Below are 72,089 nucleotides of genomic sequence, written 5' to 3'. Positions count from 1 at the left end.
TGCTTCCCTTTATTGTATTTTGAACTCTGAACGCACATTGAGTCACATCAATGATTACACAAAATTATTTAATCAATCAGTTTGTCATTTAGTTTACCAAGTGATATATGTTATCGTGTAAGTTTCAAGCACTTCGGTTTTACCTGAAATGGTGCCATGTTTCTTAATAGCTACTTTTTCACTCTTTGCAGTATAATTAGACCGATTGTAGTTTGAGGTTTGTCACGATATGTCCTTTATACGTTAGTCGCGATGCCCTTTTTCGAAGAAAAAACACGAGAATTTGTATCAAATTACACCATGAGACACCAATTTCTGTTTATTCATTTAACGGTGGTGTGCACCAACTGGTTTACGACAAATCTACGGATGTCAGTCAACGTCGTAATGTCGGATAGAATAATTTCACCGTAAAGCTGGATTGTGTTCCCTAAAACGTTTCCTCCAATTTCACCCAGTGCAATTTCCATGTTTTTGATCTTGGCCGATAATCTGCTTATTATGTTGTTGCCTTAACGCATTTCGTTAGCCGAACGAATACGTGGTTTTTCCAAATTTAATTGTTTATTTCAATGCAACCAAAAATATCTTTGGTTTTTGCGTGTATCGAATTACCAAAAACGAGGAAAACCTGAACAATTCGAATACAACAGGCCACTCTAGCTGAAAAATCGACCGTTGCTGTCTGTTTGTCGTTCATGATGCACTTGAATCTCTGACATCAATTAGTTTCATCGTCTCTATGAATCGCCTAACCTTCTTTTGGTAACCTATGGATTGTCCCGAGAATTAAGAACTGTTCCAGAAATGAATTTGATGAATTTAAGCATCTTAATGTTGCTGTCAGATCTCTGTCGTTTGCTCGATCTTGATTGGTTAGACACACACTCAAACGAACAGATACGGTGGTTGTATTATTTTATTTGGTAATATTTAGATTTTACGTGCGAGTACGTTGGTATGAAAAAAAAACGCGACAGGGGAAAGCAGCCCTTACGCGTTTTTCATACGCACGTGCCACGTACACGCACGTAAATCTAAATTCTTACATATGTCATCGCGAAAGACAATTTCTAGGAGCCATATCATATATATCTGAGAAGATTGTTTTTTAATCATCGACGGGTTTTTTTTGAAAAGCAGATTAATTAAAATCATGCACGATTTCTGTGGCCTGCGAGTTGTTTTCGCGTTCAGCAGAGAGAAAATTGTTCAAGAATTCTTCTTAGCACATCCTTCATGATTTTTTATCAATTCAACGATTTTGTTCCCATTTGCATCGTCTGCATGTGGGCTACAATGGGTTATATTTTTGCCTCTAGATCGGTTGTAGTTACGTTTTTAATCGATACAATAGACGCTGTCAAGTGATAAGGGCCTCCACAGACTATAGAGATTTAGTTTTCGACAACTATTTTTGATCGACAACTAAAAGTAATCGATCGCGACAACAAAAAACGTATTCTGTCGCGCAAGTTGTCGGCAACTAATCTCTAAATTATTGTCGACAACTAAGCAGTTTTGCTCTTCGAAAAGGGAAACTGCGTAGTTTACGGCCTCATTAGCGTTTTTCTAGTGCGTGAAACCTTTTTTTAGTGAACTTCTCTTTTATAATCTCTGCGCTATTTCGGTAATTGCTGAATCAGTATTTGAGCGCTAGCATGTACGTGGAATCCTTTATCGGACTTTGTGTGAAAAACGGAAGCCAATTTAGTGTAGTTTTATGCAATTACTTAATGGTTTCCGTGTTTGGATGGCCTGATCCAAACATGCGGGAATGTTGCGAGAGTTAAGAAAAGTGCGCGAAACACGAGCCGAAGGCGAGTGTTTTGCGAGCTTTTCTTAACTCGAGCAACATTCCCAAGTGTTTGGATCAGATCATCCAAACACGGAAACCATTAAGTAATTGTTTTATATAAAATAACAAACCATAATAAATTTGTTTTTAAATTCCCGCGAAATTTCCGTGTTTGGTTGGCCTGATCTAAACACGGGCTTCAACCAATCAGAAAACGCGTTATATACATGTTATTTTATAATATATATTTGCTACATTGATATCTCAGCAACATTCACTCAGGAACTTTTCTTTGCATCATCATACTTTGCGTGCAACGCTGACTTTGGAACATAAAAAAAACGTAGACTATAATTACTGCTCATATTCCTTACGGTGCTGTAAAAAATTTTTCGACTCCTTTTTGCAAAAAAAACCCCCGGGTATACATGCCAATGTAGAAGGCAGCGTAAACACAAATTCCAACCGTTTTGAAGTGAACGCTACACCAACTTATTCTCAAAAATCACGTATTCTTGAAAAATCGAATTTTTCTACTCAAACTCCACGATTAAATTCGTTTGAAGCATACCGTCCCTAATTTTTATTTATCCAAGCATTTTTCAAGTAACCAGAATCAATATGTTTAGACTCTAGATTTCTATTTTGATATGTTCTTCTATTATGTTGTTATTTATTTATTTACATGTTTTCTAATGATTTCAAGGGGTTTTTGCTGAACCGAATTAGTGCTCGTCGCTGGTGAAAACCATATTATACTATATAGTACATAAAAGGCTACCTCCAATACGGCTTGGAAAATGAAATTTCTGCGTTCAAATTTTGTACATAACGGCAAGGACTTGGTTTAACCGAAAGCCCCGAGATTCCGTTTTCTGGTAGCCTTTCATCTCTTCAGTACAGCGATAAAACTGTTAACATTGGTTACCCTGATCAAAATATGGTCCCCTGGTCAGAGTTCAAAGCACTAGAGACTCAAGTAGGATTCGCTTTTCAATGCTTTTTAATGTGTAATCCATAATTCACTGTTTTCATCAACTGGGAACAACTGTTCCGGTAACCATTGAATTGGGTGCTTTTTTAAAAAGGGATGTGCAGTCGCTAAATTGGTTTGCTGGCAGGCAGTGATCTGAAAATTAACAGCTAATACTATCGTCCTGCTGCCGTTTGCGGCATTTTGATTTGAATCTGCAAAACATGCGTCCGTATTTTCAATTCAGCTTTGGGGAAAGTAAACATGCTCAAAAATCCAATTTCATTAGAGGATACATCTATGCAAGTGCTAGTTTTCAGAATGATACCGAAAGGGAACGGGTATATTTATATTTTTTTGGAGATATTTAATTCGCGTGAAACCTTTAAAAGGCCGCGAGGCAAACAACATAGACTATTATAGTACACACTACACGCATTCTTCATCTGTCATACTGTTGTACTCGATGAGCTCGCCCCACTACCACCTGCCGCTGGCTTGCTTCCCTTGGGGCTCTCGTGTTTGATATGCCTCTAGAGGATTAAAAAATTAGTTGATGGTTATCCAGAGCGCGGCGACTTCCTTTCTAGCTGACGAAAGGTGCATTGTTACTATTACCAAAAACCTGATTACGAAAATATTAAATAGTCACGGGTTATTGAATATTTCTGATGACTTTCTAGGAACAGAAATACGATTGTAGTATGATAATGATTGCATGAGGTATCTCACCCCGGTTGGCGGAGAGGTTCCCATGGTGGGCAGACTTTGCGATGCCAGACTGTGGACGAGTGGAGACGGTAGCGAAGTGACGAGGAGAAGAAACCAAATACAACATTAAGGTACGTTCATGATAAAAATTTTAATTTTATGTACAAGCATCCTTGGTTATTAAAGTGATACATTTTTGTCCAGAAATCAAAGCAATAGAAAATTAATTTTAAAAAAGTATAAAGTTGATTATGAATTACTTCACCTAAAAATATTCTCAGTGACCTGGTTATAAGGACTTCGTCCTTTCGCGATGTCCACTATAGTTTGTATTGTACTCATTGGAATGTCTAAGAATGATAAAGGTCAATCATTTGAGGCAATTATTAATTGCAATGGATATTTCCTCTATAAAGTAGTAAAGAACCTCTCATCCTCCATTTCTAAACTTGACTCGCTCTCCGACAACTGTCTTCTTAGGTTTTCTCTTCTTTCTTGTTCCAACAACAACCGTCTTTGAAGACGAATATTTTCTTCCATGATTTGTCTTTCTTCTTTCTCAAGCGCGACCATCTTTTCGACATCTGTTAAAAGCAGACAAGGCTTGGTGATCTCTTAATACAACTGGAATGATCCCTCAGACGGGGGGGGGGGAATAAAGCCAGTGCTATAAGATAGGTTTCTGAATTTTCAGCAGAAATATTAAGTGAACACTGAAAATTGTGTTGTGTGGAAACTATTCAATAGATTTAGACGTTATTTGGTTTAGAAATTTCAAGACTTGTGCTATTTTGAAAGGATACAGGGGTAGTATACTTACGTTCTTTCTCTGAAGCAAGCAGTTGACCTCCTAGCCTTTTCGCTTCGTCTATGAGGGACTCACTTTTGGAGTGCATTGTTTTAATGATGATGTCATTTGGATCATTTAGCTCCTTTGGTGAGGGTGGTTCTGATATGAGCTCTTCTAATCTCTCTTGAAGATTTCTTTACCCAAAAGAGGAAGAAAATTATAGTTTTAGTTAACACACTCACTCACTCACTCACTCACTCACTCACTCGCTCGCTCGCTCACTCACTCACTCACTCACTCACTCATTCACTCACTCACTCGCTCGCTCGCTCGCTCGCTCGCTCGCTCGCTCGCTCGCTCGCTCACTCACTCACTCACTCACACATTGCAACTTTTCAGAACAACGTGTCTGGTGGGAAGTTGTACCATGCACAAGCTGATATCCAGGGGGTGCACCTCTACAAAATCCCACCCTCCAAATCAGCATGACAAAAAGGTTGAATTAAGAAGTTCTTTTATATTCTTATTTCTATCGCGTTTTTGACATGATTTCCGCTGGTAGTTGATTCGGACAATACATTTTTCTTTCTTGATGTAAAACACTTTAAAGTTGTTGGAATTTGAGAAGGTTCCTGACTACTGACAGTATTGCGTATCACTACTATAGTAATATAGTTTTTTTCAAGGCACTTCTAAGCCCTGTCTGCACTCACCATAGGCTGGATGTACTTCTCTTAACCTTTTCTGTGATACCACCTCTCCGTTTTCTTCCAAAGCCTGTTCAGATTCAGAAGAGAATCCTGCTCTAGTTCAAAAGTGTTCTCCAGGTCTACTTTTTCTTTCCTCAACTATAAACTCACAAAACACAACAATTCTAAGCTCCTTTGCTTCCAAATATGAATGCATTATTCAGCAGAAATTGGAACGAACAATTGTTTATATCCTTGTCTAGATGTTGATGATTTATGTACATACTGGTCACCTACCTGTTCAAGGCAGCTTTGTTTTTAGATAATATCAGCCTCTAGTCTTTCAATCTTCCTAACAGTGTGCAAACTTGAAATTCTTGCTCTTGCTCAAGAGTTGTTCCAACTGAAATTTATCCTGCCTCAAATGAAGAAAAAAATATTAAAAAAAGGATATTCACTTCATTACGTCATTTGCTATGTATATGTAACTTCCAGATATTGTATTGGTTAATTGAGAGATTTATCGTACATAAAATTGGAAGAAAAATACTTGTATAGTATCATGCAATAAATTATAATAACTTTACGGACAGTAGATGCATCTGTAGTTTATGGTGGACAAGTGCCAAGAGGGGGCCCAGGTGAAACTATGAGTATGGATTCCTTGCTGGGCCCAATGACAGGGAATGGATTTGAATTTCTTAGCTAAGGCCTCTTCTGAGCACGGGGTAGATACTCCCCCCCCCTGCTTTCTCTCACCAGCCTTGCCATTGGTTGCACATAGATAGTTGCATAATTCCACACAGATTTTTTATTTAAGAGTGCTGTCACAACAATGTTTATCGAATAGGATGCTTCAGGGAGCAACATGCTTGCAGCAATTTCCTGGACAAGTCATTTGTCAGGAATTCCTCTTCCTGCTCGTAATTGCCAATCTTCCTGCTCTAATGGCCAAAGATTCCTTTTCTTTCTTCAACGATTGAATTTTTTTCATCAAGGTGTTGGATATGAATTGCTCTTCTTGTTCAGCCTTTGCTTGCTAACGAAGGAATACACCATAATACAAAATGTTTTAATTTACACTCCATTGTATCAAAAACAATTATCCAAACGACTTTGCTATTGTTCCAAAGTGTTCAAAATGAGAATGTTTAAAGTCAGAAATGGCCAAGAAAGTCTTAATTACCTGGAGCAAGAAGCCAAAATGCTATGTGTTACTAAGGTTAAAAATTCTTAAGTGGTATAATTATATGTAAATTTTGATTACTGTACTTGGTTTCACAAATAGACTCACATGGTGAAAGTAAAAATGGAAACTGCTTCAATGGTTCAATACAAAATACATTTTAGGTTGTTCGAGATGAGAGGCTTGGAAAAGATCAAATAGGCTTTGAAAATGTAATATTTCTCATCCATCACCATGGTTGAAAACCATGAGAAACAAATACAAGAGAATTGGTGGTCAAAACATGTGTCTGTAATGTCGTAGTATCTTACCATAATGATATTCATCATAAGTATATATAAATTATGAGTCATGCAGTGATGCAGAACAATCGAAGATATAAAAGGACCAAAACAGTGCTAGAGCAAGTAGGTCTTTTCTGTAAAACTGTCGAAGCCCACGGTGAATTGTCTGTAGGTTTTACTAATAAATCGCAATAGAAAAATCAATATTCTACAGTGTCTAAAGGTCTTTTGGACAGTAAAGTACAGAATTATATATGTCTTGGAATTCTCTTTCGTTCAATCCAGACTAAAAGGCCAACTCAAGTTACAAATTTGGAAACATTCTACACAGACCGCGCGTTCCACATGGACCTATGAAACGACTCGACATGTTGAAAATGTCAGGTAAGGCTGGTGATCTGGAAACATATAGTATTTCGATAGTAATTAAGCGAGCTTAATTTGGCCATAACACCTCTTATGCGACTCCTTACAATTTTAGGACTCTACAAACAAGCTTAATTTTTGACACTGAAAAAACAGTTTTATAGCTATTGAATGTCATGTTGTTTCTAGATATAAAACATGGAAGAAAAAGGAGAAAATGCATGGGAGCGCCTTGAAAAATCACGGTTACTGGAGTCAATATTTTTAACTCTAAGTAGCTTGTGCACTTTTTATAGCTACTTTAGAAACAATTCAAACAACGTTTTATGTTCGAGTGGCAAAAGCAACATCTCTACTGCTAGAAACAATATAGATTTTTTTTTTCACACGAGAACATAAAATCCATATCTTCGAGCGAACCGTGTACTGTTCTGTTCATTATATGGACTAAAATCAGAGTGACAAAAATACACACAAAGACGACAAGTATAAGTATAAGCGACGAAAGACAATTATAAAAGCGAATCGATTCTTTAAATTATAGCCTAAACTTTAAAGTAGAATAAATTTTACGTATCTAAAGATGTCTTTTTTTAAAACTGTTTTCGTTTGTATTTCCACCGTAATTTTGCCGTTTTATATATACGAAGCAAACACTATTTGCATTTTCACAACAACAACAACAACAATGAAAATAGCAGGAAAATTTTTGAAACTCGTTATATGTCACCCCCAAACGTAGCAAACGGAAAATACTCGCACCGTACCCCGGATGTGAATTTGTAAAGAAATGAGTAATGATAATAACATAAAAATTAATTTGCATAGCATATGACTAAATCGTCAGGCTGGGTAGGCCACTAATGAATACGTATACGCCACCCCAAAGAAATAAGTTTCAAACCACAGAAATGATGTATTATAAACAACAGACATTTCGTGAAAGAAGCTACAATGTAATATTTAATTTTTAATGAGCTAATGTCTATAACGGAAATGTGCATTTTCTCATGCACCGTAACAACGCAAGCAAGATTGTAATATCTACAAAACTAGTTAATCGCCACATGTTAACAAAATTATACTCCGTCCATGCGAGTAATAATAGTTCTATTTTGTAATAATGTACACTTTAGCATCTTCTTCGACCTGACAATTTTTGTCGCAGAACGGATATGATGATACAGATTTCAGAAGCATCGGGAAATTACTTATGCCGTACGCATTTTATGATAATATGAATTTTTCCTATAGATCGTCCCAACGACTGCATTCAGTCTAGACGAACTACCATTCAAGTTCGTCGAAATTGACAATAATTTATGCGGATAATTCGTATTGACAGATGATTCTTCTGTTTGGCCCTGTTTACACATGCACAGACGAACTAGAAGACGAACGATCTCAGTTTCGCTTGCTGCAGTTCTTCCAGACGGATGATCGGTCTCTAGTATAAATCGGACCAATATGTGCGTCCACACACTTGTCGCGCAGTTTTCGGATTTATCTAGGACTGTAAATGGAGCAGCCGTCCGGAAATTCAGAGACCAATATGTGCGTCCACACACTTGTCGCGCAGTTTTCGGATTTATCTAAGACTGTAAATAGAGCAGCCGTCCGGAAGTTCAGAGGCGTAATGGCGTTAGGACTCCCCGCTATTCGTAGGGTTTGATCAAAATTTGAAAATGGTAAAGAAATCTAGCTTTGAATTTGAAAAATATATAGATAATTAAGTCGAAACGTAATGTTTTTGTGATTAACTTATAAATGGCTTTTTGCCAGGTGATTGCCCTATATATATAATAATATATAATAATATATTATATAATATAATATATATATATTATTATATATATATAATAAATATATATATAATATATAATATATATTATTATATATATAAATATATATTATATATAATATATATATATATATATATATATATATAGGACCAAAACAGTGACTATTGAACGGTCACCGGTATGGACAATTTAAATTCCTATTTTTAATTCTCAGTGATTCTGTTAACTGATGCATGGATAATATGCTGCTTCCCCCCAAACTATAGCTATAAGCATGACATCGTCTTTGGAACACTTTGGATTTCGCTTTGGATTGTTAATTCATCACTGTATCCCCCCTTGCTTCATACCGACTCTGGATTTCAAGTTAATTTCCCGTGCGAAAGAAAAGTTTTCAATTCTTGGAAAGAAAGTTTCTCATCACGTATACCTCCGCACCAAAACAAGTCTTTATATAAATCGTAACGTCATGGAATTTTTTTTCAGTATTTCAGATTAGTATTTGAATACAATAGTCCAGTCAAATAAATGTAAGCTGTCATGCATATATAGTTGTCATTGTTTGATCTCATGTGAAGTGTTTTATAGATCGGCGCGTTATCTATAATTACAATGGCAAGCTTCATATTTACACATGCGGGAAAACTCGATGAACATTTTTGGGACGATCACATGGAAAATGATGTCCAATACATAATTATATATTTTTATGCTTGCCTATTATATTTCAAAAAGGAGAAACATACATGTATGTTCTGCAACTGCAGTTAAACAAAAAACCAGCTGATCTTAAAATGATGACAAAAGTGAGTTATCGTGTGTAAGGAGGCATTTGTCTGCGTTCTTTCTAATAACAGTAAAAACGGACGCAAAATTCATATTTACAATTTAAAACTGACTGAGAAATATAAGTTTTCCGCATGGAAAAAACCAATTGAATTACTTAACCATTTTAAACACAGAACCTGCAAGAAATGAAGAAAATATGATAATTCAGTTTTGTCAAGGTTCTTTTTTCTAATTTGCTGATCTTTGTGACTTTTTACGCTGTGGAAATTCAGGCGCGGCAATTTCTAATTAATTTTTGTCATTTGAACACATGATATATAAACAAGTACGATCGTACCATTGGACCAGGAACTGGTGAAGTATAGATTCAATCTTTCTCTCCAGGATGAATTTTCAAATATCTATGAACCTAGGCAATCTTGCGAACGGTTATATTAAAATTGTCGCTTTTCTACATTTTTCATCTGCTTTCAATACAAAGACACTTTTAAAATGTACTGAGTTGCACATCTATGTCCTAATCTATGCCGCTGTAGCTGGCGAGAAGGTAGCGTTGCGTGCACCGTGCCACTGTGATTATAGTCGTTTTTTATGTATATGTATGCTGGGCAAAGTCTAAACAAGTACGATCGTACTATAGGGACCAGGAACTGCGTAACCGAGTTTAATTTCTGAACTGCATTGTATTTATAACAATGGAGAGGACAATGTATTTCTAATTTTTTCCGTTTACTTATACAGGGTGTCCCAAAAAAAACGAAAACTATTGAAATCACTCATTGTTAAAATTTGAATGCCGTGTTCACGAGTTTCGGCCCGTGGGGATTTAATGCAACTTACAAAATGCTAAATGCTTTGTGTTGCTAGAGAAAGGGGACATGTCGAAGGTCATGGTCCTTGAGATGTACATTTAAATATTGTTATCCATATTTGTAAATTCTAAATATTGTTAATAAATATCATTTTTGCGAACAAGCAAATTTTACTGCATTATATGCATGCATAAAAATGAGTATGGCGGTAAACATTTATACACCTGTGAGTGCTTAGGCATTCAAACTATAGCAATTGCATTGCTATGGGTGATTTCAATAGTTTTCGTTTTTTTGGGACACCCTGTATATAGGCTGAATATTAATGATATGTATATATTATTTGCTGCAAATATATCAAGAATTGCTTGTAACTTGCTTCAAAGGTCAAAAGTAAAAATTCGAACTCCGTCAATCGATGCAGAATATTGCTTAGAATAATTGTGCCAAGATTCATTCCGATCAAAAGTAATGATAGAGCCTTAGGGTTTTTTTAAAGAGCGTCGCCCCCTAACAACAAGAAGAAGAAAAAGAAGATCAGCAGCAGTTAGGGACCAGTTCCTGGTCCGAAAATAAATAAAAAATAAGTAATGCCCTAGAGAGAAACGCATTTAACGCAATGGGCATACTATAGTCATGAATATATTTATATTGGGTACAAAAGAAAGAAAATACACGACCTTCTGGCTTGAACTCACAGTATATGAATATTAATAATATTAAAATTTGCTTCCCGCCACAGGCTGACATGGCTTGCAAATCTTCTCAAGTATATAAGCACAAACAATTTAACTCCGTAAGTCGATAGAGAATAACCTTTAAGATAGTTGTGTGAAGTTTTATCACGATCTGGTTCGAAATAACGGAGCCTTAGCCATTTGAACTTGCTTCAGTTATGCATACTAATATTGAATATAATCTATTATCTATACGGATTACTACGCTACAATTTTAGTTGCTTCTAAATTTCTTTAAAATCAAAAAATCAAAATTATAACTCCGTCAATCGATGGGGAATATCGCTAAGGATAGTTGTGCGAAGTTTAATTGCGATCTGATACGAATTGACGGAGCCTTAGGCTTTTTTGAAGAGCGTCACCCCCTAACAACAACAACAGCAACAACAACAACAACAACAACAACAACAACAACAACAACAACAACCCAAACAACAACAACAACAAGATTAGCCGCGTGTGGGGACTAGTTCCTGGTCCAAAAATTATATACAGGCGAAATTCGTAAAGGCGACTGCAAAAAAACGTGTAATTTCAATTTATTCAAAAAAATTGAATGGTTCCCTGTAGTTTAAAATAGCGGGTAATGTGTGTTCAGTTATGTAAATTCCATGGGGTGTTTGAGTAGCTTATAGCCTCTTTCACATTTTAAAGTCTTACGCCGGAGTAATTATATGTGAGAATTCCAGTTTTCAAAAAATAATTTAAAAATATATGCATTGTATAATCTTATAATGAAAATAACTGTAAATTTTTAAATGCTGAAAATTTATAACGGTTTACTTAAATTGCTAATTTGCATAGAATTTTAAGATACCTTAAACAGCTTTTAGGATCTTTGCTTAATCCTTTTTCTTCTAGATCTTCATCAAACTAAATTCAAAGCCATGCAGTCTTCTTTGATGTGAAAAATAGAGAAACAACTAAGTCTTTTTATATATTTGCATGCCTGTTGCAGCTGCAGCTTGAATAGACCCTCATCATGCATGCACACTAACCTTTAATGTAGACCCTTGAGTTCTTCTTATTTTGTTTGAAATCCTTTTTTTCTTGAAAAGGCTACTCTCTGCCTAGCCGGTTTAGTTGAGCAATATTTGAAGAGAAATTTTTTTGTATATCGCGGGTGCTTATAGCAGACATCATGTACACACGCGAGACTTGATCAGCTGCTGAACATGCAGTCTGCGGCATTTATGCATTTGCCCGATATAATAATTAACATGCAGTTGTTCGTGGAGGTGAGGTGAATATCGCTGAATGAAAACTTACATATAATCGACATTTGACGCCATTCATAACCTCGCAGCAAATTTGAATTTGAAAGGCTTGTGCTTTTCCTTCGCGCTTGCAAGCGCGGGTTTGGAAATGAGTGCAAAATAGTATTAAAAAGGGGCCCCATATAGTCCCCTAAAAATGAATGATAAATTACTTATTGCTTGAACTATAAAATAATTGTTTTCAACGATAAATAACTGTTCGTTTTTATATTTATTACCGTATTGCAAGAGGGATCAGCTATACCGATATAATTATTGGTCTAGGTCATTCGAATTCTAACAACAAATTAATTTATATATATATATATATATTATATATATATATATATATATATATATATATATATATAAGTTATCACATGAGGGGCGAGGTGATATCAGTTTTATCGCTTGAGGGACGATATCATAAATGTCACGAGTGAGCGCAGCGAACGAGGGACATTTATGATATTGTCCTGAAAGCGATAAAACTGATATCACCTCGTCCCGATTGTGATAACCTGTTTATGACATACTTCTTTTCTTCTATAAAGCAATCGACATCGCCTGAAACAAACCTCGAACTGCTCGAGTCAGCCATCTTTGTTTTGACAGCGGCAAATGCAGCGGGACAAAATGCGATATCAGTGACAAAAAGCGATATCAGTGACGATGTCGTTTTTATGTCACCCTGTTATCGCCCTGATAAAGGCACACGTATGTGATAAATATATATGTATATATAATATAATATATATATATAATATATATATATATATATATATATTAATATATATATATATATATATATATATATATACACACCCATTTGCAAAAACGTTGGCCGCAGATAGATATATAGATAGATACTCGAAGTCTAATTAGAATTGCATATGATTACATTTGCATGGGATTTCTATAATATTACACAACATATGCAATTCTAATTATATTTCGAGTATCTATCTATCTACAATCGTCCACATAATATCTGAGACAAAAACATCCCCTCTCCCTATTTCAATGTTGTTTCTAATATAACCTGTTCAACCTTAAAGTAACGTATTGGGAATCAATGGCTACACATGCCCGCGTCATTTTAGGGCAAATTTACGCTTCGTTAGCGTTAGTACATGTCCTACAACATTGAAATAGGGGGAAGGGGGGCATAATTTGAAAAGTCTCAATATATTTTGTGGACGATTGTCTTAAAATTGGCTAAAACTTAGCTATAAGAGCTGCACAAATTATATAAACATCATGTAGAATGTGACATAGAACTGTCACTATCAGCTGTGGTGACTGTACCTTGACACTCTAGCTCTTCGAATTTGTGAAGGAACATTAGTGATTACGTGCCCCGGGGGGGAGGAGGTGTCAATGTTATATGTTACTCAGTGATCTCCATATATTTTTATCAATCTTTTAAGATATTGCCATAAGAGTTGAGCATTTGTGAGTGTTAATCAATGTTACTCTCAATTATATTAATCAGTCTCCAATCAGACTCCGAGGGGAGTTTAATGACGTCGAATTCCAGGGGGGAGTATATGAGATGGGTCTTAAGGTGTAAATGCATTATGTGCGTAGGCGCTCAGGCCCTTAAGTAAAATAAGCCTGGGCTCCTGTGAGCTCATGATATGCAAGTGATGGGCTTTGAAGAGCAATAGGCTAGTATATTTAAAGACATGTGTACGAACCAGCTGTCTGATTGTTGTAAGATTTGCAAACCATTCTAACAAGGTGAAAATAGTAGGCTAATCAATTGCAAGAATATTGTTGGCCAGTGCTTTACGTCATTAGCAGCAATAGTGTTGGCTCTGAAGCGTTATCTTGAAAAACGACTTGCTTACTGCGTTTTAGGCCAAAAAATTGAGTAAAATACCACTTGATGTTTCGCTCCACCTACGATATCTTTACCAGGATTTGCGAGTAAAAGGAAAAAAACTTCTAGATAAATATAAGCAATACTCAAAGGCAAGCATATACAGACATGCTGCAAAGCCTATCGGTAGTACACCGGTAGACAAAAGGAAAAACAACCCTGGGCGTCCTCCTAAACTTAGCGCAAGAGATAAACGGTCAATTTTAAGACAAGTGGAGGTGTTACGAGATTCTGTTGGGCACTTCACAAGTAGGCACTTGCGCTTATCAGCAGGAATCGGGTCCCGTGTGTCTGATGAGACTGTTAGACGGGTATTGCACGAAGATGGGTTGAGGTACAGGCACGCAAGGAAAAAAGGACTGCTGTCACGAAAAGATTTGAATTTAAGAATGGCTTTTGCAAGGAACGTTAGGCGTAGGTTGAGTGCAGATTTTTGGAAACGTGACATTTGTTTTTATCTTGATGGGGTTAGCTTTACTCATAAGTATAATCCCTCTGACCAAGCGCGAGCCCCGAAAACCATGGCCTGGCGGAGACCTAATGAAGGCCTGAAATATAAGTGCACTGCAAAAGGAAGCCACGAAGGAACTGGGGGGAAAGTAGCGCATTTCATAGCAGCAATTGCGTATGGAAAGGGCTTTGTTCTTTGTGAGCAATACAACGGGAAGTTGAATGGACAAAGTTTTGCCGACTTTATTCGTGAGAATTTTCCACGTGTGTTTTCTTCGTGCTCACACTCTAAAGGCAAATTGTTTCTGCAGGATGGGGACCCATCGCAGAATAGCAAGAAGGCCAACGATGCAATGCATGTTGTAGGAGCCCGAAAATTTAGCATTCCACCACGAAGTCCAGATATTAATCCTATTGAGAACATTTTCAACCTGGTTAAGTCTAAGCTTAATTCAGACGCCATTGAAAAAAACATACAGTATGAGAACTTTAAGACATTCTCAGAACGAGTAAACGAAACAATGGAAAAATTTCCCACAGATGTCATTGACTGAACAATTGAGTCAATTGACAAAAGAATTGGCTTGATTATCCAAACGAAAGGCCAGCGGACAAAATACTAGCGTGTATCATGTATTATAGGAATGTTGTTTCTAATATAACCTGTTCAACCTTAAAGTAACGTATTGGGAATCAATGGCTACACATGCCCGCGTCATTTTAGGGCAAATTTACGCTTCGTTAGCTTTAGTACATGTCCTACAACATTGAAATAGGGGGAAGGGGGGCATAATTTGAAAAGTCTCAATATATTTTGTGGACGATTGTATCTATCTGTGGCCAACGTTTTTGCAAATGGGTATATATATATATATAAATATACGCCCCCTCCCTTCAAGTATTTGTGTAGCAACATAAACTATGCGTCAAATAGACACTTCTTACTTTTAAGAACCATAATTAAATTGTATCTATTGTTTATTTTATTATAGCTAATATCTGTTACAATAACGTGCATTTTCTCACCGTAACAACGCACGCCAATTTCTAAAATCTACAAAGAGAACTTAGTTCTGTTCATAATTATGCGTTATAAAGAATAATGAGCCGTGCATGTAATCGTTTGACCTTTTTTTTCAGTTAGACAGCTCACGTTTGTGGTGCCGCAGTAACGTTGCGCCTGTTTTCTCACATAACATTTTGACCAATTGTGCCAACAAACCGTGTTTGAAGTCTTTGAGCGTCTAAAAAAAGGTTATTCGTAACGCGGTGAGACAATTTATTCCACTTTAGTTTTACCATGCAGCAATATTTTTGATTACTTCTTATAGCGCATGCATGAGATCACATGCATGCACCATCCAATATATTCATCATGCAGCACGTACTTTCAAAATGGTTGCTGAATAATTATAAATTATACATTAGGTTTATAGGCCGACAATCCAGAATTTGGTTAATATAAACATTGTGGCACGAAGTTAATGCATGCATCCTTTTACGTAAGAAAATAATTCATATTTTGTTTATAGTACAGTTTTAACTTGATAATCAGACATATTTCAACTCCCAATGTTCAAGACTTCTCGAATGGGTATCCGCTGATCTTATCCTAAAATCAGCGCTCAAAAAGGTTGTCAAAATAGAAATCCATTTTGCATTATTTAAAGAAATATAATTTCTGTTGTTTTTTTTGCAATTCAAACAATTGATGATAAACAATCTAATGTTTGAATTGCAGTTGACCCGACCAAAATACGACGTATAAATTAGCCCTATGAGCGCTAAGCAATTTCTATAGATGGATGTGCTGTACTATAATAATTATTATAATTTCTTTTTAAAGAACGTGTGGTAAATTTGAGTATACCCTGTGTTTTCTAAATTCGTACGTTCACACGGGATCGTACGTTCATCATTTGGGACCGCTTCAAATTCATCCAGCCCATGCATGTCCAGCCGATGCCGTTTGTACGAAGGCTAGATAGCGCTAACCTTCTTTCCTAACAACCGGCCCGAGTTGTTCGAACGGTAAAAGTGGATAAAAATTTGAACGGATTTGTTTAAATGTATGTTTCTCTTTTTTGTGTTATTTTTAGCATATAATTATACCTCTTTGGGACATAACTTTCGCTGTGATAGTCCCAAAAATGTTCATCGAGTTTTCCCGCATGTGTAAGTATGAAGCTTGCCATTGTAAGTATAGATAACAAGCCGATCTATAAAACACATAAGATTACACTAAATAACATATTCATGCAAGCTGATACTATTTACTTATTGACAAGATTTTTTGAGACTATTTAGAAAAATGTCATTATATACGACCTATAAAGACTCATTTTCTTGCCTAGGTACCAGATACAAATAAGCCCTAGCTGTTTTATAAGACGTCGAACTTTTCATGAGTCGAATGCACTTATACAACTGAACCGAAACAAAGACTGTATCTCATTAACATTAGGTTCGGCACATGAAAAGATCGACGCCTGAAACAGGCCCAAGAAGTTTTGAAAACCCTCTTTTTCATAAAAAAGTCCTAATCCCCAAGTTGGTGTCGATGGTGGCCGAACAATGCGGAATCCAAAGTCAATGTCATGGGATGCATGGTGGACTTTGCCGTGGCCTGCCTCGATAATTGAGAGGGGAGTTGGAAGGCTTATTCATGTATACTTCACTCGAATATACATGCATGTTAACAGACCGCAAAGATAATCGATTTTAAAAGGGGTTAATCATGCCTGAGAACTTGAAAATATGAATATCCCCTCTGAATTATCGATACTATACGACGATACCGGTGGTCGTTCAATAGTCCGGCAATGTTTTAGGTAGTGGTAAAAATATTAATTCTCAGCGGTGTAAGCAAAAAACGCGTAATCTCGATTTTCTGTTGTAAGTGATGCGCACGAACGAGTTCAAGAAAAGTAAACTGATAAAAGTGCGATTGGCCAAATCGAAAAATTTTGTTCACATCAGCATAACTGCATACTATTTTAAAACTTTTTTAAATTACATCTTTTGCTGCCTCAAAGTTTGAATAAGGTAGTTTTTTTCATTTCATCGTCTTACACCTTCAAATTGGTGCTTATAATTATTAAAACCACGCTTTGTTATAGTTTATATTAGCGTGTATATTATATGTAATGCCTTAAACGAATGTAGCTAATGGTTCATACTGGGTTAGTACTTGATAGTATTCTTCAATGTGTGCGAGGTGTGAACGCGCTATTATTCAAAATTCAACATGCGTGTATTATATCAGTATATTCTCAACTTAATCGAACAGCATTCATATTCGTGCCTCATGGCCGAGGAATTGCCGTATCATATGAGCAAAATCAAATCACGCATCGCGATGGAAATTTGGCCCAAGATTCAATAAGCGCGCCACAACTTTTGCGAGACAAACCTAATACGGTGATCTTCAGCGAGCGTCTGGTCATTACACATACCGAAATTGGTACCAGTCCATGCTAGCCTCTTTCCATTGTTTAATTTAAAATACCTTAAACATCTTTTAGATTCTTTCTTCGCTCGTTTTTCGTCTTCCTCAAACTGAACTCAAAGGCAGTTTTGGTTGATATAAGTCGATAACAAAATAAGTCTTTTTATATATAGCTATGCGTGCATGTTGCAGCTGTGGCTTGAATTGGCCCTCATCATTCAAACTAACCTTTAATAAAGACTCTTGAGTTCTTCTTATTTTTTTTTGAAATGCGGTTTTATTCTTTGGATAAAGGCCCATTATTTGCCTAGCGGTAAATAACAGTTAATACTGTGCCACTTCTATGTTCAGAATCAAATTTGAAATTGTATTGCGATCTATATTGTGTCGCTTAACATTCAAACCCAACGCCTTATTAAAAGGCCATCAGATGCAGTAAACTATAACTACATGCTCTTTGACGTGCATACAAATACTAGCTCATATTAATTTTGTTCTTTCGTTCAGTTACTGTTGAGTTATTATAATAATAGAAATAAAAATTGGTCTGTCACATTTTTAGGAGTTTATTTTATCTGTTTGAACCTCACATACAAAAACGGCTTCAAGGCCGGTAGATGTGAACGAGGGAAATAGTCACGGATGTTCAAATAGGACCAGTAGCAGTGAACTGACTGAATTCAATGAACGGCCTGGAATGATAACCGTAAGAGTTATTTTACTTATTTGGCCGCAATCTTTGAAGCCAATTTGAAACCGAATTTTGTACCAGTGCCAGTCCGTTTCCATTGTTTTTATCAGCGCGATCATCGACCACGAAGAAAAAACAATACAAAGGGATTGGCACTGGTACAATTTTGGCTTCAATTTGGCTTCAAAGATGGCAGTCGAGTTATCGTTCCAGTTCATTTAGAGTTCGCTGGCTCGTTTACATCAGAGCCTTCGTAACTTTGTACTCGTTCACATCAATCAAAAGTAGAAAATCGCACATCAAATCGCAAGTGGATGTGGGCCACACAGACGGGACGCGAAGCGGCAACGCGACATATAGCCTTAAGAAAAGTGTTCAGAATGAATTTGACGCATTTGTCATTAGTGCTTTGGGGATTTCAGGTATAGCCGCCGCGTCAATAGCCATTCGTATATTGATCAGTAAAGTTCATGATGAGCATAGTGCTATTGAAAGCGTCAGCGTTCATTTTAGGTAATACTTTGCATATATCAATAGAGCGGTCATTCCATGCACGGCCTTCGAAGTCATTAATTACTTGGTTTGAAAATTTTGAGTTTAAGTGTTCATTTTTTACATTTGAGTGTGTAAAGTATATTTAGGATATTACACGGTTGCGAGTATATATGGACTATATATATATGTTCGAGTGGCCAAAACAATATGTGAGACATTGTTTTTGACACGAGAACATAAAATCCATATCCTCAAGCGGAACCGTGTATTGTAATGTTTATTATATGGACTAAAATCAATGAATTCAGAGTGACAAAAATTACCGCACAAATACGACGAGTAAATAAGTTATATATGTTATAAATTATAGTCTAAACATTAAAGTAGAATGAATTTTAATTATCTAAAGATGTCTTTCGCTTCCGAATATTCGAGGTTCGACTGAGGTTCAGCCATGGTCTCACCACCGCGGTTCGACCGCAGTCTGACCTCGGTTTAACCGCGGTTCAATGTTTAATCTAAGTTAACAGTGGTTTTTGTTAGGTTATTTCTGGACAATACTGTATTTCCAACGCTAAATTCGCTTTATATATACGAACCTGTTTCCTCAAGTGCGCGGTGTCGTATTCAGCGCGGTTTTCTAGCATGCGTCCTATTGGCGTCACTGACTTATTCAACATGCCGAATAATTTTGTGCACGCGTAAACATTTCCTCAAACTGTGCGTGCGTTCTGAGCTATTGGCTCAGCAGTTGGTGCGAATGATACTCGCGTAAAATTATTTAATAATTGGTTCAAACAAGTTTATTACATACAGAAGCATTACATTCATTACTTTTAAGCAGTTAACAAATCATTTAAGGTGCCCTGAGTGACCCATTTACTCAGTCGGTGCGGTTAAGTCTTACCTCATATAGAGGGGGTCTCAAAAAAACGAAAACCATTGAAATCACTCATTGTTAAAATTTGAATGTCGTGTGCACGAATTTTAGCCCGTGGGGATTTAATGCAACTCAGTAAAATGCTAAATGCTTTGTGTTGCTGGAGAAAGGGGACATGTCGAAGCCGGAAGGTGATTGAGATTTAAAATGCATCAAATGCATGCATAAAAATGCTTATATCAAACATTTACACACTTGTGGGTCCCAACAGAGTGCTTAGGCATTCAAACTCTAACAATTACATTGTTATGGGTGATTTCAAAGTTTTTCATTTTTTTTGAGACACCCTGTAGACAGGGATAATTGGGTCAAAAATCCGCTAATTCGTTTTCCAGTCCTGATTCGGCAACTATTGGGTTATTTTGCGCCCACTTGAGTTGTAAAAATAATTCAAAGTATGAAAAGAACACACGCGCATTCGCTCCAGCTGCTGAGGCGATCGTTAACTCGTGCACAAAATTATTCAACATGTTGAATATCCGACGCCGATAGCACGCGTGCCAGCGAGAATACGACGCCGCACACTTGAGGAAACAGCTCAGCTAACAGTCACGAGTGACGCTCAGCTCAGTTGTTTCCTCTTGTGTGCACCAGGCTCAGGGGTGGATCCAGCACTAGTGCACTAATTTATGAAATACTAAAATAAACGATATAATTTTTATATGGCAACAAAGATTAGCTTATTTAGTTTACGATTAACCGTTCTTATATCGACACGACCAAAATTGGCTGAGTTATCGTCTTTTAAAAATTGTTGCTCGAAATCAAATTTTTCCGCCGATGGGAATTCGAAGTGAGACCTCCAGACAAAAGAAATGTAAATTTAATCAATAAATGTTCGTTGTTCCGTGCTTAATTGAGGCATTGTGTTCTTCAAAGCAGAGTTTTTGCGATAAATTTGCATTTTAGTTTCAGTAATAACTAGATTTTAAAGCCCTTTGGGACTAATTTTCAATAAGACAAACGTGCAATTCCCATCGGCGGAAAATTGTGATTTTTATGAACTTTTTTTGTCGAACCAGTACTCCTTCACTTTTCAACTAAATCACACGTACAACGTGTCATTGGAAAGAGAAATAAACGAACTTCACAATGGTGTAAAAGTCAACCAAATTTGTCAAATATATTTCGCATTATTACACGCAAAATTTCGATTCGAATTTTTTTATACACCCTGTATAGCTATGCCGCCATATACAGGTTAACTCAAAACTAAACTCTTATATAAAACTATTATAAACGAACAATTGCATAGTTATGAAACCACCTCAATTCTGAAAATCATCTTTGCGTTTCATACATGAATTTCAATTCTTATGAGACGTTTTATGCAATTTTAGAGGGAGATTTAGCATAAGGACGTGAACGTCAATGACGACGTGAAAATGGCGAGTAAATGGCGTGGCATGCAGGTCGACACAAACCGGACGCGATGCGGCAACGCGATGCGAACTTCTCAGTTTTCAGAAGCACATAAATTAAGTTCAGGAAGCAAAATTTGGAATCTATGGACGCCAAGAGCAGTGGTTTATCGTTAGTAAGTAAGTAATCTACAAGAATACTATGATAGTTAAAAATTTATTCGCATTTCAAAAATAAAAATTTATAAACTTTGACTAACGCGCCGCGTCGCCAAATTGCATCTTGTCTGTGTGAGCTTTTAGTGTTAGCCCATTCAAATTTGAACCAACTGCAGGTAACTTCAACGGCGTCCTTTTTCAAAGACACTCTGGAGCACTTACGATGCTTGGCCATCGAAAGCCTAACAACAGGTGATTTCAGTAACGTCCATATTCTTTGGGATCGGCTGTATAATTGCCCAATTTTCTAATCCATACAATGAAGTGCAATGAGGAATTGACATAAAACATTAACACAGCTAGCTATATCTAAAACACAAGTCTTCAAAGCATAGCCCAACTGGGAGTTGCTAGATGTTTATTTCATTTTATTTTATTTTATTTTTACTTTGTTTGGAGTTTCTTAGATGCTTATAAAAAATTCTATTTTCCTAGCCCTGCTCCTTTATACCTATATATAATTTTATATACATTAATTAGACTCCTCTAGCCCATGGTTATTTTGTGCGCCCAGTACAGTTTCTTGGTATCTAAATTTAATGCATCTTTTGTAAACACGATATTTTTTCGAGTAGAAAGGAAGGAAACACGCCTTGGTGTGTAAGGAAATGCACTTTCTTGTGTTACCGAACACACATCCTGTGAATAATAATTGCAATATATACACTGTGTTTCCAAAAGCGCAGAGTCTAATGGACAATTGATGTATAAATACTGCCATATATAGCTACATTTTCCATCCCTTGCAACTTTGAATATTTTAGTATATGTTCTTTTAATAAATCTTGGCTTGTTAAAAATAGTCAGTTAAAGTGCCTATATCACTTGTGGGATCTTTACGGATTTGAATAGAGCTTGAAAAATTAGTTTATAAGTTCTACAACCCTTTTTGATATAGTTAAATAGTTTCGGAAGTATTTACATCTAAACATGACGATTTCCGTCGTGCTCGGGGGCCTGGGACTCAGGAACCCAGTTCTTGTCAAACATAATATAATCAATTCTAATTTTACTTCCATCTTCCAATAACGTAAAATAATTTGAGAAAAACTTGTCCAGTTGCTACAGCTATACACAACGCACCGTTCCCGCATTTTTTTCTTGAAAAGCGCAAACTATAAGGCCAATGAAACTATTCATGTTTACATTATAAAAGACGGCGTGTTTGCAAATCATTCCTAAGTCCCAGTCCTCCCAACCGACGTATTTTCGAAACTATCTAATTATATCAAAAAAGGTGTGGAACTTATAAACAAATTTTTCAAGCTCTGTTCAAATCCGTAAAGATCCCACAAGTGATATAGGCACTTTAAATTATAAATACATATTGTCCACTGTAAATGATTTTGCTGCAATAAAATTAATACCGCAAGTTCTAAAGGCGATTCTCCATTACATCCGCTCCGCCCGCGCGGGCGAAGCGCACTTTGTTTTTCAGGCCGGTCACGGTCGCATAGGCAGAATTTCAAAGGCCGCTACGCCCGCGCGGGTAAAGCGGACGGTAATGGAGAATCGCCTTAACAAAGTTAACGAGTTTTCATCTACGGGATATATTGCAAATGAGGCTGAACAATTGGTTCTCATTTCACAAATTCCTCAATACGCACAGTATTGTGCCAGAAAAATACTGGACGGATAGTTTTTTAAACCCGTCACAAATGACTTTTTACTTTTCTGGTTGCACTGCAAAGGAAATTTTGGAAGACTGAATAAATTATTTTCTTTTGTGCAACTTTGTTAATTTTCTTCGTCATCAAAATATTAAACTTTGTAAGATCTCTAAACAACACAACTAATGACATCAAACTGCATAATGGGTCATATAAAAGTAAAAACTAAAAACATGGTTCAACTTTTAGCACAATCCTGGCCAAAAGGCACAACGATTGAATACACTCTAATATATTTTGCACACTTGATCCCTTTACACCAAAAAAATAAAAATAAAATCGAAAATCTACTGTTTCAACCTGTGTTATTTCCGATTCATATTTTGACTCTCAATATGTTCTTTTTTATCGGGATTTGTTTTTCACCGCTTTACTTGATCTCTTTAGTTATTAAACATTTACGCTGCATCTTATATAAAAAAATCAATGTTGAGTTTTCGATCACTTGTTTAAATTTTTTTAGGTATCCAACATACGCGTACTTTCTTCATTCCATCTTCTTTTGCAGGAGTAGCCCTTGGTCTATCAGATTTTCATTTAATTGAAAACAAACCTGATTCACAAAAACGTTTCTAACTTTTCCTTTGACACATATAACCTCACCTGAATTTTTGCAATTTTTCGAGACATCCCATCATTGTTGGCCCTCTCTTTGTCATCGTTGATTCACAAAAATAATAATCTGCATTTCTTATACAACTTGAATAGCACGAGAATTACAAACGGAAAACATATGGAAGACATTATAATACTTTTATATGCTCTATCCATATGGAATTTCAGAGCACTCTCTAGTATTTCGTAAAGCTTTAACTACATTTATATAGAATGAGCAACCAAAGGCTGGTTTTCATTAATCTTACAGTTAATTTCATTAATAAAAAGTTATAATATGATATATATGTTTTAAATCTTACAGTTAAATAGTTACTTAAAGGTAGGATGGTAAATTTGATTTTAATTTGCACCCCTTAATGCATGCACCTACCAATATAGAACTTCTTTACAATTTGCACGCCACAGCAACAGGATATAAATATAATTTCTTACTGTAATTATTATATTATTTGATTGACCTTCTAAAAATCATCAGGCAGAGGCGAAAGAGGATGATGGTGCAACAACCAGCAATAATGAAGTCAAAGAAATCGAGTTAATGAGTTTTTCTTGTGTTTTTTTATGGCGTTCGACGGAGAACTTCTACTAGCTTCCTAGCCGTGTCACATCGAGATTCGCCTCGTTCTGATGTGTCGTCATAGTAACTGGAGACCATGTGCTCACTCTATTTTGACATTTTGTTGTTAATTAAAGCATATGAGCCATCACTGTTTTATATAACATTGCTCAAGAAACTAGCTGTTCTGTGTATATAATTTTCATTTTGCTTCCTAATCATGATGTTTTATATAATACATTATACACATGTATAATTGTGATCAGATCCAAATGAATAATATAAATTCTAGTATTAACAGTTTTGTTACTTTTGTGTGTTACTTTGGAGGAACTGGGGAGTAGGAGAACAGGGGAATGGGGGAGCTGGGTAGCAGGAGAATTGGGGAACAGAGCCACAGAGAAATTCTCCTTTCTCCCCACTCCTCATCCCTGGTCCCCCCATTCTCTTGTTCCTCTGTTCCCCCATTCTCATGTTCCGCCGGTTGCCTGGTGCCTCTTCTACCGCTCCCCATTTCTCCGCTACCCTACTCCCCAGTACCTCCATCCCCCTGCTCTCCATTCCCCTGTTACCCATTTTTCCCACTCCGCAGTTCCTCCATTCCTCTGTTCCCCATTCCTCCCACTCCCCAGTTCCTCCATTCCCCAGTTCCCCCGCTCCCGAGTTCCTCCATCACCTGATTCCCCCATTCCCCGATTATTCCATTCCCCGATTCCCTTATTTCCCGATTTTCCGATTCCCTTAACAAGGGCAGATTTCCCGATTCCCTTAACAAGGGCATGTTGGAGGGTGGAAGGGAGGTGTATAGGATTACTTATATAATTTATATCATAATGAGAAGCAAGAACAATCTAATAGCCAGGCCGGTGGCTATAAAGCATGCTGAAAGTCAACATAATGTAGAAGATCAAGCACTTAACCAAGAAACATCATACAGCCAAACAAGTGACACAACAACAATAACTTTAAGTTCACCCATGCAGCCAAGCAAATACCATCGACAGTCAAGATTTTTATACAGGAAAGACATTGGATGTTGCAGACAAAGAGTGCCAAACAGTTGACAGTGTATTTCTCTCTGCAGATGATTATTCTTCACTGCTCAAGAAAGCATCATTTTGCCCCAATTTCAGTGCATGATGATCTTAGAAAAATCAAGTCTCGCATTGGTAATTTTTCCCAACCAGAAATGGATCCCAATGCCTTTGAGGTGATATGCAGGGATGCTGGTGCTGTGAACCTCTACTATTGCATAAACAATGCCATATGTTCTGACAGAATGTCCAATGAGCGTATTAAAACATCTTAGCAAGCTCCGAACAATGGTTATCATTTATATCATGGTGTTTTCATTGTCCCAAAGATCCAACTCATTCCAAGTAGCATTATCCAGAACTGAAATGAAAACATGAGACGGAAAGAAGAATCCTGAGAAGAAACCGACATTATTCCCCAAATGATTTATCCGGTTTAACGATATATTGCAGCCATAGAGCGCGATCATTGCAGTAATTCAAACGTCGATATTTCACGTTATGTTTTGAAATTTAAAAAACCCCACGGCAAAATTCAAGTTATATTTATGTTTTATTGCATTCTTTCGGTTTCGAATATAAAAAGTAAATATTCTGGCTCACGGATGCCTTAGAATACGGCAATATTTTCTCGCTCCTTTTGTTTACAATTTTTATTTCAAGCATTCTGATTGGCGGAGGGCAAAAATGTCAACAAACGCGCTGATTGGCTTAGAACGAAATCTGCCCTTGTTGATTTCCTTATTCCCCGTTCCTTCAAAAACGTGAGAGACACGTGTTTAAAGTCGTGTAAAAACATTCGTGTCGTCGGGATATAGTCGTACATAGCCGTACACTTGGGTGTAATCAGTGTAATAGTGGATGAATAGTGGGTGTAACACTCGGGAGAAACTCGGCTACCCTCGTGTGAACGTAGCGAACTGCAAATTAAAGTAAACTGTTCAGTCCGTAATTCGCAACAGTAATACGTTCCTTTGGGCATTGTTTATCAACAGAAATGATTTAAAAGATGGCTTCGCCTTTCCTGCAGGTTGGATTGCTTTTTAATACTTTTTAGTTCAGTTAGTTCCCTTCATATAATATAAGGCTCAGCTCGAGGCTCAGTGTCAGTGAGTCAGTGTTTTCCATATAACGTCATTACACAAATTATACTTACATGGTCTACACAAATCGCCCTACTAAATTCACACATATTAGCTCATTTGTAATCATGTAATTCGATTTTCATAATAATGTCGGATTCCGCATATATATTCAGCGAGTTACAACGACTTAATAAATATCAAACTCTTATAAACAGTTAATACCATTATTATATAGGTCTACCTTGTCTTTAATATGTTACTTTAATCAATTGGGGCAGTTCTAATGTTTTATACTCAAAAAATGATCCTCTAACAGATATTTAACATAATAATAATGGACTATATTAGCCAGGTATTCTATAATTGTATCCCTAACTTGTTGACAATTAATTTTTCTAATATTCAGGATGATTATCCAACATACATACAGTACATTTCTAATTATTGGTTTAAAATTCATACAAGTAGGCTTACAAAATTTATTATATATGTATACAGGACAAAAATAATAGCCTTTCACAGCTTTATTTAGTTTTATATTTGAGGAGGCAGGCCAAATATTAGCCAGTCTTTTCTAATAAATGGACATTTTTTATGCTGAAGGTTCATATCCATTGTGGTTATTAATAGAGTTAAGTCCAAATGTACCTATACATTCCATTTAAAACATTTTGGATTTTTGCTATGATATACAGCGTGTCCTGCATTAATTGTTATGCATTTGTTGGAACAATTATTTACTGTGATCAGAATTGATTGTTGACACTTCATATGTTTAATAAACTTGACATTTCTGTGCCTTTGGGATTTATTTTTTTTACTATAACAGTTCTAAGTCTATTTAAGAAAAACAATTGATCCAAACGTATAGGAACCTCTTCTAGTAACAGCATTATATGTATGCAGGTTCTGTTTCTTTGGAATTGGGTCACACTGTATATGGTAGCATGTTACGTACAATTATTAACCTATATGTAGCCAAGCTGTACCTGATAGCAGAACATAAATGTCCCAAAGGGAGACTGTTTTATTAATGCTACTTATATACAGAGCAAGATATATTGCAACAAACAATGAAATTCATAGCTAGGAGTGATAAAGAATAAATTAAAACACTTTTTGAAAGTTTAGTTCTCAGAGATTTAAAACAAATAAACAAAAATATGAGATCAAAATGTCTATGAGTAAGTAGAACTGACAAAACCAGGTTTTTGTTCATGAAAATGGATTTTCAAATTCAATTTAACATCTAAACATGATCATCTCAAGCTTGACTGAGATTAAATCAATAGGTGATGTAGTTAAATTTTTTATACATAATTATTACATGCATTATTTGATTGACTTTCTGAAAATTATCAGGCAGAAAAGAGAGAGGATGATGGTGCAACAAGTAGCCATCCTGAAGTCATGGATATTGAGTTGGTTGATCAACTAATGGTGAGCTAATTTCTTAATGTTTTTTTTTTACTCTAGCTCTTTTATATGATTTTGTAATATATAATATATATTTTACGTTTCAAAACAGCTTTGATTTTTTCTTACTCAGAGTTAACCAGTTTTTTTAGCACTACCTGATTCAACTCTATTCGAACATTGATTATGGACGGACCAATGATTTTCCTTCTACTTTCTTCATTCTATCTTCTTTTCAGGAGTAGCTCTTGGTCTATCAGATTTTCATTTAATTGAATACAAACCTGATTCACAAAAACATTTCTAACTTTTCCTTTGACACATATAACCTCACCTGAATTTTTGCAATTTTTCAAGACATATCCCATCATTGTTGGCCCTCTCTTTGTCATCGTTGATCCACAAAAATAATAATCTGCATTTCTTATACAACTTGAATACCACAAGAATTATAACAAGAAAACATATGGGAGGCATTACTAATACCATAAAATATGCAAGTTCAGATCAACATATCCTATCTCTAACTTACAAGATATCATACACATGTACATTTTAAATTAAGAAAAATTATTGACTGGACTCAAACTTTTGACCCCCACTATATTTGATAAGCAATACTTTTATATCTGCTCTATCCATATGGAATTTCAGAGCACTCTCTAGTATTTCGCAAAGCTTTACTACATTTGTATAGAATGAGCAACCAAAGGCTGGTTTTCATTAATCTTATAGTTAATTTCATTAATAAAAAGTTATAATATGATATATATGTTTTAAATCTTACAGTTAAATAGTTACTTAATGGTAGGATGGTAAATTTGATTTTAATTTGCACCCCTTAATGCATGCGCCTACCAATATAGAACTTCTTAGCAATTTGCACGCCACAGCAACAGGATATAAATATAATTTCTTACTGTAATTATTATATTATTTGATTGACCTTCTAAAAATCATCAGGCAGAGAAGAAAGAGGATGATGGTGCAACAACCAGCAATAATGAAGTCAAAGAAATCGAGTTGGTGAGTTTTTCTTGTGTTTTTTTATGGCGTTCGACGAAAGAGAACTTCTATTAGCTTCCTAGCCGTGTCACATCGACATTTGCCTCGTTCTGATGTGTCGTTATAGTAGCTGGAGACCATGTGCTCGCTCTATTTTGAATTTTTGTTAATTAAAGCATATGAGCCATCACTGTTGTTAAATTACTCATTTTGCGGGTAACCTTTTAATCACATACGCTGTGACGTTATAATGATAACATTTTTGTTAATGATCGTTAACCGAAATCAATACATTCCGAACGCACATCACTAATCTGTGATTACTGCTAGTTCTAGCTCTTCTATATAATTTTGTAAGCATTTGGCTAGACCTTTTCAAATAATCAGACCCCGGATAATTATATTCCTATAGTGCCCATCGAAATGAATTGTTTACCTCCACAAGTATTTCCTATGAATCGCGAAATTTTAAAAGTGTGAAAATTTGTGAAAACTCTTTATTCCTGCGTGAAAACTTTGAAATGTTATGCGGACTGTATTTTAGTATGAATTTCACACCATTTTGTAACTTACTTAATTAGCATTTACACAAAAGAATGGTTGACTTTTGCAATACTGTATAAGTGTCTAGTCTGCTTCTAAAGCGCTGTTTATATGAGAGGTGGAACGGGATATTTTTTCATTTCGCGTTTACATGATTATTTTTCGAAGGATGATTCCTCGCGGGAATGTTCAGGACGGGTATTTCCTGCGGGAATATCATATTGTTCAGTTACTATACACCTACCATATTGATGAAATAATGCAATGTCCGCGTAATATTATCCCGGCCAAGCAAAGTCGAGCGTTTATATGACAAAAAACGTCCCGCTTGAAACGGGATTCGCTTGCTCAAAGCGGGATCCCGCCCTGGCGAGAGGGGACAAAAATCATCCCGATTTCAGTATTATATAAACACTGCGCTAACCGATATTATACAAACATATGCAAGGCGAGATCCCGGTCATTGTCTCGTCCCGGCAAACGTCTCGTCCCGCCTCTCATATATAATCAGGGCCTAAAGAAGATGCATGTAGCTATAGCATGCAGAAAAGAATTTGTTTTACTCACTTTGGCTCAGTTTTATATATATATATATATATATATATATATATATATATATATATATATATATATATATATATATATACAGTAGGAGGCAAAAGTTTGAGTCCATTCGTTTTAGAATTGCAGTAATCAATCCTAGCAAAGTATTTGCGTTAAGACATGCGTATTAGTGTTTCATTACTGCAAACCATATTAATTGTGGACTGTTTCGGCCCTTATAACCTTATTTATGACAAAATGAAGTTCTTCTTCCTCTACACTGGCCAAGATGGGCAGGGCAAAAGAACTAAGTGAAGGTACAAGAGGTCAAATAGTTGCATTAAGTAATGAAGGGTTATCCCATCGTAAGATTGCAGAGAAATTGCGAATTTCAAAAGGTGGAGTCCAACGAACCTTGGAGAGATTTAAAGAAACCAATTCCTACTCAAGCAAGCCAAGGGTCGGAAGGCCAAAATCGACGACACTGAAGGACGATAAGTATATAAAACTGACTTCCTTACGAAACAGGACATTGACAGCTGGAGATATTCAAGCACAAGTTAATAGAACACGTGAAAAACCAATAAGCAAACGTACTGTAAGAAGGCGGCTAGCTGCATGTAATCTTAATGGAAGAGTGGCAACTGCAAAGCCTTTGCTGAGATTGCAAAACAAACGAAAGAGACTGCTATGGGCCAGAAAATACAGAAATTACACCATAGAAGATTGGAAAAAAGTTCTGTTTACCGATGAGTCAAAGTTTGAAATTTATGGAAGTAACAGGCGCGTTTATGTACGACGTAGGGTGAATGAGCGCTTAATAAATTCGTGCATTAAACCCACAGTAAAACATGGTGGTGGCAGTATACAAGTTTGGGGCTGCTTTGGTCATGCTGGGGTTGGCAATCTTCAAAAAATTAACGGCATCCTAACCAAAGAAAAGTATCACTCAATCCTTCAAAGACGTGCAATACCTTCTGGTACAAGGTTGTGTGGCAGAGGATTCGTCTTACTACAGGATAATGACCCCAAACACACATCGCTTATGTGCCAAAAATATTTAAGAAGGAAAGAGAACAATGGTGATCTCGTTCTCATGGCTTTTCCACCTCAATCGCCAGATCTCAATCCTATGGAGCATTTGTGGGACCATTTAAAGCGGGAAAAAGTGAAACGCGCACCCACCAGCCAAGATGAATTATGGCAAGTGGTCAACGAATGCTGGCAAAGTATTGAACCTGTGACATTGAAAAAACTTGTGGATTCGATGCCAGCAAGAATAAAGGCTGTTTTAAAACAAAAGGGGGGCATACTAAATATTGACATGTAATTCATGTGTCAACATTAACATGCGCGTTAATTTAATTGATTTAGTTGTTGTAAAGTATGCGATTCATTCAATGTTTAAAAATCAGCAAAGTTTTCTGTAAAATATTAATATTTTGCGCTAAAACACTAAAATACAGTCACTGGACTCAAACTTTTGCCTCCTACTGTATATATATATATATATATATATATATATATATATATATATATATATATATATATATATATATATATATATATATATATATATATATATATATATATATATATATATATAGGGCCTGTTCGTTTAAACGCTCGTTCTGCACGACAATCAATTTAGCCTGGCAAAAAAACTGCTGCAGTGGGATATGCACTATCCATGCATATACTAGTCACTAGTGCACTTGAATTATATTGATTTATATACTTCATTGATTCAGGTCGAGAAAGATTCAGAAATTATTGACGAAAACATCCCTTCAAAAATCCGGGAAGTCTTAGTAGAAAAGGATGCCATGATTGCTGAATTGAAAGAGAAAGTAAAGTAAGGGATGGAGCAAAATAAGCGTTTAGAAGGGGAGTTGAACGAGAGTCGAGAAAGGTCCGAAGCGGAGTCTATAAAACTGCAGAAAGAGAAAGAAAAAAATTCTGGTCATTTGAAGCAGATAGAGGAGTTGCTTGCCAACAGAAAAGAACTTGAAAGGGAAATATCAATACAAAAGCAGGAACTTAAACGTCGTTATACAGAAATAGAAATCCAAAAAGCGAATTTTCAAGTTGTGACCCTGTCGGTAGGTAGTAACATCACTGTTTAGATTAGAACTCACAAGAGCTGAATGCATCTATATATGAACAAATAAACGTTCCCATGCAGGGAGCCAGGGACCGTTACATAGATGATTCTTTTTTAAGCAAGTGAAATCCTGGCCAAAAATATTAACGCAATTAAGACTTACTGTATATTATACGAAATTTGCGCTTTAGAATGGTGGAAGAAATCAGTTTTATTTAATATAGCTAGTCCCCGCGAGCAGGTAGGAAGCGCCGTGCTAGCTTAGTAAATCCGACATTTAAATGTCGTACTTACTGAGATTTTGTGTGTTTTTAGAACGTAAAACTTCTCAGCGAACTGGATAAAGAAAGAAGAGAGAAGAAACAGCTTGAAACGTCGGTAAGTAAAAAAGATGGGTATATTTGGCGGCATTGGTAATTCTGAAATTTCGCATGGCTGCATGTATTTTTCAGATTTTACAAAATCTATACTATTTATATACACCCGTTCCAATATAACCAGAGAGCAGCGTGGCAGCGTCTTCAAACAATTAACATCAAATATGGTATAACAACTGCCTAAAATAGACAAAACCCTTCTCGACGTTTCGACCTGAGGGACTTCGTCAGGAGAATTAGTATGGTTATACTTAAGTAAGTTATACTTAGTATGGTTCTAAACCTAAGTAAGTTATACTTACTATGGTTATAAACTTAAGTAAGTTATGCTTACTATGGTTATAAACCTAAGTTAGTTATACTTACTATGGTTATAAACTTAAGTAAGTTATGCTTACTAACTCCTGACGAAGGCCCTCAGGTCGAAACGTCAAGAAGTTTTTTCTCTATATTTTAGGCAGTTGTGATACTACATATTTGATGCTAATTTATATACACTGATTTATGCAACTGACTGTCATATACAAAAACTGAATATGGAAGAGATCTGTAAACGCTTAATTCCTTCAGGATTAGGTATATAAAGGGTCGAAAATAGACATTACGTTCTTTAAGAACGGCGTGCATGGTTATCTAAAAAAAGTATAGAATGATTTAAGGTCATTGTACAAGAACTTGTCCTATTAAACCCTTACGTATAAGATGTTTACTGTTCATTAAGTGGCATGTAAATAGCATGGCGATGGCAAACCAAGTGTCGCCAAAGCTATCAAAGCTATCTGTTTTTTCCCTTGCGTATATGTATAAGACGTTGCTCTCTACTAGATGCCGTATACTACCTTTTTTTAGAGCTGCGATGTCTTGTCTTGCATCGCCAGTGAAAACGAGATTTTACAACAACAAAACTTAATTCTCGCTGAAGATTTTGCCGATGAGCAGTTTGACAGACAAACGGTTGAAGCGGAACGAGTGAATGAGGAAGAACGTCTTGCTCAATTAGAGCAACAAAACTTGACTTTGCACGAGGTAGGTGAAATCAAATGTTGCAACTTGAAAGATATACTGCATACAGGCGGTGGCAAAAATTATTTGTATATACTTCCCACAAAATTGCTCAATTAAGGGGGTTCACTAGTCAAACGTTTTTTTCTTTAAATTTCGATAACATTAACCTTGCGATCACCAGACACACCCGCGATGATGGAAAATAGACCTACAGGGTTTATCGTTAGCTAGAAAAATGAATTTTCTTTTATTTAGTTGCAAATATTTTTGTCTATGAGCTGAACCTAGAACAGTTGCAGTAATAAGAGTTATTCGCTATATGTATTATATATAAAATTATTCTACACCTATTATTACTATAGCTCTAGCACTTTACATCGCCCGTAAACTATATATATATATATATATATATATATATATATATATTATATATATAATATATATATATATATATATATATATATATATAACCGCTTTTATATCAACATGCAGTATGGTGATCTATATGTATGGATTAAAATTCAAGTCGGCGAAGTAAAAAGTTGTCCAATCATATCATGATTTCGGGTTATTTCGTGAGGTTTCTGATGTTTCAGCTTTGACACTCGGCGTTTACACAAAAAATACGTGGATTAAATAAGATATTTGATTGTTTAACTGGCATTTCAAAGCTTTTTGTGTTTTTATACTGTTTCAAAGGAGGTGTATTTCCGAATTTTCCTTAGGTGTAGAAATTTAATTGTTTCCGCTGCATGCCTTTCTGTTTTTTATGCAGTCTGAGTTTTTGTCGAACTAGTTTTAAGTTGGTTGCTTTTGTCCTTCCTTGTTGCATTTAAATGGTTAGTTGAGATGTATTTCTTTAACTGATTGGTTGTTTCAACATTAGCGTTAGCGATTATGAGGTCGATTCATTCTTAAAAATCACTCTGCTATAGGACCAGAGAAGAATCAGATTGCAGCAAAACATCACCGTCACTTTGTCGACCTGCTTCACGAATGTGAACAAGGGTAAAAGAATTGTTACCACAATCACATATTGCCGACAAGTCAATGCTAAATCGCTATTTATAATTGAAAAAAGTGGCGCGTGAATTACATAATGCATGCTTGCTTTCCGTTGCACTATAGGAGAGTTCCGCTTTTTCTTAAAACTTAAAAACGTTTAAAACTTTTTTCCTCAATCATTAGCATGTTGTGGCACTTTTAAATGACAATTGTTTAAAAGTGATTCCATATTATCTGAGCGCTGTGTATAAGGATGATGGTTGTTTAATTTAGCAGCATTTGACGACTCGAGACAACTTGTAAGAACTTTTTTACGCGTCCTATATTAATGACTCAGTAATTGCGAACCGAGTGTTGAAGTGCTGAAGCCCACGAAATTGTCGAGATAAATGCCACAGATCTGTTAACGGTTACTTTATGACTAGGTAGCTATATAAAAGGTTAAACTATCCACGAATTGCCTTTTTAAGAACCGCCTGATTCTGCATTTATGGCGTGAAGATATACAATTAAACTAAAGGTCGCCACCGCGACGAAGCAATTTCTTTGTTTGCAAATAGCATGCAAGAAGGGCGCAAAAAGTAGTGCATGTGGTTTAAGGTCATTGTATAAGAACTTGTCCCAATAAACCCTTACGTATAAAGGTGTTTACTGTTTACTAAGTGCATGGTATGCATGGAGATGGCAAACCAAGTGCCGCCAAAGCTATCAATTTAATGTTCTTTCCCCTGCATTCGTATATAAGACGTTGCTCTCTATATATACTCGTATACTAAAACATTTTTAGAGCTGCGATGTCTTGTCTTGCATCGCCAACGAAAGCGAGATTTTGCAACAACAAAACTTAATTCTGGCTGAAGATTTTGCCGATGAGCAGTTTCACAGACAAATGGTTGAAGCGGAAAGAGTGAATCTGGAAGAACTACTTTCTCAATTAGAGCAACAAAACTTGAATTTACGTCAAGAGGTAGGTGAAATCAAATGTTGCAACCTGCGAAAGATACTGCATAATTATATAGAGGCGGTGGCAAAAATTATTTGTGTGAGTTATAAATTATTTATTTGATGTGATCGGGCGACGAGGTATATTCGTGTGAGTTATATGCACGAACAGAAGATTGAAATTAGCCCGTTTTACACTGGGGACAGATTATCCGACCGGACGAATAATCCGTCTGACAGATAATTCGTCTGAGTATACAGTATAAACACAAGAAATACGTTTCGTTTTAAGTGTGAAACAAACGGGCAAATGGAGGTTAAAAAGAAGAGAGTGAAAGAGCAGGGAAAGAAAATCTATATTAATGCAAAGGTTTTAGATTCTAATAATTTACTGTATGTATTGATCTATTTTAGATTGAGTCTGTCTTCCCTTTCATGGCTGATGAAAACGAAATTTTACGGGAACAAATAAGCGAGTTAAATGATGAGGTACATAGGTCGACTTTCGATCTTGTCTTTTTTTTTCTTTAACTGGGAATACATACATGCAGCAACCCTTCGCTATTTCAAACCAAGTGTACAATTTCCTGAGCTAACCTTACCTAAACTTATATTATGAAATGACACAAAACTCAAATCAGTCTATATTATATTTTATCGTGTATATTATAGCTAATACCGTTTCCATCATTCGTGAGCGGTACATCATAAAGCTAAAGTAAACATTGGCTGTTCAATTTTTGCTGCATTATGCTGTACCAGAATGGGGTATAAGTCTATAATAACGCTAAACACGATTTTCAAAACAGATTTTAACACGATCAAGTCGGTAAAAACGCTGTTTGTCTATTTACGATAATGGCGTATCGTCCTCCCCGCCATCTTTTCTCCCTTTCCGAATTTTGGCGCGAAGGCTCGAATCACGCGCGCAATCCCCGCAGTTGAACATCCCAACACAACGGGAGGGTGAGGGTCGACGCGATCGCCTTAACTATAATAACAAAATGTAAACTGTTTATACTTTCAAAGGTTCCTGTAATTGTAAGTCTAGATGGAGACGTCCATCAAAAATGTTTCTCCACTAATCTTCTTCATGTTTTTCTTGATCGTATTCCACCGGCACGAAAAGATCTAAGCGGTAAACACTACGAGACACTACGACTTCCTCGCTTCCGGTATACTCATGATCTCTTTCGCCAACTTTGTAGTTCTTGTATTTGACTGATGCTCGTCGCACGTTTCCGTCTTTGCCAGCAAATACTTCGTTGATCATTCCTAATCGGTAATCTCCTTTTATTGGACTCTTGTCGGCTATAAGGACAATATCCCCGGGTCGAAGGTTCCGTGTGGGCTTGGTCCACTTATATCTGGTCACCAACGCAGGGGCACACAACTCGATCCGTTTGGCGCAGAAGTCGTTCATGATAGCTTGTACGAAATGGTTACATTTAGTGATTTGCTGTCGGTCAGGCTGCCTATTTCCAGGATTCTTCGCACAGGCTTCACCCAAAAAAAGGGTATTAGGAGTGAGAATGTTCAGCATTGAATCTGTCTCGGGTAGCGTACCAATAGGTCGTTCATTGAGCAAGTTTGCGGCTTCTTAGCAAATCGTCAAGAATCCTGATGCGGCGAGAGACTTGTTATGGACGGCAAAATTAATCGCCTTTTTGGCTGCTTTGAGTAATACCTCGCCTTTTCCTCTATTCCACGGATCTGACGGACCGAACTACCACGTCGTTTCCTTTTGGACACCATCCTTATGAAGTACTTCACGATCGATGCTATTCCAAGCGTCTTTCAATTCTCAGTCAGCTCCCACTAGCTGAGAGCCTTGGTCGCTGTACATGGTCGTTGGCCAACCACGGTTGCGGGCTCGTGTTTCTCGTAAATATATCTTTCCGATCAAGGTAAATGGACTGACCAATCCAAGAGGCAAATCATTGAAGACCAGGTTAGGTCCAGTTCGTACTCCTCGCTTCTTTTGACTGAAATTGAGGGTGACTTCGAAAACGATTACATCCTTCCATCTCCTTGTCCGCTCTCCTATCACCCTTGAACTTGGTGGCATTAGACACATGATGGTCGACTTCAGCATTCTCATTCAAACTGTAGGAAAACAATCCTTGACGGGTGAATTCTGTGTGAGTTCCCAGGCGGGCGAAATGCGTTGCTGCCTACAAGCTGAATGTCATGAATCGTTGTTTCCAGGTTTGAGTCATGACGCGTTTCTTCTTTATGATCTGGGTGTGTTCCTTGTGAGCAAATACCCAGTCCACCGCTCATAATACTAAGGTTTGCACCACATCTCGCTTCCTCGTTCTTTGGGTGTTCTCAGGGTCGTGATTGGGGAACAATTTGGCCAGTACATCTGAATTGTGCCTGCTCACTGGCCCCGTTATTCTATCCATGCCAAATGCATTGATGGTAACTTTCCTACCGGTACGGTTCTCATCATGAAACGGTAGTCACATGTGTTATAAGTTTTCTCTATGTCGCTTATGTCGGTTGACTTTCGCACAACTTTTGCCCCGATCCTATCTGCCGCGCGATGAGTAATGTAGCTTGAATTTGACCCTCCAACGCAGAAGACGCTTACAGACTTACCATTTTCAATTACGGTGGTTTGGTAAATGAGGTGAAGAGCTAGGGTGTCGCTTTGAACCACATTACTATGTCTTTCTCTTCGTGGGTGTCCTGGACTTCCGGTTGTTCGGGTGGGATTCTTGGGGATTTCTTTGCTGTGCATAATAGCTGGTGATGTGACTTGCTTCCCAAGGAAAGACAGGGGTTGGTATTGGGGCACTCTTGTTTCTTGTAGTTACCATAGCACTTAAAGCAAGCGTTTATCTGCTTCAAGAGTTCATATCTTTCTTGTTTACCAGACACTTCTAACTTTCTGAATTCATTGCATTCACCGGTTTTGTGGTTAATGTTGTCCCTTCCATGTGCAGGAAAAGCACATTTGTACAATTTTGCTCTTCGACAGCCAGCATTGATTTGATAATGATGTCCTTTTACCCTCGGTCTCTCAAATCTTGATGACCTCTTCTTTGCAGGTTGGCTATCTGCTAACCTTGATACAGCTTCAAATGTGGGAAAGGGCTTATCTTCTCTTAAATGATAAATCTTAGTACTTGCGAATCCATTTGACTCTAACATGGCTTGGTAAAAAGTCATTTATATGATCACAGTTAATTATTAGAATATATATGGTTTAGAGACTACATAAAAGTACTATAGAACTCAAGACATTAACTATGTCGGGGAACATTTATGAAAAAAATTGGTTTTTATTCGTCAAGTGTCTATTGTATTTTGAACAAATAAACCAATAGTAAGCTCTAAATTAACATGTTGTTCAAGTCACGGTTGAGGAGCTAAGCCAAGCCATTGCTATTAGTTAGTTGGGCAAAAATACAATAGACATGTGACGGATAAGGAACCATTTTTTGCCTAAACCTGGACAATAACATAGATAATGAGTTGCATCGTACTTCCATCTAGTCTCCAAACCATGTATATTCTAATAACTGTGGTTTTATTTTGCACAACGTTAATGAAACTGCAGAAACAAGCAGAAACGGTTTTACAAAAAAGCTTACGAAATAACAGTTAAATTGCTGACGTTCTCATTCAATTACAAACTTTCTGCCTTAGCCAATCAGAACGTCGTTGATTACCAGTCGCATTGGTCGATTACCAGTGCGGGAACGTACGTCTATCACAGGACAACTTTTGATTCAGCTATGTTCTCCCGGGTTCCGGATATGATTCCTAATCTCCGGGCGGAATTAGTACCCTCGTATGCACGGTGCTCTGCACCGGCCCGGGGACCAGTTGATAGAACTAGCAATACACCTTATGCATAATGACGTAACAAGTCGTGATACCTGCAGGGAATTCTGGTCTTAGTAGTCATGGCGGGAAATTTTGAAGTTTGAATTTTTCGCCGTTACTAGTAAAACCAGAATTCCCTGCAGGCGTCACGGTACGTCATTACGCATAAAGTCTATTGTATAAAGAAGCGCAACTCAACTATGACAAATTTGTCCATTATGTCCATCACTGTTCAGTGCATGCGTAGTATTTAAAACTGCAGTGAAAATGAGGTAGTGGACAATCGGTTTTATTGAACGCTTATGTATATCGTGATTATATATTATAATTATTTGTTTTGTCGGGAATGTTGTTTGTTAGCCGACAATGAACTCAACTTTGTTTAGACATGATTTATTACTCATAAAAAAAAATATAACAATACAAAAGAACTCTCTTCTAAAACCTCACGTTCACACAACGTTTTGTGAGCCTCCCTCTCTTGTCCCCTGATCAGCGGTAACTCTACTGTATTACTTAGTCTTATATGCGGGAAAATTCCCAACACTCTCCCCCTATTTGATTTGGAGAGATCAAATATGAACAACTACAACATCTTAAGTTATGAGTTCTATGGTTAACTTTCAAGTTCAAACTCGGCAACGTTCTTGATTAGCTTCTCGGCTTCTTGTGCGGCTTTCCGTTTTGGTCGGAACTCCCTGGCTTCTGCATTCAATACAACTGCTGGTTTCTCCACTGGAGGATCATCACATTCTAATTCCAATGGATACAGCTGTTGGACCGTACGGTCGAGATATGATTTTCCGGCTCGTAATCGTACAGCTCTAACGACACCATCTCGACCCTTAATAGGTTTAACAACAACACCTAGGTTCCACTTGCCACGGTTTCGCTCGTCATTCTTAATAAGTACGACTTGACCAATTTTGATATTTGCCTTTTCCCCACCTCGTAGATCATGTCTTTCTCTAAGACCTCGCAGGTATTCGTTGGTCCAACGGGACCATAAGGCGTCCTTGCATCGAGATAGGTACTTGGCTCGCTTTCTCAATGGATGATTTTCAATCTCGCTGGAATCTTCTTCCGGCAGATTATTAGGTTGTCCGAACATCATGGCATTTGGTGTTAAAGTCGGTAATTGGATATCATCGTCTTGGTAAGCTAAAGGTCGATTGTTCAATGTGACTTCCACATCCAGGATAACTTCTTCGAGTTCGTCCCATCTTAGATTTGCCCGACCGATCGTCTTATACAGCGCTCTTTTAACAAGTCCAACCATTCTTTCAAATTGACCCCCCCACCATGGGGCCTTGCTCAAGTTGAACTGCCACACGATTTGTTGATGGGCCAGGTAGTTTTGAAAACGTTCATCTTTCATTATCTTACGGATCCAATTTGCAGCCGAAACAAAAGTTTTACCATTGTCCAAGTAAACTTTCCGCGGACGTCCTCTTCGTGCTATGAATCGCTTAAAACTTTTTATGAAATTCTCGGTAGTTTGGTCATGAAGTAACTCTAAATGAATAGAACGAGTTAGGCTGCAGGCGAAGAGCAAGATGTACGCTTTACCATCTTTCGTCTTATTGATCTTATAGATAAGGGGCCCAGCATAGTCGACGCCAAGAACTTCGAAAGGAATTGATCCAACAGTTCTGTCGAGCGGCAGATTTCCAACTGGTGGATTATGATAGGCAGTTGCCTGGAAACGCTTGCACCCGTAACAGCCCGCAATCACTTTCTTTGTTGACTGGCGAAGTCTTGGTATCCAGTAACGCTGACGTAACCGGGTCATGGTTAACCCAACTCCCCCATGCAACGTTTGGACGTGGGCATCTTCAATCATTTTCTCACTGAGCAACGTGGCAGGCGGTACATAAATTGGATACAAGCCTTGGATTCTTCCGCGGCATTCAAATAGACCATTTACGTTTCTTTGAAGATTAAGTCTTAGCTGATCGTTCTTAAATTGTTCCGTTTCGATTTGTCTTTCGGTGAATTTCTTCACGAGCAACTCCACTTGAGCTTCGGTTTCAGTTGTTGTCAGCGGACCACTTTGTTTCCGAGTCTTGCCCAGCGTTGCCCTAAAGTTGTTTACAAATCTGGTTATCCAACCGAGGATACGAACAGATTTCCAGAAAGTGTGCTTTTGCAGCAGTTCATCCACTTCTTCTTTGACTTCTACAACTGCAGCAAACAAATTCTTGACCAACTTAACTTCAGATTCCGACTCTTTACCGGGTTGTGCAACTATGTCCTCAGGCCATTGATCGGGATAAGGCAGCCAATCTGGTCCATTCAACCATGACTCGGTCAGGTTATTTGGTAAACATCCACGGCTTCCAAGGTCTGCAGGATTCTGGTGTGTCCCGACATGCCTCCACTGAATGTAATCCTTGGCGTTGATTTTCTTCGTTCTATTCGCAACAAACTGTTTATAGTTGCCGTTTCCCTTTATCCAATAAAGGGCGGTAGTACTATCTAACCACCCAAAAACTGATGTAACTGGATAACTCAACGCGTTCTTGACATTGTCGACGAGGGTTGCAGCCATGTGGGCTGATACAAGTTCTAATCGTGGGATAGTCAAATTCTTTTTTGCAAGTCTCGACTTGGCAGCTACTAAGCCTTGATTGACTCCCGATTGCTGGTGCACAACTGCGTACACGGCTGCACACGTACCGTCAGAACTAGTGTCACCGAACGCGTGGAGATGGACTGCTTCAATCAGTTCTTCAAAGGCTGTGATGCTACGTGGTACTTCCACCTGTTTGGGTAGGGCATTCTCTAATTTTCTCCAACGCTTAAATATCTGGGGTGGTAACTCTGCATCCCAAGGCCAACGCTGATCACATACATCACGGTAGAGGAGTTTACCGACAAGGGATATGGGAGAAACGATTCCAAGGGGGTCATAGATGGAAGCCAGAAATCGCAACATTTCCCTTTTGGTTGTAACTGGCGTGTTGTCTGGAAAGACTGTTGCGATCGTGTCCCTTGCCTTGTTCCAGGGGAGTCCTAATAGCTTTGTTTCACCGAGTTTGACACCAAGCTGTTCCTTGGCATAACTTTGATTAATTTCTGTGGGCTGGCTCCCCCCTTCCAAATCTGGTTTGTTGGAGTGCCACTTGTGTAGAGTGAACTTCCCATGCTCAAAAATTTCCACCGCCGTTGATTTCAAACCACGAACTGCTTCTGTAGTCTCTCCACCACTGATGACGTCATCTACATAGAGGCTTTTCTCGATCTCCGCGACTTCTATAGGGTACTTCTGACGCATACTCTCCAAAAGGCATTGGATGGTCCCTCCCAGCAAGAATGGTGACTGCACGAGACCAAAAACTACTCGAGTGAATCTTAAAACTTCAACAGTTGACAAGTCCTTGTCCTTGATCCAATGAAATCTTAGGGAATCTCTATCTTGGCCACGAACTCGGACTTGAAGAAAGGCTTGCTTGAGGTCTCCACTCAACGCCACTGGTTTAAAACGATTTCTCACGAGAACGTCCCATAAAAGATTTTGCAATGGCGGACCTGTTTCCAAGCAGTCATTTAATGAGGGACTGCTCTCACTTTCCTTGGAAGATGCATCATATACGATCCGCACCTTTGTTGACTCGGCAGACTTTCGGATCACTGGTCGGTGAGGTAGATAAAATTCTTTTCCTACTGGATCGTTAGTGACTTCCTCCACAATGCCTTGATTCTTCTGATCCTGAATGATATCGTCATATTGAGTCAGCAACTCTGGATCTCTTTGAAGCCTTTTCAATAACCCAGACAACCGTCCTATACTGTTTCTTTTGTTGTTTGGTAATGGGTTGTGACCAGGCTTCCATAATAACCCCGTTTCGTACCATCCTTCATCGCTCTGTGTTAATTGCTCTTGGAATTCCTTATAAATGAATTGTTGATCATGTTGCGGGTGGTCCTTGAGGCCTAAAACATCCAGGGAGCACAGTTCTTCATAATCTGCAGCCGCAGATTTGGTAAGATAAACGTTGCTGAAATCAACTTCCTCTCCAGCTGACATCATTGTCCAACCCAAAGCGGTGAGCTCGGCGATTGGTTGGCCAGGGTGACCCAACCTAGGCTTGGTGGTAGTCTTGATTCGAGAATAGTCACCTCCCCCCAAGATGAGGTGAATGGGTAACTCAGCTTTGGTGTCTTCATCATCCATCTGGACTCCACGTAGATGGTGGTTCTGGGATAGAATGTTAGCATAACCAGGATTGGGTATGGACAGGAGAACGCTTTTGGCAACCTTGCTTACTTGGGTTTTCATTTCAAACTTTCCTCTAACATCAGCCACAATCACATCATAGATCTCAATTCTCTGAGTTGTCGATGACATCATCATATCAATATGCCGGTACTCAGTTCGTGAAGGCTGTTTCCTTAGAAGCTTTACCAAATCTGCAGAGATATACGAACTGCCAGCTCCTGTGTCCAAGAGGGCCCTGCATTTTATCCCATTGACAACCGCTACAACAACTGGATATATCACCGTCCCTTTACCAGTAGCCAACATCATTTGTTTAGTTGCACTTCCTTGGTCATCACAAATAGAGGTGTGATGTTTCGCATTACACCGAAAGCAAGTTGTTTTACTTCGACATTCGGATGCTCGATGTTTTACACCAGTGCAGTTGAAACATAGTTTTTTCTCTAACAAGATCTTCTTTCGAGATGTAATGTCCACAACTTGGTCGCAGTCTACGGACTTGTGTAGGGTTGACTCACAGAACACACACGGTCTTGGTTTCCATAATTCCTGCTTGGCATGTAAGAGCTTTCCAGATTTTTGTTGATAATGGCTGGTACCCTTGTGATCTGACTTACGGTCTTCTTCTGATATGGGATTCCTCACACACCATTTTCGCAGTGCTTCGACCATCTCACCAAATCCCCAATCTTGCCAATTGTCATCTGATCGTACCAAGTCTGCCCGTATGCCTGGTAATTTATCCAGCGTGCTTCGTGCAAACCCCTTTACTTCATTCAGCTTCCCCATGGTTTCTAATGCTTGTGTATTTGCAACCAGGGTTTCAAAGAAACGATTGATTTTCCTTGCATCGGATCCAGATATGGTTGGTAAGGAAATAATGCTCTGCATATGGGCATTTGCAACTTCACTTTCTTTCCCATACCGCGTCTTTAGGATAGTTTTCGCTCTTTCATACCCTTCGGTAGAAAAGGGCAGACCATCAATGAATGCACGGACCTTAGGAATAAGCAACTCTTTGAGGTAGGACAGCTTGGTAATGGGGCTGATCTCTGCTTTGTCAATTTCTGTTTCAAATTGTCCCCAGAATCTTTGCCAATCCAAATGAGTTCCTTGGAATTTAGATATTACTAACTTGGGCAGCTTGGCAGAATTGCAATGGGTTGCAGACTTCATTTTAACTTCCTCTAATCCCTTTTCAAACTTTCGTTTCATTTCTAGTTTAGCTTCCTCGAATGCCATCTCTTCCTCATAACGTTTCCTACGCTTTTCTTCTTCAATTCCTCTCTCCTTATCCTTAGCTTTCTGGAGTTCAATTTCGCACAGTTTCTCACTCTGCTGTTTCACTTCACTGATAACATTTTCAAACTCAAGTACAGTTTGTTCTAAGTCACGGCTCCATGTTCTAACTTCTGTGAGGTCATCCCCTTTCTCAATTCTCTTTCTCTGAACTTCCACTTTTAAATCATGAACTTCCTCGATTAACGATTCCAACACTTTGACATGTCTCTCAATTTGTTTTTGTTTATTCATTCCCAAAACACTGGGGGTCTCATCGCTCGTAAATTTCAGCATTCGAAGCTACCCCCCACTTTTTTCAACAGCTCGTCCACGGTTGACATCTTTAACGATTGATTTTTCTCTGGTTTCACTTTTGAGTTATGACTAAACACGATATTGTTTCACGTACGATATTCAATGATTTTCGATATTAAAAGGATCCTGCCGGGGTCGCCACTTTGTCGGGAATGTTGTTTGTTAGCCGACAATGAACTCAACTTTGTTTAGACATGATTTATTACTCATAAAAAAAAAATAACAATACAAAAGAACTCTCTTCTAAAACCTCACGTTCACACAACGTTTTGTGAGCCTCCCTCTCTTGTCCCCTGATCAGCGGTAACTCTACTGTATTACTTAGTCTTATATGCGGGAAAATTCCCAACAGTTTTATGCCTATCGATACTCAAAATAATTATATAGTTTAGCCTGAACATCGGAAAAATTCAAAACTCTGATTTTTGGAAAGGTGCGCGAAAATATATGCAGCCTTTATAAATGAGTTATTTTTGTTTCAGCTCCAAGACGAAAGGGATCGCAATGACGTTTTGCAACGTGTTATGGCCATAATGGTTGGTTTTTGTATTTCTTGTAGTGATACAGTGTGCTGTCTTTGCTCGTGCGTTTCTTGCATGTGCTTTATATACAGTAACTGTTTTTTGCTACTGTGCTTTTCAAACAAGATTAACATTTCCAATGCTTTGCATCTTGCCATTTGCTGTACGTTAATTCGTATTTATAATATGACTGATATAACAGGCCAATTTATAAAAGGCAGATTATAAAAGAAGTAAAAAAACTCTGCTTGTTCCATTATCATGTATTTAAGCCCTCCGTGGAATGTTGGGAAAATATGCTTTTGTCTTGATAAACGTGTTAGACACTGATCTTCTTGTGTTTTGCAAGCTTCACTGGACCATATATATGTATATATTCCCCAATCGTGAATTATCACCCCATAACCAGCACGCGAATCGTTTTAAATCCTCAATGATGTTATCAACCTCTTCTTTCCATTGTTATTCATAGGCTAGAGCTCATATGAGGTTAGGAAATGGAGTGGTAAGTCTAATTTTGAAGGGAAATGGTTAATATGTGAAGTTAATATATATATATATATTATATATATATATATATATATATATATATATATATATATATATATATATATATATATATATATATGTATATAAGTATTGGATTTTATTCGGAATAAACATAGTGTAGTAAAAACGATATGCCTAAAATTTCTGAGGATATCATTGGTCATATGGCCTTCGCCACTAGTGAAAAATGCCGTATCAGCTTTTTCATTGGACATACGGCATTCTTCACTAGTGAAGAATCGCGTATTGTGTTTTCGCGCCTCTAATGGGCATACAACAAATACAAATACAACAACAATAGTTTCGTTTTATAATACGCTGTGGTTTATTTGAAATGGCTTCACGATTTGCAGACACGCCATCTATAAGCGAATTTATTGAACTTCAGGAGAACAAGAATACAAGAAAAAAAACACTTCAGGACATTCGACTTCTTCAAGAGTTTTTATCGTCGAAGAATGAATTGCGAAAAATCGAGGACATATCCGTCGAGCAACTTAACGAATACCTCAGCGAATTTATCATTTCTGTCCGAAAGAAGGAAGACAACGGAGAATACGAACCTAGTTCCTTACGCTCAATGTTTGCTAGCTTCGAAAGATACTTGAAGAAAAAGAACGGGTTTAGTATCATGATGGACAAGGGTTTTGAACGTGCAAGAAAAGCTCTGCACTCAAAACAAAAAGAGCTCAAGCAAAAAGGAAAAGGCAACAAACTAAACGCTTCAGTTGCTCTGAGTGAAGAAGAAGTCAAACTGCTTTACGAGAGAGAACTCTTTGGAACTTCCAATGGCGAAGCTTTGATAAACACACTATGGTTCAACAACACTATTCACTTCGGCCTTCGTGGTTGCAAAGAACGCAGAGATATGTGCTGGGGCGACATAAAACTACGCGAGAATGTGAATGGAGTTGAATATCTAGAGTATTTCGAGCGACAAACAAAAACACGTACAGGCGACAACTTGAGAGATGTCCGAAAAGTCACGCCAAAAATGTATTCTGCTCCCTCAAATGCGGCAGAAAGAGATCCTGTCGTCGTTTACAAGTTCTACGCGGAAAAACGACCGAGTGAAATGAACACAGACGAGGCACCGTTTTACCTTGCCATAAACCACTGCAAGAAGGCTTCATCCAGTAAGGTTTGGTTCAAAAAGTCTGCTATTGGCGTGAACAAACTTAATTCGCTCATGAAAACAATGGCTCAGAAGGCTGGCCTTGGTCCACACATCAGCAATCATAGCGGAGGAAAAACGATGATGCAGACTTTAACCAACAACGACATTCCTCCCACGGACATAGTTCAACTATCTGGGCATAAAAATGTGCAAAGCGTCACGAATTATTCAACAGTATCGCAAAACCAGCAAATGAAAATGTCTAGAGCTTTAGCGAATTTGTCGACATGCCAAGAGTCCCCCGTGCCCTGTACGACAAGTGTTACCGAATACACACCAAATACGGATGTCAGCGAACTTCACCAGCACCAACAACAACAACAAGCAATGGCTTTGTTTTCTGGTGCAGTAATCCGTGGGGGTGAAATAAGGATTTCGATCAACAGCTTAAATCAATCTCCCGTGGCAGTTACAGAAAATGTGTCGCCACAAAAATACAAAAGACTACGATTAATCGACTCTGATTCAGAGTAAATGTTACGGCTCGTTGTCTATTTACATTAATTCTTTGAGTGACACTTCGTTTTTAATATATCATTTATTGAAATATTCGCTGTTTCATTTAAACTTTGCCTAAAAAACAATTGCTGATTCAATTGTTGAATTTTATAAATTAAAACACGGTATTTGCATGAAGCAACTCTACGATTATTGAGGGGAAACTGTTGCACTAATTTAAATCACAATGTAGCTACTTTTATGCGAATTATATGTTTTTGAAACGTTTGAATTGTGTTCTTGATCCGGGGCTAAATTTTACTAAAAATCCAATACTTATATAATAAACAAATTACTTCATGGTTGGCTCGTTTGTACGATTTTTATTATGCACTCGTTGCGAAGGATCGCAAACTCACTCGTTCGCTACGCTCACTCGTTCGTTTTGCGATCCTTCACAACTCGTGCATAAAAATCGTACGCACTCGCCAACCATGAAGTAATCTCTATATATACACCCATTTGCAAAAACGTTGGCCGCAGATAGATAGATAGATACTCGAAGTCTAATTAGAATTGCATATGATAACATTTGCATGGGATTTCAATCATATTACACAACATATGCAATTCTAATTAGATTTCGAGTATCTATCTATATATCTACCTGCGGCCAACGTTTTGCAAACGGGTGTTGTATATATATATATATATATATATATATATATATATATATATATATATATATATATATATATATATATATATATATATCGTTTTAAATCCTCAATGATGTTATTAACCTCTTTTCATTGTTATTCACAGGCTGGAAGAGCTCGTAGGGGGTTCGGAATTGGAGTGGTAAGTCTAATTTTGAAGGGAAATGATTAATATGTAATTGTGATTTATATCACATTGGGCATCAAGAGCTCGCGTAGCGTTAAATCTCATAGGCTTAGGCTATACGTCGCATTTTTGTTGCGTCGAATGCAATACACCTTATGCATAATGACGTAACAAGCCGTGATACCTGCAGGGAATTCTGGTCTTAGTAATCATGGCGGGAAATTTTGAAGTTTGAATTTTTTGCCGTTACTAGTAAAACCAGAATTCCCTGCAGGCGTCACGGTACGTCATTACGCATAAGGTCTATTGTATAAAGAAGCGCAACTCAACTATGACAAATTTGTCCATTATGTCCATCACTGTTCAGTGCATGCGTAGTAGGCTATTTAAAACTGCAGTGAAAATGAGGTAGTGGGCAATCGGTTTTATTGAACGCTTATGTATATCCTGATTATATATTATAATTATTAGTTTTATGCCTATCGATACTCAAAATAATTATATAGTTTAGCCTGAACATCGGAAAAATTCAAAACTCTGATTTTTGGAAAGGTGCGCGAAAATTTATGCAGCCTTTATAAATGAGTTATTTTTGTTTCAGCTCCAAGACGAAAGGGATCGCAATGACGTTTTGCAACGTGTTATGGCCATAATGGTTGGTTTTTGTATTTCTTGTAGTGATACAGTGTGCTGTCTTTGCTCGTGCGTTTCTTGCATGTGCTTTATATACAGTAACTGTTTTTTGCTACTGTGCTTTTCAAACAAGATTAACATTTCCAATGCTTTGCATCTTGCCATTTGCTGTACGTTAATTCGTATTTATAATATGACTGATATAACAGGCCAATTTATAAAAGGCAGATTATAAAAGAAGTAAAAAAACTCTGCTTGTTCCATTATCATGTATTTAAGCCTTCCGTGGAATGTTGGGAAAATTTGCACTTGTCTTGATAAACTTGTTAGACACTGATCTTCTTCTGTTTGGCAAGCTTCACTGGACCATATGTAGGTATATATTCCCTAATCGTGAATTATCACCCCATAACCAGAACGCGAATCGTTTTAAATCCTCAATGATGTTATCAACCTCTTCTTTCCATTGTTATTCATAGGCTAGAGCTCATATGAGGTTAGGAAATGGAGTGGTAAGTCTAATGTTAAGTTAATATATATATATATATATATATATATATATATATATATATATATATATATATATATATATATATATATAACCTCTTTTCATTGTTATTCACAGGCTAGAAGAGCTCGTAGGGGGTTCGGAATTGGAGTGGTAAGTCTAATTTTGAAGGGAAATGATTAATATGTAATTGTGATTTATATAACATTGGGCATCAAGAGCTCGCGTAGCGTTAAATCTCATAGGCTTAGGCTATACGTCGCATTTTTGTTGCGTCGAATGCAATTCGAGCAATAGAGAATAAAATGTTTGCTCCTGAGGTTTACTATCTCGTTGCCTACTTTTTAAATTGCATTCGATGCGACGTAGCTATATGGCCGTAAAAGACATGGGCAACTTTTCATTGTATCATCTCAAACAACCCTTAAAATAACTATACAAATATCATGTGAGAGATTTTTCATGCTATCGATCTTATTTCTACTAATATTATTTATACCAAAGAAAATTGTTTGTCCGGATTATTGCAGATATGCATGTATGGTGACGTCAGGTCTACGTTGATCACGTAATTTTTTATCTTGCCTCTGCTGAAACCTGAAACTCGTTTAGGGTTGCAATTTAATTTTTTAAATGCATGAATTTGGAACATTTTGAGCAACTTATTATTCCACATTTAATAGAAATAAGATATTATTATTTATTTTTTTCATTATTATTCTTAATCGGCAATTTAGAAGTTAAATTTTATGAGCCAACCCAACAACTGACGATATAAGCGAAAGTTAATGAGTTAATGATTAATCAAAAATGCCGACGATTAATGACAAGTCGTTGCTATCAGTAAAAATGTTACAGGAACTCTGCAACAAGATTTTAGTGATGATTTTAGACGCCTTTTGAATAAAGCAATAAATATATTTGTTGTCATTGTCATTAAATTTATATGACCAGTGAGCTCTGTATAAACAGAACTGCTTGTAAGACGGCCGCCATCTTTTATGTCGATCGAAGGACTAGCAGCAGTCCATTTCTATTGTTTCTGTCTTCTTAATTGGCAATCGCGCCGACAAAAGCAGTTAACTTGGACTAGATCTAGTCCTGAATCTAGTCCCGGCTTGAAATGGACCTTATGCATAATGACGTCACTTTGTGGTCACGGCGTGTAGAAATGTATGAAAGTGGATACTGTTGAATGTTTTGAAATTGTTATTTGGCTTAAATTAATAAGTCGAACAAATAAGTTAGAATATTTATTTTCGAACTAAACTTCAATATTCTTACTCGCGTGACCACAAAATGACGTCATTATACATCAGTCTATTTGGTTTAAAAAAGGTGGAATAGCCGTTATTTGTTGTCCCAGTCTAAAATATAGTTTTCAGCCATAATCCCCTATGAACTGGGTGTATTACCGTGATCTTGCGTTTGAAAATTTCAGAAGAAAAAGCCTACATATGCAGTTTGTTCTATTTTAAAGGTACCCGATGCACTGGGATGAGAGAAAACTGCTGCACGGATATTTCCATTTATTTTATTCTCTTAACATTTTCATTTGGTTACTACTGTAGACTAGCAAGAACTATACGTATACCCCAGTAAACTCAATATTTGGAGCGATAACTTGCAGTCTAAAAGTGCAGTAAGCCTGCATGGTGGTTCAAAGAGATCTTACTGCGGCCAACGAAAAAAGTTACATCCGATCCCTTTTAATTAAGCATGCGTAGGATAGAAAAGAAGTAACTTTTATAAGATAAGATACTTTTATGATACTTTAAGATACTGTAGTATAAGATACTTTTGAACTTTGAAAATATCTTCGCTCCTTTGAGCTGAGAGTAATTGCTTTGGTATTGTTAACCAAAACAACGATGATATAAATGCTCTCTAGTTTTATTTCACTAATTCTACCTGTAAGACGGACAATCGTGAGACTGGGCAAATAACGTAGATACGAACCTCTCAGAGGGCCATTTCGAAAGGCTTTATTATTTCCGATATGAAAGACTGCGGATTAACGCTCCAGATATTTTTAGAGTTCACTGGGCTGCACCAGGTATTAATAATAATGTGGGTTTTTAAAGCCGTTGACAAATAGCTTGTATAGCAAGCACGCAGGAGGTGGTAGATGTTGACATGGATTAAAGGTGAAAAGGTTTAATGCGAATTGGGGACGATTGTGGATTGGTGAGGATTGATGAGGATTGAAAACGATTGAAGGCTGGTCTCTATACTCGGAGAAGTTGTCCTCAAAACCGGATCGGATTTAGTTCCTTTTTTTAGTTATTTCAATCCGAACCGATTGACTGAAACGTTGCGGGAACCTTTTAAGTCCCTGTTACACTGCGCAATTTTTCTTGCAACTTGAAATGCAATTCTACTTCTAAGAGATGTAAACCAGTGAAGAGTCTTGCAGAAGAAAAGTGCATGAAGTGTAATAAAAACAAAAGTTTCGTTCTTCCCAAATATACATTTCGCAAAAGTAGAATTGCATTGCAAGTTGCAAGAAAAATTGCACCGTGTAACAGGGCCTTTAAATCCGATCTGTTGCCGACAATATTAATTCTCCCGAGTGGAAACCAGCACGGCGTGGATTGATGCTGGATGGCGAGGGTTAATGCTTATTGACAAGGATTAGTGTGGATTGACGAATAGTAAAGAGGATTATGGGCTGGTTTTTACTGATAGGGAGTTTAAGATTCGCGTTTCCGTGAAATGGCAAGCAGCAAGGCCGAACTCCTTGGCGGAATTTGGCGGAATGATATCTCCTTTCTTATGTAGAAACATTAGTTGTGCCTTGGCACTGCCGTTTCACGTGTCTTGTGAAGCTTAAACTTTTGATTGAAAATTAAATGCTCTGGAGCGGACAGAGAAGTTCCTTATTCCGTGTTTTTGCAAGGCTTGTTGCAAGTCACGGAAATCCTTCTCCGGACCGGGTCGGACATTAAAGTGGTTTTTATCCGTGTGTTCTCAATTAAAGCTAATTGTCTTCAACACAAGAGAAACCATTTTGTTCGATCCGGTCCGGATGATAATTTCCTGTGCTGGAAACAAGCCTTAGTGCGGATTGAGGATGTTTTGTTGTGTATTGTTGCGTATTGGCGAGGATTGATTAGTTTAAATAAGTATTGACACGGATTATAGGCTATTTTTCACTGTGGCAAATTATCCTAAAAACGTGCCCGGTCGGGCACTGATGTCTCTTTTTTTGTTTCTTTTTCAATCAGAACTAATCCAATGGGCAGAAATCGCGGACATTTAATATGCTGATTGCCGTAAATAATTCGCATATTTGTTCAAATATAAATTCAATTGCTGCACTATAGATTATATTGCGGATTCTTGAATTGCGCAATATTTGAGAAAATTGAATATGGAAATTTCGCAAATGTTGATTTTATCCGAGTTTTCTGGTCATGACTTGGTCACACATTAGTACGAATTAAGACATTATAGTACTAATCAGTAAGACATTAGTACGAATTGGTGTGGTTTAGTGCGGCTTGACGAGGGTCTATATAGTTCGCGAGGATCTATGTGCTTGGCGAGGATCTATGCGGATTTATAGGGATTGACTTAGGGTAATGCGGATCGATTTTTAGTAGATGAAACGCAAATAAAACTTCTCTGTCCGTTCCAGGGAAATTTTTTGAGAGCAAACTAGTCTTATTGATGTTAGATCTGCTTTGATGGGGATTGATAATGATTGACGCAGGGTAGAGGTGGGCAAGAAGGAAAATTGGGAAGGAGGTAGAGGTAATTATGATTGAGACGGCTTGTTGAGGCAAATTCATATGGCAAATAGTTTATTTTTAATATAATGTCTATTTGTTAATTAATTTAGAGGTGATTTTTTGTTTCTTTTGCATGGATTTTTTCACCTCAGAATTTGTTAACGTCTTTATAGAATGTAATCACAAGATCAAATACATTGAATACCCGCTATTTGAATTTTTGTGAAGGAACCCCTTTATTCGGCTTCAACCCATTGCATAAAGAACACTTAAATCAGAGAGTAGCTTCTTTTGCAGAATTTCTTCTTTAAAAAGGTACTGAACTTTGTATGATATCCAAATTACAGAAGTAATGACATCTCACTGCATAATGATTTTTTTAAAAATCAGTTTCTCAAAATATTCAATTCAATTCAAAAGTCTTTATTAGAATACTCAAAACAAACGTTTTAATTTACATAGATTTTTACCTGGGCATACATCATCATGAGTATTTACATCAATTAAAAGTATTGAATTTAAAATCTCTAAAGTAAGGATAAATAGAAACTATGATATAATAAACTAAGTTCTAGAATAAAAGCGTAGATAATTTATATAAAATTAAATAAGCATCTATTTATAAAAGCTTTTTTGAATCTCTCTGTTTTAACTATTGGGAGTTCAAATTCATGGCCTCTCCGTCGTAAAGGGCGGTTTAACTCGCTAAGTAAAAGTTTATGTGAAGCATTGTTTTCGTCTTCCACAATTCTTGACCACAACTTTTTGTCTCTGTTCGTGATTTGTTGCTAACACAACCATTTCTGTAGGCATGATTAACAAACTTATCAATCTGGCTTATATATTTGTTGTACGATGCCCCACCCCAAACTTTAACTCCAAAAGTGAAAAAAGAGAGAGAATAAGAATATTGAAGAGAAGTTCCAATTGATGCGTAGAAAACCCATGATGTTTGCACACTCTTAGAAAATACATTATTTTACTAACCTTTTTCATAATCTCTTCAAAATGTTTATCCCATTTTCCAGGTATTTCTTCATATCATGTACATATACATCAATATACACTTAATGTATGCTTCCGAGGGAAATAGTGAGTTTTGTTTTCCCATGCAAGAGTCTGAATGTTTCTCGAGACGAAATCGAGTCGGAAAGCAAAACTCACTATTTCTCCGAGGTAGTGTACATTAAGTGTTTTGTTATATAGGAACAAAAACGTACATGTTACACAACAATTTCATTAAAAAAAACACTTTACTTTTTTATGACAAGAAGCGAGCAACAATTGCATTTATTTAAAGCCATGTGTCTACGAATGAACCAATCACATTTAAAATACACAGCACCTATATAACAATTACCCTTGTATATATACAATGCATGTGTGAGTCCAAAACTGCAATCCTGGTCAAGACATTTGCCACGGTTTCCTCCATTAAATAATAAAAATGCTTCCCCTTCCCTCCACCAATAAGTGTTGGATACCTGAAAAAATTTAAACAATTGATCGAAAACTCAACATTGATTCCCTTACCATTATGCAGTTTGATGTCATTAGTTATGTTGTTTGGAGATCTTACAAAGTTCAATATTTTGATGACGAAGAAAATTAACAAAGTTGCACAAAAGAAAATAATTTATTCAGTCAAATTTCCTTTGCAGTGCAACCAGAAAAATAAAAAGTCATTTGTGACGGGTTTAAAAAACTATCCGTCCAGTATTTTTCTGGCACAATACAGTGCGTATTGAGGAATTTGTTAAATGAGAACTAAATGTTCAGCCTCATTTGCAATATATCCGGTAGATGAAAACTCGTTAACTTTATTAGAACTTGCGGTATTAATTTTATTGCAGCAAAATCATTTACAGTGGACAATAATTATGTATTTATAATTTAAAGTGCCTATATTACTTGTGGGATCTTTACGGATTTGAATAGGGCTTGAAAAACCAGTTTATAAGTTCTACAACCTTTTTTTGATATAATTAAATAGTTTCGAAAATACGTCGGTTGGGGGACTGGAACTCAGGAATGATTCGCCGTCTTTTATAATGTGAACATGAAGAGTTTCATTGGCGTTATAGTTTGCGCTTCTCAAGAAAAAAAAATGCGGGAACGAGCGTTGTGTATGGCTGTAGCAACTGACCAGTTTTTCTGAAAATATTTTACGTTATTGGAAGATGGAAGTAAAATTACAATTGATTATATTATTTTTTACAAGAACTCGGTTCCTGAGTCCCAGGCCCCTGAGCACGACGGAAATCGTCATGTTTAGATGTAAATATTTCCGAAACTATTTAACTTTATCAATAAGGGTTGTAGAATTTATAAACTAATTTTTCAAGCTCTATTCAAATCCGTAAAGATCCCACAAGTGATATAGGCACTTAAACTGACTATTTTTAACAAGCCAAGATTTATTAAAAGAACATATACTAAAATATTCAAAGTTGCATGGAATGGGAAATGTAGCTATGTATAGCAGTATTTATACATCAATTGTCCATTAGACTCTGCGCTTTGGGAAACACAGTGTATATATTGCAATTATTATTCACAGGATGTGTGTTCGGTAACACAAGAAAGTGCCTTTCCTTACACACCAAGGCGTGTTTCCTTCTTTTCTATTCGAAAAAATATCGTGTTTACAAAAGATGCATTCAATTTAGATACCAAGAAACTGTACTGGGCGCACAAAATAACCATGGGCTAGAGGAGTCTAATTAATGTATATAAAATTATATATAGGTATAAAGGAACAGGGCTAGGGAAATAAAATTTTTTATAAGCATCTAACAAACTCCAAACAAAATAAAAATAAAATAAAATAAAATGAAATAAACATCTAGCAACTCCCAGTTGGGCTATGCTTTGAAGACTTGTATTTTAGATATAGCTATAGCTGTGTTAATGTTTTATGTCAATACCTCATTGCACTTCATTGTATGGATTAGAAAATTGGGCAATTATACAGCCGATCCCAAAGAATACGGACGTTACTGAAATCACCTGTTGTTAGGCTTTCGATGGCCAAGCATCGTAAGTGCTCCAGAGTGTCTTTTAAAAAGGACGCCGTTGAAGTTACCTATTGGTTCAAATTTGAATGGGCTAACACTAAAAGCTCACACAGACAAGATGCGATTTGGCGACGCGACGCGTTAGTCAAAGTTTATAAATTTCTATTTTTGAAATGCAAATAATTTTTTAACTATCATAGTTGTATTCTTGTAGATTACTTACTTACTAACGATAACACATTGCTCTTGGCGTCCATAGATTCCAAATTTTGCTTCCTGAACTTAATTTATGTGCTTCTGAAAACTGAGATGTTCGCATCGCGTTGCCGCATCGCGCCCGGTTTGTGTCGACCTGCATGCCACGCCATTTACTCGCCATTTTTACGTCGTCATTAACGTTCACGTCTCATAAAAATTGAAATTCATGTATGAAACGCAAAGATGATTTTCAGAAATGAGGTAGTTTCATTAATGCATGCAATTGTTCGTTTATAATAGTTTCATATAAGAGTTTAGTTTTGAGTTAACCTGTATATGGCGGCATAGCTATACAGGGTGTATAAAAAAATTCGAATTGAAATTCTGCGTGTAATAATGCGAATTATTTTTGACAAATTTGGTTGATTTTTACACCATTGTGAAGTTCGTTTATTTCTCTTTCGAATGACACGTTGTGCGTGTCATTTAGTTGAAAAGTGAAGGAGTACTGGTTCGACAAAAACGTTCATAAAAATCACAATTTTCCGCCGATGGGAATTGCACGTTTGTTTTATTGAAAGTTAGTCCCAAAGGGCTTTAAAATCTAGTTATTACTGAAACTAAAATGCAAATTTATCGCAAAAACTCTGCTTTGAAGAACACAATGCCTCAATTAAGCACGGAACAACGAACATTTATTGATTTACATTTTCTTTTGTCTGGAGGTCTCACTTCAAATTCCCATCGGCGGGAAAATTTGATTTCGAGCAACAGTTTTTAAAAGACGATAACTCAGCCAGTTTTGGTCGTGTCGATATAAGAACGGTATAATCGCAAACTAAATAAGCTAATCTTTGTTGCAATATAAAAATTATATCGTTTACTTTAGTATTTTATACACAGAAGCCTGTCAAAGTTGGATTCGAATTTTTTTATACACAGTGTATATTCGTATATGATTGTCTTCACAGTCTGTTAATCTGAATATATATGTATTTATGAATAAATTATGCTCCTCAATACACTTTAGAGTATAACTCATACTTCAAGTCTGGGCAGGAGTGGATCCAGCACTAGTGCACTAATTTGCATTACAAAACAAAATGGCTATTTTGAGCAGTTTTCTTGTGTCATGCAAATTAGTGCACTAGTGCTGGATCCACCCCTGAGCCTGGCGCACACCGGAGGAAACAACTGAGCTGAGCGTCACTCGTGACTGTTAGCTGAGCTGTTTCCTCAAGTGTGCGGCGTCGTATTCTCGCTGGCACGCGTGCTATCGGCGTCGCCATTCAACATGTTGAATAATTTTGTGAACGAGTTAACGATCGCCTCAGCAGCTGGAGCGAATGCGCGTGTGTTCTTTTCATACTTTGAATTATTTTTACAACTCAAGTGGGCGCAAAATAACACAATAGTTGCCGAATCTGGACTGGAAAACGAACTAGCGGATTTTTGACCCAATTATCTACAGGGTGTCTCAAAAAAAACGAAAACCGGCCTTTGAAATCACGCATAACAATGTAATTGTTAGAGTTTGACTGATGATATCGATATTTAACAACAATTTTAAATCTCAATCACCATGACCTTCGACATGTCCCCTTTCTCCAGCAACACAAAGCATTTTCTCCAGCAACACAAAGCACTGAGTAAATGGGTCACTCAGGACACCTTGAATGATTTGTTAACTGCTTAAAAGTAATGAATGTAATGCTCCTGTATGTAATAAACCTTAAATGTGTTTGAACCAATTGTTAAATAATTTTACGCGAGTATCATTCGCACCAACTGCTGAGCCAATAGCTCAATACGCAGGCACAGTTTGAGGAAATGTTTACGCGTGCACAAAATTATTCGGCATGTTGAATAACTCAGTGACGCCAATAGCACGCATGCTAGAAAACCGCGCGGAATACGACATCGCGCACTTGAGGAAACAGGTTCGTATATATAAAGCGAATTTAGCGTTGGAAATACAGTATTGTCCAGAAATAACCTAACAAAAACTGCTGTTAATTAACTTAGTTTAAACATTGAACCGCGGTTAAACCGAGGTCAGACTGCGGTCGAACCGCGGTGGTGAGACCATGGCTGAACCTCAGTCGAACCTCGAATATTCGGAAGCGAAAGACATCTTTAGATAATTAAAATTCATTCTACTTTAATGTTTAGACTATAATTTATAACATATATAACTTATTTACTCGTCGTATTTGTGCGGTAATTTTTGTCACTCTGATTTCATTGATTTTAGTCCATATAATATAAACATTACAATACACGGTTCCGCTTGAGGATATGGATTTTATGTCAGTTCTCGTGTCAAAAACAATGTCTCACATATTGTTTTGGCCACTCGAACATATATATATAGTCCATATATACTCGCAACCGTGTAATATCCTAAATATACTTTACACACTCAAATGTAAAAAATGAACACTTAAACTCAAAATTTTCAAACCAAGTAATTAATGACTTTGAAGGCCGTGCATGGAATGACCGCTCTATTGATATATGCAAAGTATTACCTAAAATGAACGCTGACGCTTTCAATAGCACTATGCTCATCATGAACTTTACTGATCAATATACGAATGGCTATTGACGCGGCGGCTATACCTGAAATCCCCAAAGCACTAATGACAAATGCGTCAAATTCATTCTGAACACTTTTCTTAAGGCTATATGTCGCGTTGCCGCTTCGCGTCCCGTCTGTGTGGCCCACATCAACTTGCGATTTGATGTGCGATTTTCTACTTTTGATTGATGTGAACGAGTACAAAGTTACGAAGGCTCTGATGTAAACGAGCCAGCGAACTCTAAATGAACTGGAACGATAACTCGACTGCCATCTTTGAAGCCAAATTGAAGCCGAAGTGGTACCAGTGCCAATCCCTTTGTATTGTTTTTTCTTCGTGTTCGATGATCGCGCTGATAAAAACAATGGAAACGGACTGGCACTGGTACAAAATTCGGTTTCAAATTGGCTTCAAAGATTGCAGCCAAATAAGTAAAATAACTCTTACGGTTATCATTCCAGGCCGTTCATTGAATTCAGTAAGTTCACTGCTACTGGTCCTATTTGAACATCCGTGACTATTTCCCTCGTTCACATCTACCGGCCTTGAAGCCGTTTTTGTATGTGAGGTTCAAACAGATAAAATAAACTCCTAAAAATGTGACAGACCAATTTTTATTTCTATTATTATAATAACTCAACAGTAACTGAACGAAAGAACAAAATTAATATGAGCTAGTATTTGTATGCACGTCAAAGAGCATGTAGTTATAGTTTACTGCATCTGATGGCTTTTTGATAAGGCGTTGGGTTTGAATGTTAAGAGACACAATATAGATCACAATATAATTTCAAATTTGATTCTGAACATAGAAGTGGCACTGTATTAACTGTTATTTACCGCTAGGCAAATAATGGGCCTTTATCCAAAGAATAAAACCGCATTTCAAAAAAAAATAAGAAGAACTCAAGAGTCTTTATTAAAGGTTAGTTTGAATGATGAGGGCCTATTCAAGCCACAGCTGCAACATGCACGCATAGCTATATATAAAAAGACTTATTTTGTTATCGACTTATATCAACCAAAACTGCCTTTGAGTTCAGTTTGAGGAAGACGAAAAACGAGCGAAGAAAGAATCTAAAAGATGTTTAAGGTATTTTAAATTAAACAATGGAAAGGGGCTAGCATGGACTGGTACCAATTTCGGTATGTGTAATGACCATTGACGCTCGCTGAAGATCACCGTATTAGGTTTGTCTCGCAAAAGTTGTGGCGCGCTTATTGAATCTTGGGCCAAATTTCCATCGCGATGCGTGATTTGATTTTGCTCATATGATACGGCAATTCCTCGGCCATGAGGCACGAATATGAATGCTGTTCGATTAAGTTGAGAATATACTAATATAATACACGCATGTTGAATTTTGAATAATAGCGCGTTCACACCTCGCACACATTGAAGAATACTATCAAGTACTAACCCAGTATGAACCATTAGCTACATTCGTTTAAGGCATTACATATAATATACACGCTAATATAAACTATAACAAAGCGGGGTTTTAATAATTATAAGCACCAATTTGAAGGTGTAAGACGATGAAATGAAAAAAACTACCTTATTCAAACTTTGAGGCAGCAAAAGATGTAATTTAAAAAAGTTTTAAAATAGCATGCAGTTATGCTGATGTGAACAAAATTTTTCGATTTGGCCAATCGCACTTTTATCAGTTTACTTTTCTTGAACTCGTTCGTGCGCATCACTTACAACAGAAAATCGAGATTACGCGTTTTTTGCTTACACCGCTGAGAATTAATATTTTTACCACTACCTAAAACATTGCCGGACTATTGAACGACCACCGGTATCGTCGTATAGTATCGATAATTCAGGGGGGATATTCATATTTTCAAGTTCTCAGGCATGATTAACCCCTTTTAAAATCGATTATCTTAATTTGCGGTCTGTTAACATGCATGTATATTCGAGTGAAGTATACATGAATAAGCCTTCCAACTCCCCTCTCAATTATCGAGGCAGGCCACGGCAAAGTCCACCATGCATCCCATGACATTGACTTTGGATTCCGCATTGTTCGGTCACCATCGACACCAACTTGGGGATTAGGACTTTTTTTTATGAAAAAGAGGGTTTTCAAAACTTCTTTGGCCTGTTTCAGGCGTCGATCTTTTCATGTGCCGAACCTAATGTTAATGAGATACAGTCTTTGTTTCGGTTCAGTTGTATAAGTTAAGTGCATTCGACTCATGAAAAGTTCGACGTCTTATAAAACAGGGCTTATTTGTATCTGGTACCTAGGCAAGAAAATGAGTCTTTATAGGTCGTATATAATGACATTTTTCTAAATAGTCTCAAAAAATCTTGTCAATAAGTAAATAGTATCAGCTTGCATGAATATGTTATTTAGTGTAATCTTATGTGTTTTATAGATCGGCTTGTTATCTATACTTACAATGGCAAGCTTCATTTTTACACATGCGGGAAAACTCGATGAACATTTTTGGGACGATCACAGCAAAAGTTATGTCCCAAAGAGGTATAATTATGCTAAAAATAACACAAAAAAGAGAAACATACATTTAAACAAATCCGTTCAAATTTTTATCCACTTTTACCGTTCGAACAACTCGGGCCGGTTGTTAGGAAAGAAGGTTAGCGCTATCTAGCCTTCGTACAAACGGCATCTGGACATGGGCTGGATGAATTTGAAGCGGTCCCAAATGATGAACGTACGATCCCGTGTGAACGTACGAATTTAGAAAACACGGGGTATACTCAAATTTACCACACATCCCCCAAAAGGAAATTATAATAATTATTATAGTACAGCAGATCCATCTATAGAAATTGCTTAACGCTTATAGGGCTAATTTATACGTCGTATTTTGGTCGGGTCAACTGCAATTCAAACATTAGATTGTTTATCATCAATTGTTTGAATTGCAAAAAGAACAACAGAAATTATATTTCTTTAAATAATGCAAAGTGGATTTTTATTTTGGCAACCTTTTTGAGCGCTGATTTTAGGACAAGATCACCGGATACCTATATTCGAGAAGTTTTGAACATTGGGAGTTGAAATATGTCTGATTATCAAGTTAAAACTGTACTATAAACAAAATTATTTTCTTACATAAAAAGATGCATGCATTAACTTCGTGTAACAATGTTTATATTAACTAAATTCTGGATTGTCGGCCTATATACCTAATGTATAATTTATAATTATTTAGCAACCATTTTGAAAGTACGTGCTGCATGATGAATATATTGGATGGTGCATGCATGTGATCTCATGCATGCGCTATAAGAAGTAATCAAAAGTTTAAAAATATTGCTGCATGGTAAAACTAAAGTGGAATAAATTGTCTCACCGCGTTACGAATAACCTTTTTTTAGACGCTCAAAGACTTTAAATACGGTTTGTTTAAAAGATTTGTCAGAATGTAAGGTGAGACCACAGAAGGAAGATTACTGCAAGGGCCGCACAAATGTGCACTGCGAAGAAATAGACGAAAAATGCACGGCTTTTTATTCTTTGTAACGCATAATTATGAACAGAACTAAGTTCTCTTTGTAGATTTTAGAAATTGGCGTGCGTTGTTACGGTGAGAAAATGCACGTTATTGTAACAGATATTAGCTAAATAAACAATAGATACAATTTAATTATGCTTTTAAAAGTTAGAAGTGTCTATTTGACGCATAGTTTATGTTGCTCAGTACACAATTACTTGAAGGGGGGGGGGGGGGGGGGCGTATATTGATATATATCTATATAAATTAATTTGTTGTTAGAATTCGAATGACTTAGCCCAATAATTATATCGGTATAGCGGATCCCTCAAAAATTGACGCTTCATGTTTGGACTTTTCATTTACAGTAATAAATATAAGTTAACCTAAAAACGAACAGTTATTTATCGTTGAAAACAATTATTTTACAGTTCAAACAATAAGTAATTTATCATTCATTTTGGGGGGACTATATGGGGCCCCTTTTTAATACCCTTTTGCACTCATGCCCAAATCCGCGCGAAGGAAAAGCACAGGCCTTTCAAATTCAAATCTGCTGCGAGGTTATGAATGGCCTCAAATGTCGATTCCATCTAAGTTTTCATTCAGCGATATTCACCTCACCTCCACGAACAACTGCATGTTAATTATTATATCGGGCAAATGCATAAATGCCGCAGACTGCATGTTCAGCAGCTCATCAAGTCTCGCGCGTGTACATGATGTCCGCTATAAGCACCCGCGATATACAAAAAAACTATTTCTCTTCAAATATTGCTCAACTAAACCGGCTAGGCAGAGAGTAGCCTTTTCAAGAAAAAAAAGGATTTCAAACAAAATAAGAAGAACTCAAGGGTCTACATTAAAGGTAAGTGTCCATGTATGATGAGGGTCTATTCAAGCTACAGCTGCAACAGGCATGCAAATATATAAAAAGACTTAGTTGTTTCTCTATTTTTCACATCAAAAAAGACTGCATGGCTTTGACTCGGAATTCAGTTTGATGAAGATCTAGAAGAAAAAGGATTAAGCAAAGATCCTAAAAGCTGTTTAAGGTATCTTAAAATTCTATGCAAATGAGCAATTTAAGTAAATCGTTATAAATTTTCAGCATTTAAAAATTTACAATTATTTTCATTATAAGGTTATAAAATGCATATCATCTTAAATTATTTTTTGTAGACTGGAATTCTCGCATATAATTACTCCGGCGTAAGACTTTAAAATGTGAAAGAGGCTATAAGCTACTCAAACACACAATGGAATTTACATAACTGAACACACATTACCCGCTATTTTAAACTACAGGGAACCATTCAATTTTTTGAATAAATCGAAATCACACGTTTTTTGCAGTCGCCTTTACGAATTTCGCCTGTATATAATTTTATATATATCATGTGTTCAAATGATAAAAATTAATTAGAAATTGCCGCGCTTGAATTTCCACAGCGTAAAAAGTCACAAAGATCAGCAAATTAGAAAAAAGAACTTTGACAAAACTGAATTATCATATTTTCTTCATTTCTTGCAGGTTCTGTGTTTAAAACGGTTGAGTAATTCAACTGTTTTTTTCCATGCGGAAAACTTTTATTTCTCAGTCAGTTTTAAATTGTAAATATGAATTTTGCGTCCGTTTTTACTGTTATTAGAAAGAACGCAGACAAATGCCTCCTTACACACGAAAACTCACTTTTGTCATCATTTTAAGATCAGCTGGTTTTTGTTCAACTGCAGTTGCAGAACATTTATGTATGTTTCTCCTTTTTGAAATATAGCTAATAGGCAAGCATAAAGTTATACCTGTATTGGACATCATTTTCGATGTGATCGTCCCAAAAATGTTCATCGAGTTTTCCCGCATGTGTAAATATGAAGCTTGCCATTGTAATTATAGATAACGCGCCGATCTATAAAACACTTTACATGAGATCAAACAATGACAACTATATAAGCATGCCAGCTTACATTTATTTGACTAGACTATTGTATTCAAATACTAATCTGAAAAACTGAAAAAAAAATTCCATGACGTTACGATTTGTTTTGGTGCCGAGGTATACGTGATGAGAAACTTTCTTTCCAAGAATTGAGTCGGTATGAAGCAAGGGGGGATAATGTGATGAATACGCGAACCAGGCTTCATCGAACGTTTTCACCGCTTGATTTTTTGACCATTTTCAAATTTTGACCAAACCCTACGAATAGCGGGGAGTCCTAAGGCTTTACGCCACTGAATTTCCGGACGGCTCCTCCATTCACTGTCCTATATAATTCGGAAAACTGCGCGACAAGTGTGTGGACGCACATAATGGTCCGATTTATACTAGAGACCGATCATCCGTCTGGAAGAACTGTAGCAAGCGAAACTGAGATAGTTCGTCTTCTAGTTCGTCTGTGCATGTGTGAACACGGCCAAACAGAGAAATCATCCGTCAATACGAATTATCCGCATAAACTATTGTCAATTTCGACGAACTTGAATGGTATTAGTTTGTCTGGACTGAATGCACGGTTGGGACGATCTAGGGAAAATTCATTTATCATAAAACGGCAGTCGTGCACTATACTACTCCAAACAATATATGCATGGAGCGACCATCAGTAGCAATCCTACTGAAGCTATTCGTGTAATTTCTAATAATTATTCCCAGTAGATTTTCGCAAATCGCCAGATTTATTTCACTATGCATGCTAAGAAACGGTGTTAGAAACGGTGGAAAAGCAGATTCAACATATTTGTTTTTTAAAAAATATCTCTTTATAATTATCATATACCACGCGCGCGCGACACAGGATACCCGCAGGTCTCACTGAGAATTAAGTTCTATTTTTGGGATTTGAAAATTATCTGATAATCAAATTGCACCATAAACAATTAAGATGCACTTTTTCTTAGATAAAAAGGATTAATCTGTATTAACTTAGGCCCCAGTTACACGATTCCGGATTATTAGCGTATCGGATTACTTTCCATATCAGATAGGTGGTGGTACGCGCTGCGGAATAAGAATCACTCCGCTCTGGAGGTGACATGAACTGATGATTCGGTAAATTTCTGTTTCCGTGTAACCGCTTTAATATGCCGGTATACAATATGTTTGGCGCGAAAAAGAGAAACCGGTTAGTGTGATGTGCTTAAAATGCTTAAACTCACTATATTCTGGCTTGTCTTGTCAGTCTGCCTGTTGCGCAACCAAGCATTTTCAGTATAGAATGGTGTCTCATGCGTGCGCTAAAAAAATTATGGAGTTTAATATATGACTGGTAAAGTGGAAAAAGGTGACTCACCGCGTTACGAACAACCTTTTTTTAGGGATGGCGCGCCACTAGACGACGAGGATTATCACATTCCATATTAATTAGTTCTGCGACAAAAATTGTCAGGTCGAAGTAAATTACGTGTGAACTGTAAACCGGTTAAGGTGGCTCCCTACAACTTTTTAAAATATTGAAAACTTGTGGTTTTGATTTCAAATTTTAGCACGAGATTTCTTGCTAAGGAAACCAACATTCTAACAGTCAGAAATTGCCCATAAGCATGACGTCATTACCGTTGTTATGGTAACAATGGCGATTCAATATGGCCGACATTTTACCTATTCACGCATTTTACTCGAAAACAAGCTCGGTTACCCCAATTTTTTATTTTATAAAAAGTTTTCTAGAAAAGTGGGAAATTTGAATCAGTTAAAAAAATTCTATAGAGCCAAAATTATTAAAAATTAAAAAACGTGATTTTTCGTGATAGAAATTTTTTGGCTCTATAGAATTTTTTTAAACTTGCTCAAATTTCCCATTTTTTTGTAAGAAAACTTTTTTAAAATAAAAAACTGGACTTACCGAACTTTTTTTCGAGTAAAATGCGTGAATAGGTAAAATGTCGGCCATATTGAATCGCCATTGTTACCATAAAAACGGTAATGACGTGATACTGAAAGACAATTTTCGACTGTTAGAACGTTGGTTAATATATTTGGAAAATTTCATTTCGTTTAGCAAGAAACTTCCTGCCAAAAATTTCAATCTAAATCATTAGTTTTCAATATTCCTAAAACTGTAGGGAGCCACCTTAAGGGGATATGCAAGGCTCATTATTACAAAATAGAACTATTATTACTCGCATGGACGGAGTATAATTTTGTTAACATGTGGCGATTAACCAGTTTTGTAGATATTACAATCTTGCTTGAGTTGTTACGGTGCATGAGAAAATGCACATTTCCGTTATAGACATTAGCTCATTAAAAATTAAATATTACATTGTAGCTTCTTTCACGAAATGTCTGTTGTTTATAATACATCATTTCTGTGGTTTGAAACTTATTTCTTTGGGGTGGCGTATACGTATTCATTAGTGGCCTACCCAGCCTGACGATTTAGTCATATGCTATGCAAATTAATTTTTATGTTATTATCATTACTCATTTCTTTACAAATTCACATCCGGGGTACGGTGCGAGTATTTTCCGTTTGTTACGTTTGGGGGTGACATATAACGAGTTTCAAAAATTTTCCTGCTATTTTCATTGTTGTTGTTGCTGTGAAAATGCAAATAGTGTTTGCTTCGTATATATAAAACGGCAAAATTACGGTGGAAATACAAACGAAAACACTTTTAAAAAAAGACATCTTTAGATACGTAAATTTATTCTACTTTAAAGTTTATGCTATAATTTGAAAAATATTCGCTTTTATATCTGATGGTCTTTCGCGGCGTCTTACTTGTCGTGTTTTGTCATTCTGATTTTAGTCCATATAATGAACAGAACAGTACACGGTTCGCTCGAAGATATGGATTTTATGTTCTCGTGTCAAAAAAATATCAATACACTATTGTTTCTAACAGTTGAGATGTTGCTTTTGCCACTCGAACATAAAAGCAAGCTACTTGTTAAAACATTGCTTTTGTCTAATTTGACTTAGAATTAAAAATATGGACTCCAGTAATCACGAAACAACATGACATTCAATAGCTATAACACTGTTTTTTTCACAGTGTCAAAAATCACGTAAGAGGTCATATGGCCAAATTAAGCCCGCGTTGCTTACCATTGCTTAATTACTATCGAAATACTATGTGTTTCCAGTTCACCAGCCTTACCTGACATTTTCAACACGTTGAGTCTTTTCATAGGTCCGTGTGGAGCACGCGGTCTGTGCAGAATGTTTCCAAATTTGTAAGTTCGCCTTTTAGTCTAGATTAAACGAACGATAATTCCAAGATATTATTCTGCACCTGATAGCTATTGTTTTTACCCTCTAACTTGAATATATGAATATGCACCCCCGGCCCCCAATTAAACTTTTATATCCGTGCCTGCTTTTGGGAAAAGAAATCTTCAAGAGAGATTAGATGATCTTGTATCAGAACCACCCTCACCCAAGAAGCTAGATGATCCAAATGACATAAGCATTAAAACAATGACCTCTGAAATTGACTCCCTCAGAGACGAAGTGAAAAGCCTACGAGGTCAACTGCTTGCTTCAGAGAGAGAAAGTAAGTATACTACTCCTGTATGCCTTTCAAAATAGTATAAGTCTTGAAATTTCTAAACGAAATAATTTCTGAATCTATTGAATAGTTTCACACACAACACAACTCAGTGTTCACTGAATATTTCTTCTGAAACTTCAGAAACCTATTTTAAAGCACTGGAGCCCCCCCCCCCCTCTGAGGGATCATTCCAGCCTGGTTTTGCCTGGTTTTTACAGATGTCGAAAAGATGGTCGCGCTTGAGAAAGAAGAAAGACCAATTATAGAAGAAAATATTCGTCTTCAAAGACGGTTGTTGTTGGAACAAGAAAGAAGAGAAAACCTAGGAAGACAGTTGTCGGAGAGCGAGTCAAGTTTAGAAATGGAGGATGAGAGGTTCTCTACTATTTTATAGAGGGAAGATCCATTGCAGTTAATGATTGCCTAAAATGACTGACCTTTATCATTTTTAGACATTCCAATGAGTACAATACAAACTATAGTGGACATGCATCGCAAAAGGACGAAGTCTTTATCAACAGGTCAGTGAGGATATTTTTATTTGAAGTAATTCATTATCAACTTTATACTTTTTAAAAATTAACTTTCTATTGCTTTGATTTCTGGACAAAAAGGTATCACTTTAATAACTAAGGATGTTTGCACATAAAATTTTATCATGAACGTACCTTAATATTGTTCTAGTTGGTTGTTTAGGGTTCGGTTTCTCCCCTCGTCACCTCGCTACCGTCTCCACTAGTCCACAAGCAATCTGGCATCGCAAAGTCTGCCCACCATGGGAACCTCTCCGCCAACCGTGGTAAGATACCTCATGCAATCATTATCATACTACAATCGTATTTCTTTTCCTGGAAAGTCATCAGAAATATTCAATAACCCGTGACTATTACACATTTTCCTAATCAGGTTTTTGGTAATAGTAACAATGCACCTTTCGCCAGCTAGAAATGAAGTCGCCGCGCTCTGGATAACCATCAACCTATTTTTGAATCCTCTTGAGGCATATTAAACACGTGAGCTCCAAGGGAAGCAAGCCAGCGGCAGGTGGTAGTGGGCGAGCTCATCGAGTACAACAGTATGACAGATGAAGAATGCGTGTAGTGTGTACTATAATAGTCTATGTTGTTTGCCGCGCGGCCTTTTAAAGGTTTCACGCGAATTGAAAATCTCCAAGAAAAATAAATATACCTGTTACCTTACGGAAACTAGCACTTGCATAGATGTATCCTCTAATGAAATTGGATTTTTGAGCATGTTTACTTTCCCCAAAGCCGAATTGAAAGTACGGACACATGTTTTGCAGATTTAAATTAAAATTTCGTAACGTCAGCATGACGATAGTATTAGCTGTTAATTTTCAGATCACTGCCTACCAGCAAACCAAATTAGCGACTGTACACCCCCTTTTAAAAAAGCACCCAACTCAATGGTTAGCAGAACAGTTGTTCCCAGTTGATGAAAATAGTGAATTATGGATTAAAATTAATATATATATATATATATATATATATATATATATATATATATATATATATATATATTTATATATATATATATTGAGGAAGGTTCTGTACAGGGTTTTTAACATTCAAAAAGATTGAAAAGCGAATCCTACTTGAGTCTCTAGTGCTTTGAACCCTGACCAGAGGACCATGTTTTGATCAGGGTAACCAAAGTTAACAGTTTTATCGCTGTACTGAAGGAGGTGAAAGGCTACCAGAAAACGGAATCTCGGGACTTTCGGTTAAACCAAGTCTTTGCCCTTATGTACAAAATTTGAACGCAGGAATTTCATTTTCCAAGCCGTATTGGAGGTAGCCTTTTATGTACTATATAGTATAGTATGCATGGTTTTCACAAGCGACGAGCACTGATTGTTCAGCAAAAACTCCTTGAAATCATTAGAAAACATGCAAATATTAGTATTGTGGCTGCATGGCTTCAGCAAAAAATGCTTTAACTGTTAACGGGCATGAAAGGTTGCACTCACTTTTTGGTATAGCAACATAAAAAAAGAAATCTAAAGTCTAAACATATTGATTCTGGTTACTTGACAAATGCTGGGATAAATAAAACTTAGAGACGGTATCCTTCAAACGAATTTAATCGTGGAGTTTGAGTAGTGAAATTCAATTTTTTAAAGAATACGAGGTTTCCGAGAATATTAAGTTGGTGTAGCGTTCAATTCAAAACGCTTGGAATTTGTGTGTATTCTGCCTTCTACATTTGCATGTATACCCGGGTTTTTTTTTGGAAAAAGGAGTCGAAATTTTTAATTTTACAACACCGTAAGCAATATATGAGCAGTAATTATAGTCTACGTTTTTTTTATGTTCCACAGTCAGCGTTATATGCAAAGTAGATGATGCGAAGAAAAGTTCCTGAGTGAATGTTGCTAAGATATCAATGCAATGTAGCAAATATAAAAACTACACTAAATTGGCTTCCGTTTTTCGCACAAAGTCCGATAAAGGATTCCACATGCTGGCGCTCAAATACTGATTTAGCAATTACCGAAATAGCGCGGAGATTATAAAAGAAAAGTTCAGTAGGTAGCTCCCCCCATATAGCGAGGAAATCACGCACTGCGTGGACCCAACGCGGGACGTCGGGAACTATCGGATTTTCCCGAAGATATGCGTGGTCTCCACGCATGATGAGAGTGTGACGTTAGTAAACCCTAATTAAGTACACAGAAAAAATTTGCGAGGAAAATATTTTATTTGTCAGGTTACACATTTCGTATATTAACATTTTAATAGTATTTTCATAACATTAGGACTTTTATTTTTTTTAAAAGTTCGTTTTCTATGTATGCTTTGCAATGCTTCTCCTCTGATAGTTCATACTTTAATTTTTATTTTTGCGTAACATGTGTCAATATGCCCATAATGAATGCACGAGCGCCATATTATTTCCATACACCAATTTTCATGTTATCGACAAGAGCATCCAAGATTTCATGACGTTTGTCAATATATCCATGACGAACGCACGCGCGCCAAATCATTCGAATAAACTGTTTGTTTGTAAATTCAACCGCACATATAGTTTATATAAGGTAACTAGTTTACGCCACAAATATGGCATTGCATTGGTATAATAATTAGGGGGGCGTTGCTGAAATGCTATTAGTGAGGATTAATGTTAGCGATATTGTGATAATAATAAATTGCTCAGATAATAGATGGATTAATGTGAATATAGTTAATTACTCCAAAAAGCGTTGTAACGTTTCCTCTGGTTAGTTTGCTCACAAATATTACACGCTAAAAGATGATTCAGGGGAAAAAAGTTTACTCAATTTTCAAACTATTTGCCTTAATGCATAATTTGACTGAAGTGACTCTTTCACAGTGACATTGTGAAAACAAGCGAAAGTACGTGTGAGGAAAAGTAACGATTTAGTTCATTGATGATAAGAATAATGTGTGTATGAATAATATGAAATGATCAACATCATCGAGATTTCGTTTACGTTCTTTCGAAAATTTGGGGGTTCTTAAAAAAGAACCGTTTTTTTTTTTTTCTTTTTCTTCTTCTTTTCATTGCTTTAAATCTTCTGCAGCCACATCGCGAAGGCCTCAACCTCAACTTTTGCGCAGTGCTGATACGCCCAGGCATCCAAGTGGTTCCCGCAGGTCTCCAACCAACCCAGCTGATCAAATAATT

General features: G+C 36.9%; 2 protein-coding genes, 2 long non-coding RNA genes and 1 pseudogene across 4 annotated transcripts; 3 read left to right on the top strand and 2 right to left on the bottom strand.

The window, feature by feature from the left end:
• Nucleotides 1-3,890: 3,890 nt before the first annotated feature.
• Nucleotides 3,891-6,473, bottom strand: LOC114545022 (annotated as a pseudogene).
• An 8,126-nt stretch (nt 6,474-14,599) lies between these two features.
• On the top strand, nt 14,600-15,082 carry LOC114545017. Its single transcript, XM_028563442.1, has one exon. It carries the CDS (start codon nt 14,600-14,602, stop codon nt 15,080-15,082), a length of 483 nt encoding a protein of 160 aa, XP_028419243.1.
• A 442-nt stretch (nt 15,083-15,524) lies between these two features.
• On the bottom strand, nt 15,525-18,111 carry LOC114544111. The gene is made up of 3 exons (XR_003690295.1): nt 18,037-18,111; nt 16,641-16,747; nt 15,525-15,772 (listed from the first exon to the last, which is right to left on the bottom strand). It is a non-coding gene; the product is annotated as an uncharacterized LOC114544111 (long non-coding RNA).
• Nucleotides 18,112-26,495: 8,384 nt separating this feature from the next.
• On the top strand, nt 26,496-53,936 carry LOC114515604 (moesin-like). The gene is made up of 15 exons (XM_028534891.1): nt 26,496-26,590; nt 28,008-28,085; nt 29,025-29,087; nt 31,904-32,254; nt 32,572-32,634; nt 33,483-33,659; nt 35,431-35,610; nt 36,000-36,074; nt 45,723-45,776; nt 46,234-46,266; nt 48,751-48,786; nt 49,373-49,426; nt 49,884-49,916; nt 50,030-50,065; nt 51,393-53,936. Exons 4-15 carry the CDS (start codon nt 32,015-32,017, stop codon nt 51,411-51,413), a joined length of 1,002 nt encoding a protein of 333 aa, XP_028390692.1. The 5' UTR covers nt 26,496-26,590; nt 28,008-28,085; nt 29,025-29,087; nt 31,904-32,014; the 3' UTR covers nt 51,414-53,936.
• A 6,525-nt stretch (nt 53,937-60,461) lies between these two features.
• Nucleotides 60,462-63,056, top strand: LOC114544092. Its single transcript, XR_003690288.1, has 3 exons — nt 60,462-60,536; nt 61,835-61,941; nt 62,805-63,056. It is a non-coding gene; the product is annotated as an uncharacterized LOC114544092 (long non-coding RNA).
• Nucleotides 63,057-72,089: the final 9,033 nt, after the last annotated feature.

The sequence above is a fragment of the Dendronephthya gigantea genome, unplaced genomic scaffold (assembly GCF_004324835.1).
Source record: "Dendronephthya gigantea isolate DGI-Jeju-01 unplaced genomic scaffold, DenGig_1.0 000004F, whole genome shotgun sequence".
NCBI classification, from domain to species: domain Eukaryota; kingdom Metazoa; phylum Cnidaria; class Anthozoa; order Malacalcyonacea; family Nephtheidae; genus Dendronephthya; species Dendronephthya gigantea.
This window is presented reverse-complemented; position numbering and strand designations above follow the sequence as displayed.

Bases quoted from the DNA above. Each gene is read 5' to 3' on its own strand.
- LOC114545017 (XM_028563442.1), top strand. From the start codon at position 14,600: ATGGCCTGGCGGAGACCTAATGAAGGCCTGAAATATAAGTGCACTGCA.
- LOC114515604 (XM_028534891.1), top strand. From the start codon at position 32,015: ATGGAGCAAAATAAGCGTTTAGAAGGGGAGTTGAACGAGAGTCGAGAA. The intron at 32,635-33,482 runs GTAAGTAAAAAA...ACCTTTTTTTAG, and splicing joins AGAAACAGCTTGAAACGTCG to AGCTGCGATGTCTTGTCTTG. The intron at 45,777-46,233 runs GTTGGTTTTTGT...TGTTATTCATAG, and splicing joins AACGTGTTATGGCCATAATG to GCTAGAGCTCATATGAGGTT.